This window comes from Dipteris shenzhenensis, chromosome 28, assembly GCF_047967505.1.
Source record: "Dipteris shenzhenensis isolate YYH24624 ecotype China chromosome 28, Dip_SZ_1.0, whole genome shotgun sequence".
Lineage (NCBI taxonomy): Eukaryota > Viridiplantae > Streptophyta > Polypodiopsida > Gleicheniales > Dipteridaceae > Dipteris > Dipteris shenzhenensis.
The window spans coordinates 32288371-32349318 of NC_141623.1; the positions used below are offsets into that span (position 1 = coordinate 32288371).

General features: G+C 43.6%; 1 protein-coding gene across 1 annotated transcript; it reads right to left on the reverse strand.

The window, feature by feature from the left end:
* Nucleotides 1-15669: 15669 nt before the first annotated feature.
* On the reverse strand, nucleotides 15670-60515 carry LOC147883463 (uncharacterized; the record flags this gene model as incomplete). Its single annotated transcript, XM_087399568.1, has 7 exons — nucleotides 15670-16317; nucleotides 27117-27248; nucleotides 45623-46070; nucleotides 47286-47371; nucleotides 47451-47602; nucleotides 47782-48436; nucleotides 60482-60515. Coding segments are annotated over 7 exons (1734 nt in total), but the record flags the coding sequence as incomplete, so codon positions are not given.
* Nucleotides 60516-60948: the final 433 nt, after the last annotated feature.

Genomic DNA, 60948 nt, shown 5'->3' on the forward strand with positions numbered 1-60948 from the left:
TGGTGCAGCCGGAAGGCTTTGAGAAAAGGGCAAAGAGCATTTAGTTTGCAAGCTGAAGAAGAGTCTCTATGGTCTTAAGCAAGCGCCTAGAGAATGGTATCAGAAGTTTGATGCTTTCATTCGGTCCGAGGGTTTTAGAAGGAGTGAAATTGATCACTGCCTCTACACTAAAAGGGCTAAGGATAATAGCCTGATAATCTTGGCACTATATGTGGATGATATGCTATTGGCTAGCAAGAATACTTATGAGCTAGATGCATTAAAGGCCAAGTTGCATGAGGCCTTTGATATGAAGGATTTGGGATTTGCAGGTCATATTCTTGGTATGCGCATCACGCGTGATCGGAGTAGGAAACTCCTTTGGCTTTCACAAAAAGAGTATGTTACAAAAGTATTGCAACGTTTCAATATGGAGGGGGGGAAGACAGTGAGTACCCCATTGCCTCCATATGTGAAATTGAGTCATACAAATAGTCCCAAATCAGATGAGGAGAGGGCCATGATGGCCAAGGTTCCTTATGCATTAGCAGTTGGGAGTCTTATGTATGCTATGATAGCTACTAGACCAAACATTGCATTTGCAGTGGGAGTTGTTAGCCGGTATATGGCTAATCCAGGAAAGAGGCATTGGGAGGTAGTTAAGTGCATCATGAGGTACATGAAGGGTACCAAGGAGATGTGCATCTGCTTTGGTAAAGGAGACATGCATGTACTTGGGTACACAGATTCAGACTATGCAGGGCATGTGGATAGTAGGAGATCCACTTCTGGTAATGTGTTCACCTTTGTAGGTGGTGCAGTGTCGTGGATGTCTCACGCACAGAAGTGCGTTGCTTTGTCTACCACAGAGGCTGAGTATGTTGTAGCCACAGAGGGTTGCAAGGAGGCTATATGGCTTGATCGGCTAGTGGGAGATTTGGGGATTCATACAGGTGTACCGACATTGCATAGTGATTCCATGAGTGCTATTCAGCTAGCACGGAATCCGGTATTTCATGCAAAGACCAAACACATTGAGGTCAGGTACCATTTCATCAGGGAGGTACTTGTGGACAAGCGCATAGAGCTTGTCAAGGTTCATACAGATGATAACCCTGCAGATATGCTGACGAAGAGTCTACATAGTCAGCGGTTTGAGTATTGTCGTGTATTGATGGGCATTGGATAGTATGCTCACTGGTTGTTCTCCCTTAAAGGCACATTGTCCTTTAAGTGGGAGGTTGTGGGGGTTAAAGGTCACTGTGCCTTAACCCCGATTATGTACAATACTCAAACACATATATAAATGAATGAAAAAGAAGATTAGGGTGGTTCTACACCCACCAAAACTTGTGGCTCTCTGTCTCTCTCTCTCTCTCCTTCTTCCGTTCTTGCTTTCGTTGAGAGCACTCTCACTATCAAAGGTACTCCTTAAACGTAGTCTTGCCAAAGTGCAAGCTATTAATAGTCAAGGTGTACCTACAATTGGTCACATATGTGGGGGAAGAGGGAGCACTCAGGAAAGGATAAGAGGAGACACCAAAAGTGATGGAGCAAAAGCTACTCCAGCTTATTCCTCTATCATATATATATGAGTATACATGGGCACTATACAGTGGGTGGGCACACTGCCCTTTACCCCAACAACCTCCCACTTAAAGGCAGTGTGCCTTTAAAGGAGTATAGTATACATATAATACAGTCAGCCATAGGTTGAAAAACAAGATGACCAGACTATCATCCTATGCCCATCGGCACTTTACAATGTGCAAAGTGCATAGAGGATAAGCTGCTAGCAGACATCAAGTTTGCAAGATAGAAAATGACAAGTTGTAGATGCCTGTCAACCAAGATCTCATGCCAGATCTCACTGGGAGAGTGAACTCTCACCACCACGTGCTCTTGTGCTAAGTCCATAGCACCCGAACTATCACTGTGTAAAGAAAATGTCTCTGTACCACCTGTGACCATAAGCACATGCCCTACAATAGACCTCTGCTGGTCTACCCAACCTGTATCACCTGCATGCCACTCCTGGAAGCATAAGGACCTAATGTCCACAACCGCTTCCCTACTACCAAAATCTGCCATAATCATGCTACCAACTCCCACTGTAACAGAAGCAAGAACCGGAAGTGTAGCCCCAATGGCAAACATGTGAGAACCAAGTCTCAACACAGTCATGGATGCATGAAGTACTATGGCTACCATATCAACCATAACTTGCTGCTCAACTGATCTGTGATCATCAAACTTGCTGTGTTTCAAGTATGGAACCAATACAGGCAATGGAGTACTTAGTAACTTCCACCTCTCCATACTGAAACAACCAAGTATCTCACAAACATCATCAAGACCATGCAGCTCCCACTGCAAAGCATCCCTATCCATAAGGAACCATATGGCAAGTAACCTCAGAAGGATAGCAACCTCCTGAATACTGAGACCATAACCTGTCTCACTGCGCATCACATCCTGAGCTCTCATAACAGTATCAAACCTATGAAGCCAAGCTCGAGGGGATTGTTGCTTCTGGCCATGGAAGCACTTACGAAGCAAACATATCAATGATTCCTGCCCATGCGCAATATGACCCGAGTCAATAACTGCAGAAACCACATCTGTCCTAGCATAACCAGCCAATGGATCATACCGGGCATCATTAGCCAAGGTATCCTCCTCACCATGCATAGCCTCATCCTCATCTGCAAGAGGCACTCCGCATCCTGGGAGTAAACTGTAACTGTCCATAGAAGATGCATCAACAATCTCCATAGGAGTATAAACCTGTGGAATACTCGAGACATCTGACCATCTTTGACCAAAATCTGGAAGTAATCGTGGCTGTCCCAAATTTATAACCTACTCACTATGGGAAAAACCTCCCACTCCAAGGGATATGGACTGCCCCTATAAAGAATTCGGAGGTATCAGTGCACTTACACCCTCCTGGAATACCACTCTCCTGCTATCCATAATCCTGGGGTGTCTAAACATAGCATCCTCTCTGAAATAGACATTATGGCTGCATATCAACTCTCTAATTGAAGAATCCCATAACTTGTAGTCCCTACTGGACTCACTATATCCAAGGAAGATACACCTCCTCGATCGAGAACCATGAGCATAAGCCTCACAGCCAAACACACGTAAATGCTCATAACATGGTGCCCTACTTGTCAAGAAGTCAAATGGCACTCTACCATTCAGAGATCTCTTGGGTGACCTGTTAAGCAAGTATGTAGGTGTCTTACATGCCTCATCCCAATAGCATTCGATAAGACCTGTATACCGTAGCGTGCTACCAATCCTGTCCAATAGAATCCGATTTATGTCTTCTGCTAAGGCATCGTGAGTAGAAAGATGAGAAGTGGTCAACACCCTCCTGATACCAAGTGTATCACATAGATGCTGAAATCTAGAAGAGGTAAACTCTGCATCACCATCAGTCATCAAGCTCAATAGCTTCTTTCCTGACTGATTTTCAGCATTATAAAAGAAGCGCTAAAATGTATCATATACATCATGCTTCTGCCGAATCGAATATACCCATATGTACTTTGTAGCAGCATCAATGAATGTCACAAAGTAAGAGGTGCCACCTAGTGAAACGGTAGGCATAGGCCCACAAACTGCACGATGAACCAACTGCAATGGCTCAACATACCTCTCACTGACTGTCTTCCTTACAAAAGAGGATCCTGACTGCTGATCATCATCACAATCATGACATAAAATTTGAGAGACATCTGTATCTCAATGTTGTAAGGGCTTCCATACCTGCAGTAGACATATTTCCAAGTCTTGGACACTTGATACATGCAATGCATAAGAGAATCCAACCCATGATCCCCTAGCCATAACCAGATTGCCTCTAGCAATCTTCCATGCGTGATCACCCAAAGAGACATGATAACCTACCTCAACCAACTGTCCAATATGGATCTTGCTCGTAGCAAGTCCTGGTATATGTCTAACCCTCTGTAGAATAAGAATAGAGCCACTAGGCATAACAAGGTGGATATCCCCATAACCATAGACTTCCATAGAATGATCAATGCCCATCAAACCACTCTCCATAATGCATTCTTGATATGCGCCGAACCATGACCTATGAGGGGTCATATGACATGAAGCACATGGATCTAACATCCAATCACCGAGAATGGGTACATCAGTGGCCAAGAAGGAGGTGTCAGACATAGATAAAAGAATGCCTTCATCACTGCTACTGTCAGTGGAGACCCTGGCATCCATGCCTTGAAGCTCAACATGCTTCTTCTCCTTCTTCCTGTCATTCTTAACCTTGCTCTTCTTCTTGCATTTTCTTAGCCATTTCCAGCAGTACTTTTTCATGTGGCCATACTTTCCACAATAGAAACATCTAACACAAGTCTGAGAGCTAGACTTGCTCTTGGAATTCCCCCTTGAACATGACCTATTTCTACCAATTGATCAACCTTTGGAGTGCATATCAAGGCTGTATTTCAGCACATTAGGGCATTTCAACCCATCATGCTATAACATAACACTATCATGGTTATACATCCGGCATATATGAGTATAGAACTCATATGCATGGTAGTCTACACCCTATACACAATCCTGTACCTGCAAGTAGACTGACTTCGAGAGTGATGACTGAATGATAGAGCATGCTTGCTCATCCATGTCATCCCAATCACTCTGTTTAACGCTATTAGGCTTGACACCTTTGCATTGAATGGGCTTATGCTGCCTGTTCTGCACTAACACAGCATAAATCTGCTCTTTCCAATACTAAAAGTTTGATCCATCCAACCTCTCAATATCAAAGAGGGCACTACCAGCTGTAGATGCCATATTTGTGGCACAATAGCTCACAACCAAAGAGTAGTATAGTGCAATAGGCAACCCAAATGACCAAAAAATATAGTGTTGTCCAAACCAATCAGGTCTCCAAATAAACTAGCTAATCTAATGCTCAAAAGCATCAGCCATAAAGAGGCATAAACAAGAATATATGCAACCCAATAACCTACCAATACCTGGCAATCCAAGTAAGAAATGCACTGAAACAAATGAGCAATGCTTGCTCAACCAATGGCAATAGGAGCCCAGCTCAACTATCCATAAACATCAGTGTGGCATCCACCAATGCAAATCCATAATGCATCAAAATGGCATTTACTACATCACCAATGCATCACCTCAAGTGTGCAATCCTTTCGCAACAAAATCAAGCATTCACCACTTGCCAAATGTGCCAAAGTGACTTACTTTGGGCAAGATAACACGCTATCCTTGTTTTTGAATAGTGATATCTTTTCACCGAAAGACCAGATGCCAAAGCTGTAAACAGCAAAGTTGTAGCTGGTAGACAAATAGACAGTAGACTGCAACTTTTTGTGGTTTTGCAGAGGCTGTAACTCCTGCAGCTTATACCGGATCAACTTGTTTCAGACAAATCTCTATTAGATTTTTGTTAGCCACGTTGCAACACGTGGCAATCCCTCAAGATAAGGGATTGGGTAAACGTAACCTCGGTAGGATTAGCCCTGGTCAAATAAGTGGATAGCATTGGTTAATCTTAACTATGGTTTGGCCAAAGTTGTTCTAACCCAGGTGGAGTATACTTTGGGTTAGCTTTCTTGATAGGGTTGGTAAATTTTGTGCCACTTGGCATCCTCATCCACAGGTGCCACATCATAGCCCACATGGTAGAGCCCTTGCCACCTCAGACAAGAGCCACATCATCATCCGACACAATCAACATGCCATGTCAGTTGCATAGTTATTAGTGCTAGCTAGGCACCCTTGCCTCTCCATAGGCACATAGTGCACACAGCATGTGACACCATCTAGCCACATCATTATGTGCCACCTCATCATTTTGCGCTCTCTAGTGATCAAATCCTTCTGGGGGCTGTATCTTTTGATCCAAAGGGAATTTCGCAGCATTCCAAAAAACAAAATTGCTCGCCAACTCGTGCTTTACACATGTATTACCTCATATTTCACATCTACAATTTCCACAAGCCAGAATCATTGAATCCTCTTCATCATTGGAACCACCTCCTGATTCTTTGCGCCATACCTAGCACTTAAAATGAATAAAGATAAAATTCATTTGCTGCATTTTGTGATTCGACATATAGTCTAGCTATACAATCTAGCTATACACTAGCACTGCCATATAGGAGATCCAACTCCACCAAGCCATTGCCACATTACTTGATTAGTTCCCACCGGCATCAGTCCATACAGTTCTATCATCGGTTACACATTCACACATCTGACACCAGAATACTCTTGGCATTCGGCAGTTCATCACTCAATGTGACAATTGGTAGTGATCTTCCTCTTAGATTCAACATTCTTCTTGCATGAACACAATGTACAGTCACATTTGCTCACTATTTTGGGCATTGGTTCTTGCACACATACATTAGCCTTGTACAGCCTCTTGGCTACTCGTGACACTCAGTTGTCATTTTCATTTTACAGGCTTGATCCTTGGCATACATAGTTCTCACATGACTTGGTTTTGACCATTTAGCATAAGCCCCCCAGTGGGAGCTCTCATATAGTGTTCTCATGGGTAGACACCCTCGCTGGACAAGTAAGCCTCTTACATAGAGCACCAATCCACCTCTAGCATGGAGCTACTCACATCACACAGTTGATGATACACCAGTCATGACTTTGGATGAGATTCGTGAGTGGAAAGAGAACCTACTTCGACCATTCATTGCCACAAGGTATGTACCAATCTATAATGTAGACTCGAGCCTTGATAGATCAAATGCAGACGCAAATGCTTTAGATGTTAGCATGGATCAGCCCGTAGTTTTTGGTCATGCACATTTCTCACTAAGCCCTTAGCATGAGGCACATTCGGTAGTAAGCCCTTAGCATGAGGCAAATTTGATAGTAAGTCCTCAATACGAGGTAGTCCCATTGACATCAGCATAGTCTGATGATGCACAGCCATCATATTCATGCATGGATCTGACTTCATCCTTTGCCACAAATGCAGATACTCAGCAGGATCATGCAGTTATTTAGTAGGTAAGTCCTCAGTACAAGGGACTCGCATCTGGAGATTTATTCCATAGCACATCCAGCTCTTCAAGTGATTCCATTACAACATCCATCATTGATGCTTTCACCTCTGATACAGGGCACATCATCTTCTTGGACACAGTTTCCATGAGCAGTACAAATCAACAAACCACTCTTCAGGACATTCTAGCATCGGCTCAGTCATCATGCTGCATTTCACCCTTGGATCCAATTATCTCACCACCACCTTTTTTGATCAGCAGATCGTTCCTCAGCACAAGGATACCTATGCATCAATGCGGTCCTGCTCCAATGCAATGGACATTATCAAGTTTAGCCATAGTGCAACGTGGGGAGACTCAGTGTTTCATCATGCACTTATGGCTATTGTATAGAGTCCATACTTGATGCAGATCAGTGGTGGTTGGATCCGTGACTTTAGATCGGTCCCTTCATCAACATTTGGCACCCATATGCCTTAGGGACATCTTATGCATTTTCAGTTCTATTTCAAGCTTCTAGGTCTTTACACTGTTAGCTCCTTCTTAATGAGCCTTTGATAGATGCTACATCCCATGTTGATGGATGTTTAGCCATGCACACATCAGACTACCTCCAACTCATGATAGTTGAGCATACAGGTTTGGTAGGTTGCCATACCTTGTCATTTGTATAGGCCTCTTCATTAGCAGAGCAACGTATCATACCCGTGGTCTTCTCTTTCTTTGATGCCCCAGAAAGGAGACAATCAGCGATATTGCTTTCTTCCTCTTGAAGGAGAGGGAGCAAATGGCCCTTCCTTACAAAATCTTGAACATCTACATGTTAGTTTCATTAGTTTCATCTTGAACATGTTAGTTTCATTGGTTTCATCTTGTTCAAGGGAAAGCTCTGCTACCAATAAAACCTCTCAGTGCTCTCTTAAAGGAGAAGAAGAAAGATTGCATTGCATAACATTGTGGAATATTGATTTACTTCATAGATTTCAATGAATAAAAATTGGAAGGTACGGTCTTGCTTGAGAAAAGATGAACACGAGATTAAGGGACCAAGACGAAGCCCCACCTTATCTCCAAGCTCTTTATTACAATGAGATACTAGATCAAGGTGTTGAAGTAAATTTTATCAACACCTTCCAAATGTGAGACCGAATTAAGAAGGAATCAAACTATAGCATGAACTATGGACAAGATGTGAAATGAAGCTCAAGATTGAGCATTAAGCCTACATTCATAAATGCTGTCTCAAAAGATAGCCTAGCTAGAAATACTCAAGGCTCTAAGGCACTCCAATCATGAGGGAAGATGCATACAAAATTACCACTGCTTTTACACATCAATAATATTCAACCAATGCTTTGAAAATGAGATTTTGATTTAGCATAACTATGTGTTTCTAGCTCCCTGATGCAACGTTGAAACATATGTAGAAAACAATGCAAAGGCTACTACAGATTGCCTCTAAAATTGAGTATAGTGGTTGAGACGAGGTAGCATTGCATAAGGGGAAGCTGTATAAGCAGGATTGCATTAAGAGGAAGCTTTATAAACAGGATTGCATCAAGAAGCTGCAAATGGGTACTGTGGAAGACCTATCACAAGAGAGTGTGCCCGAACAAGAGGGAGAGTGTGCCTACTACTGCATGCGGGTAGGAGAGGGTGCCTACTACTGCAGGTGGGTAGGAGAGGGTGCCTACTAAAGTGGGAGAGCTACTACAAAAGGAGAGTGTGCACGAACAAGACAAAGTATGTGCGCACAATGAAGGGGTTGGGTCTCCTCTTATAGATGTGGGAGGGGTTACTTCAAGTGTGGCATTTCGGACCCAAGATGGCATGGAGGGTATGGAAAGGCCTTAGGTAGAATTAGAGTCTTTCCTGACCTCTAGAAGGTGATGGTAGCTCACTGGAATTTGATGGATTGCAGGGAGACTGAGTCCATACCACATCTCCTATGTTCTCTCACAAGCTACCATGTGTCCTATGCCATCTCACAAGCTACCACATGTCCTATGCCACATGTCTTGGCTATCACATCAACATGTCATGCCTACATGCAACATCAACATGCCACGTTCATTGGCTATAATTATGAACTAAGTTTTTTTCAACAAATCTTATTTGCCCAACTATTAAATTCAATTTAGGTGGTCAATACTAGTCAAATTTTACTTCTGTTACGCTAGGATTGGCCTTCTCACATAACCTATTAGGCCTATTTTGTTTGTCGTCTTGTATCTTTTTGACTCTTTCATGTTCACAAGGCTACATCAACGGCTATTGCAAACATTCTCTCTAATTGTTACTGGGTCGGTATGCATTCCATGTGTACTAGCATGTGTTGTAGTCTTTACGTTTCTCATACAAAGATATGTCTCAACTTGTGGGGCACTAATGCCCTTAACCCTTGCAATGGGGATCCACCGTCAAGCACTAGATCTAACCAACTAGTACCTAGCTGAACAGTAGGAAAACATTTGGCAAAATCCTAATGTAAAGAACTTGAGGTTTCAGAAGATAAAGATATGCAATAAATGGATTATCAAGCAAGTGGGTATGTATTTTGTGAAGAGAAGTGAAATTTTGAAACAGACATCACAAAGTATGTATTAAAAGGCAGTTGCTTAGGTGAAGGTTCTAATTTCCAAACACCGCCAAAGTCTTAGAATGGACATTATGGACAAACCATTCTAGATAAGATGCCTCTACGTTCATTATTGGTGGAAAAAAAGGTCTCCGGGAGAAGATCAATCTGCCAGAAACCTGCCTTAAGGTCTAATTTAGAAAACATAGTGGCACCGCGGATCTTCTTCGAGAGAAACTTCAAAGCAAAATGAAAAATAAAGCCAAGGCACTACATTGAGCAAAGTAATTTCAAGGCCCGTTTACTCATGAAGTAAGGTTGTGCGTGTGTGCGTGCGTGCGTGTGTGTGTGTGTGTGTGTGTGTAACAGTCCATACAGTTTTCTTGCCAGGAATTTTTTTTGAAAATCCATATAGTCAAAAAATCCGTACGATTTTGTCCGTACAGTCAGAAAATTCCGTACAGTTTTGTTCGTACAGTCCGGGAAGTCCGTACAGTTTGCTTGTCAGGGAAAATTTTTTTTTCATACTGTCAAAAATTCGTACGATTTCATCCGTACAGCTAGGAAAACACTGTATAGTTTTGTACCTGCTATGCTTTCCTCCTTGTAAAGCCTTGCTGCTTCCAAGTTTTTTCCTTAACTCGAATGGCGGATTATTCTATGAGAAAACCTTTCACAAAGACAAGTCGGTTTCCAACAAGAAACAAAAACAGGTGATGGATTCAGATGATTCCCTTCATGACTGTGCTGAGGCTCAGCTTGTTTATGAGGTTATGCATGAAGGGTTTGAAGACACCCGTAAAGGTTGGAAAGATCCACTTCCAACCACTAGCATTATGGTGGAAGTGGATGATATATTTGATCCAGTTAAGGAGTATGCAAAGCATGCCATTATAATTTTCTTCCCAGGACGGATGCCTGCTGCTGCAGATGTTGGGAATTGGTTGACTCAAACCCTAGGTGGTTCTTATGTCAAAAAAGTTCATTATGCAGCGAGGGGCTTTTTTGAGATCATCATGGCTGATGAGGAGCACCGTCAGGTTTTGCTGGAGCACTCTCCTCTTTTCTATAGCCTCCAGATGGTCCATGTTCTGCTTCGTCTCTCACCTGGGATTACCAGGCATTGATTCGGCATCGTTGCCCTGTTTGGGTAGAAGTTGTGGATTTTCCTTAATGCTTGTCTTCTCTTCTACCTAAAATTGCAGCTTCCCTCAATAAGGTGGTATGTCCACCATGACCCAATGGAAATTCGAATCGCTTCTGCATTTTATGGGATACATATCATCCCACTCCAGCTTCATATTCGGTCACTGTGAATAATGTTTCCATGGGGAGTGCCTTTTACAAACTCAAGTGGGGGCTATTTGCAGGTGCTTGCTTTGAATGCAAGTAATTTGGGCACATTGTTTCACAATACCCTTCTCGAGCTCCACGGATGCCAGTGCAAGCTGAAATGGTTCAGCCTTTGAATAAGAATGCAAATGCCTATTCTGTGGTAAAAAACAAAGGGGTCAAACAATTTTTCTCTGTTCAAGACAAAGGCAAAGCCCCGGCTGTCTCACATGGTAATGCTTCTTTTCCTGTGCCTTTGTCCTCTCCACCTCAGGGGAAGGGGGAAAATTTTTTGACTGATGGATGGCAAACTCCTTGCAAAGTGATCTCCCCCAGGCGACCTTTGCCTTCTTGGACTTGGAGTGGTGCATCCTCTCATGGGAAAACACCTGCTGAAAACTCTGGTGTTGGCTTGACCTGGGTTGCTGTGACTGCAAATCGGACCTTGTTTCCTAAAGAAGAATTTGCTGCACTTTTGTCCTCTCCTTAGGCTGATGCTTCATCCCAGGGCAGAGGCCCAGACATTGAGGTGGAAATACAGACGTAGACAACCCATTAGTTGCTGTACATACCTGTCCCATAACTATAAATATGCTTGATCATCTGAAGTGTGTTACTCTCAATGTATAGGGAATGTGTGATGGTCGCAAATAGAAACAGGTCTGGATGTATATCAGGCAATTAGAGCCTGATATAATTGCTTTGCAAGAGCATAATCAGCATATGTATGCTAGTCAAATAGGCCATTTTGCTGGTTATGATATCTTCTATGCTGGAGAGCACTCCTTTTCTGGTGTGGCCTTTTTGGTAAAGCACGACCTTCAACCTGTTGTGGCTCTCAATGATCGCCATGGTAGATGGATTATTGTTCAATGCCTTGTTCAAGGGGAAATTTTTGAATTTGCATCGGTTTATGCCCCCCAGTCTTCTCGTGATAGAGCTTTGATTTGGGCTGCCATGCATACTTATCCATGGCAACAACACGCCTTCATTTGTGGTGACTTTAATAATGCCCCTCAATCGGGTGACAACACCTCGGGCCACACTCATATGTTGGCTTTTGAAACACAGGCATGGTATGATTTTTTGTTTCAGTTGTGCCTGGTTGATCTTTGGAAGGAATTACAGCCCATGCTTCCGGGTAATACCTTTCAACATAATGCTCAATCTTCTTATCGGGCACGCTTGGACAGATGGTATCAGATTGATCCACAGCATTGTGATGCCTTTACTTGTCAAATTTGGGTTGATCATGCTTTCACACATTCGGATCATGCTCCTCTTTGGTTGAGGCTTTCCTTACATGAATTTCCCACTAACAGATTGCCTTGCCAAAGGCTTTTGCTGATTAATGATAGTTATCTGGAGCATGCTGACTTTAAAGCCTTGGTCTCTGATGCTATTCAGCCTCTCTCGCGTCAGATACACATTGGTTTGGATTATGCCTGGCAGGCTTTTGTTGCTCGGATGCAAGCAGTTATTCGATATTATGGCAAATCCTATATGCAAGCCACAAGGGAGACTGTAGCTTGCTCATCTTTGCCCTTTGTCTTTAGAGGAAAGCATGCTCTTATGTCAGGCTCAATTCTCTCTTCAATCTAATGATCGCAGAAAGCTTGCTAAATGGGAAACTCGATCCAGACAACGGGCATTTTTGGATAAAGGCTGCTCTTCCAAGCAATTTTTTAAGAGTTTACACTACAAAAGACAAGCTGCCAATATCTGTCGGATCCGGATGCTTGATGGTTCTTGGTCAACATCTCGTTCAGAGCTTGCTGATTTATGTGTGCAGCACTTCTCCACTCATTTTGGGCATCTGGATACTCTTTCTCCTCGGGTCGTGTCTGCACGTCAGCTTCTTTTGCAGCAGGTTCATCCAATTCTGTCTGATGCTCAGGCTTTGGAACTTGAACATCCCTTCACTGAAGGGGAATTGTCTGATGCACTGAGATCCTGTGGCAGATGGAAATCTCCAGGATGGGATGGTCTCACTGTTGAATTTTTTCTTGCATTCTGGGATCTTCTTAAATTTACCTTGCTGCAAATGGTAAATACAGCATGGCAAAATCAGCAGATGCCTTTGTCATGGAATAAGGGTCTTCTCAAGCTGATTCCAAAAAAGCAGCTATGTGATTCACTGGGTGATTGGAGGCCAATCACACTCATGCCAGTCATTTACAAGATCATTGCCAAAATGGTAGTTGATCGGATTAAAGGTTATTTGCATGATGGGTTGCATCCCTCCCAATATGGCTTTGTTCCACGTCGCCATATCACAGATAACATTGCCAATGCTTATATTGGGATTGAATATGCCAAATACACGCAGCAGGATGTTCTACTCTTGTAGGTAGATATTGCAAAAGCCTTTGACACAGTTCAATGGGATTTCATCTCGCAAACTATGCGAGCTTTGGGGTTTGGACAAAAAATGCAACAGGTTATTTACTGGCTTTACAGAGATAGCAATGCGGCTTGCATTATCTCTAGGGATATCTCTGATGAGTGAACTCTTCGTTGTTCGGTCCGCCAGGGATGCCCTCTCATTGCTTTACTGTATGCCATTGCTACTCATCCTATGCTACAATATATTGATCATCTTGTGGCTACAGGATCACTTCATGGCTTGGAATTAGATGCTAATCGCAACATGGTTGCTCAAGCTTATGCTGATGATTCTTTCTTTACCCCGAAGAATACGCCCCATGATCTTGATGCCTTGATGCAAGTCCTCTCTATTTATGGTTTGGCAATTGGTCTTCATGTTAATTTTCAGAAGTCTAAGCTGCTTCCTTTGCATTCCAAAGTCTGGCATAGTCTATTATGGCTCGGGGATATCATTCCACCCACTCAGTTTGTTCGTCATCTTGATTACCCTTTGGGGTGGGAACTCACTCGCCGACAACAAACTGATTGGGTTTTCGCTAAGCTTCGAAAAAAGCTTGAACTTGGCCTTTGCACGTTCGTCTTTGAATAGTGCAGTCCATCCTTGTGGCATATATTCAATTTTACTTGCCATTGATCATGTTCACTAAGACAGATTTTACATATTTCATGTCTGTCTTTATGGAACTCTTATGGCGATCCAAACATGGCAAAAAAAGTCTCAGGCTGCTTTCGATGCATCACATTTGTTCTCCCAAGATGCTTGGTGGATTGAACATCACGGATATTCATGTGCATATTCTTGCCCACAGAGAAAAAATGTTGCCGCAATTTCTGCAAGGTGATCAGCCTTGGACTCTTATGATTAGGACTCCGGTCACTCATATCAGTATTTTTGCGTTTGGTCATTGGCAACTCGATCACTAGGATTTCTTTTTTGGCTGCACTGATGGCACTTTGCCTGGATGCCCTTTTGTCTCCCACTTGCTTCTTGACTAGAAACATGTTCTTTCTCATCTGAAATGGAATGGATGGCAATCTTTGCTTGAAAATTCTTTGAGAGTTGAAAGCATTCACTAGTCGAAAGTCTTTCAACCTCCCTTGGCTTTACAGGAACCTCGACGTTTCTACTTTGTCTCGTTTAAAGGCATCATCTCGATTGCTGATGTTATAGATGATGCTAATACTATGCTCCCCTTTTCTCTAACAGCTACTACATATGGATTGGGCTCTCATTATCGTCCTTTGTGGCGACAAATTACTTCTATGCTGTCGCCCTTTGTTTCGATTCCTCCTTTGGAACTCCAGGACCGACTGGAAGATTGGACTTTGACTTCTCCAAGGTCCTCTTCTCATCCTTTGAGGCTATCTCAGATTACTGTACCTGCATTATATAAAATCCTTTTGCCTCAACCTTGGGTTTCAGAGAGAGGTGATTCTGTTTGGCGAATGCATCGCCCAGCCAAGTGGTGGAGAAAAAGATTACAGCAACTTTGAACCTATAAAGTACCGCTTCGGCAACAAGTTTTCTTTTGGCGAGTTCTTTTGGGAGTGTTTCCATCTGGACAGCTATTAGCTCATCGACACATTGCTCCTGTACTTTGCCATAGATGTTCTACTTCTTCGGAGACTGTGCCTCACTTGTTTTGGCATTGTCCGTGCTCTCGTGAGTTTTTTTATCTGCTTCGACAGCACCTGCGAGCGAGATTCCCATCTGTTCCGTTTGGGAAGTTCTTCTGGCTATTTGGGTTTCATCCAACCAGACCGGAGTTTCATCTTTTCTTCGTTTGGGTTCGCTACTGGGCACTATGGACTTTATGGACATATAGGAATTGTAAAGTCTTTGGTGATCCTACTTTCTCTCTGTTTGGCTTTTTTAGGCGTTCTCTGCAACAATCTTTCTTTGATTGCTTGCAAACCCGCTGCATAGATCATGAGGTCTTTTTGGCATATACTGAAATTTTCAGTTGATGTAATTGTAGAACCTTTCTTTGAGGTTGCTACTCATATAATATAATCAATCAATGATTTCACCAAAAAAAAGTGTGTGTGTGTGTGTGTGAGAGAGAGAGAGAGAGAGAGAGAGAGAGAGAGAGGGATTAGCCTGCAAAACATAAGACCCACATGGCCTAAAAGGAAGGCCAATAATACCCATAATGTGGCATTACAGGAAACCTTTGTTTTTTGCATTTATCTAAATGGTTCTCTTGCCAATGCTGTAGGACCTTCCACATCTCTTATATCTGATTATATATAAAGGCCCAACTTGCCAATGCATGCTAGTGTACAGGCTGCAAGAGACATAAGCTGGGAAATGCTAGTGTACAGGCTGCAAGAGACGTAAGCTCATCTAATCAACCTGCACAAAATCTCACCAAACCGGCAGAAGGATTTCTCAAATGAAACAACAGGATATTTTGATGTTTCCTTGAAAGAGGATCAAAAGAAAGTCTTCCAGAAAAGCGAGTAACTGCTTAAAAAATGAACCATGTAGCCTCACATAACCGATCACCAGCTTGAATCGTACAATATTTCACATGCTGCCCCAAAAAAGCAAGTCAAACGAAAAATACAATCCTCAATAATGACCTGCATAATTAAAAGTTGGTTAACTGACATAAGAAACTGTATTGGTGTTCCAGTCAGCCTGAATCTTACAATTGCGATCTTACCAACCGTTCAATAACATACAGATGAGTTGCGAACACTCAATCTAAAAATTTCTCCATTGGGCTTCATCATTAGGTTTCAGGCAACATATGTAAAATATCTAATAAGGCCGGCGACTCATAGCCCCACTAAGATGATGCCATCTGACAGGACCAACACTCCCTGGCATCATATTGTCCTCTATCAGAGGCTGAGAGTAGTCTTTGTGATGAGGCGCCTGCTCTCTCTGTTGTATTTCCACCTTGATGCGTCTTCCTAGAATGAACATACCATTAACTGCAGCAAGAGCTGCTTCGGCAGCTTGACGATTTTCCATGGAGACAAAGCCTGCATCCAATAAAATTTATCAGTTGCTATAGATTATCTTCTTCTTTATGCAATAAAGACAATAAAAAACAATTCTTTATTCCTTTTGAAATAGGCAGTAGCGAAGGACCAAATGACCACTGCACTGCCATTGCGTTGTAAAAGAAAGACAAAAGAGGCATGCTGCTTCCCTCCAAGTAGAATGACAGGACTCAAAGTTGTCCTGTGTGAACAAAGTGCATAAATTCCAGTTTTCAAGCCCTTTCCTAAAACAACCCTGCCCAATTTGACAATTACTTTCTTGTTTGTAAACTGTTGAGGCAATCTGAAGTTACCTCTACATTATTTCTGCATTATTCAACTTTACCACAAGTTTGCATGCATAAAATCAAGGCATGAATGGCGGCAAGAGTGACACCCTGAGGCATAGTCTGTGATGTGAACTCCTAGAACAGTCCGCCACAAATGCAATCGTTTTCTTCCCCTATAATCAAGGTAAATGAGGAATGCGATACTCCAGACCAATGGTCTATACATTTGAGGAATGCGATACTCCAGGCCAATGGTGTATACATTTGAGAATCTAACCCAATCGGACGTTCCTAGGATTGCAAATAGGGGGGACGGACACCAGCTCTCAAACCACCCCTCCTGTTTCCTTCTCCACCTACGTTCTGCAGTCGTGCACCCTTTGTTCTTCAGCTTTGCTTAGTGCTCTGTTTCACGGCCCCCCATATGCCCATTCTGGACTTCTGGGCTTTCCACCTCAACATGATGGGAGCTCTTAGTGCCGACCAGCCCACCATGGGGTCTTGTCCTCCACCCCATACTGTTTGTAGAGTGGCTCATAAAAGAGCATTAGGCTGAGTACAACTCTTGAATGTTCTGGAAGCCCTGAGGCCATAACCTCAACAGTTCCGGAATAAGACAGGCTGTGTCTTCCTCCACCTTTAATTCCCAATTAAGAGAAAGAAACACTTGTCCAATGATCACTTGTACCGATACTTGAGCGCATCAGGTTCTAAAGACTTCTCATTTATGAGTAGTGTTTCCCTTAAAACAAATCCGAGAAAACAATCCACTATTCTCCTGCATTGCCATACAAGGGTTTGATCTTCATAAGGCAAACTTTATCAATATAAAAGAGATACTTAACCTTATACATTTCTCGGAGCCTTTCTTTGTCTTCTTTTCTTGAGAGACCCCTCGAGTCTTCTCTCAGATTTGCAGATATACTGTTTCCGAGTACTGTGAACCTCTTCTTGGGATTGACATATAACTGTGCCATTAATGGAATAAAACCATATTCATGACTTCAACTTAGAACGTACTACCCTCAAGTGGGTCTTGTCTTGAAATCTCCAAGGTGCTTGTTCTCTCTTATATCAGAACTCTTCAAGCTATGCTTGAATCATATAAACTAGGAGCTTTGGAGTTAACTGAGAGACCAAAATATTTTTTGGGTGCTTAATAGGACCACGGATCATATGAGGTCCAACTGTGTATTTCTCAATATCCATGAAAGATATCCATATTCCTTTGCACTAAGAAGACAGCAACTGTGTAATCTTGATTCAATAGCAGAAACTGGTTCCATAATGGAGACATCATAACTTAGATCTTCCAGCGCTTGAGATAATATAACTCAGAACAAATACCTGTGTGAAAACTGATTTCACACCTTCTTAACTGAAGTCTTGGCCTCGCCATAAAACTTCCCAAATCATACTTCAACTATTAATATTCTCCTATATTCATAATGGACATGCAACTTTACCGGTCACAAAAATTAATTCCATAGCTCTATATTTCTTCGGCATATGTTCTTGTTATGTCCAATACTTGGATGAAGAATGCTTCAAAATGCATGGGAGTATAACTGTGATATCTAATCAAACCAAGTGTGTATACTGACTTTCTTTTCTTGAAATAGACAAAGAGAAACAACACACTTTTTTTCCTTGTATGTAGTACAAGGGTTATATCTCAATCTTAATAAACACCAAAGAAAACACTCAGCTTTAGATGCTCAGCAACATCTCTGAAACCACTCATCGAATGACAAGCCAAAATACTTTGGTCTCTTAGCACTTTTGCTTAGGATCTTTGAAGAAAAACATAAGATCTTGCATGAGTGACCATAGAAAACTTTGAATATGTTTCTTGTGTTTCCCTAAATAACAAAAGGGGGAAACCGATGTCCAACGTCCAGGTCAGTCCCATCCAGGAATTCTTTAAAACCATAGTACTGTATAGCTTTGACATATACATATCTGGATCAAACCGTATATCAACAGCACTAAAACCCGACTCTATATGAAATCAAAACTTGCATTACTTAGCTGCATTGTGATTGGAAAGGATCCAGAGTCACAACTCTCGTACTTTCTAAGGCCACTTTTTAAAGCCTTTCTAGAACCCCGTGGGGCCTTCTTTAATGGTGTCATCTCCCTGGGGCTTTTTGGCCTTGTGGGACTTGCCTTTTGGCACTTGCTCCATCATTTGCGAGCTCTTTTGCACTTTTTCAAGTCAATACTTTAACCATTAAAGGTTAGCGAAATGCATGCATTCCTAGTTCTTGGACTAATCCTAGTCACTTGTGGGCGTCCCCACAGTTCTCTTTTACCAATGCAAAGCAAAAGTAAAAACAATCAAACTTATTCTAGTTAACCAAAGTCAACTTTCTTTGACCATAGTCAATTTGATAAAGACCCCCTAATATTTCTTGGGAGAAATACTGATCGGTGACACCAACGACCCAATTAAACGGATTGGATAACTTTCACTCACAGCCATGGATGGTTCAGATTTTTGCATCCATGATGTTTTGTATGTCCTTGGGATTGCATAGAATTTACTATCTTTCACTTCTTTCTCTCGAAGAGGTTACCAGGTCATCTTTGAGAATGACTGATGTACCATCCATGACAGAGAGAGACTATGCCTTGGTTTTCACAGGTACATTATATCACGGGTGATTTCAGCTTGATGCATATGAGAAAAGAGCATGTTCATCTTCTGTGGTTTCTACCTCTGCCATGCAAAATGCAGAGGTATGGCATGCCAGGTTTGGGCATGTAAACTATGGTTGATGCCTTGCCTTGTTTGGAGACCCCTCCAAACAATACATGTGAGGGATGTATATTGGGTAAAATGCATCATTTTATCTTTCCCAAGGATGGTGCAGTCTAGGCTATACGTAAATTACAGCTCACCCATACTAATGTTTGTGGACCCATGCGCACTCTGTCTCTTGGAGGTCATTATGTTACATTCATACATGACTTCACATGTTTTACTTGGGTCTTTGCTCTTAAGCAAACGTCCAAAGTTTGCAATGTGGTCAAACACTTTGTCACTTGGTTGAAAATCAATATGAAGGCCAGTTGAAAACCTTCCGTTCAGATCGAGGGGGGGAACATCTATCCAAGACATTGCAACCATTTTTTGTTAAGAAGGGCAGCTTATGTGAGATATACCCCTCAACAAAATGGAAAGGGTGAAAGGAAAAATCGGTCACTTTCAGAGATGGCGTGATGTATGCTAAAAGCAAAAGGGTTGCCACACAAATGTTGGATGAAAGTTATCTTGTGCTCGGATCATATTCTGAAAAGGTGTCCCATGAAGGTTCTTAAGGTCAAGACACCTTATCAAGCATGGTTTGGTCATAGGCCTGATGTGGGCTATTTCAATACATTTTGTTGTGTAGCATATGGACATGTGCCTCAAGAATTGTATGGCAAACTTGATGACAAGGCAGAAAAGTGCATCTTTGTTGGTTACAATATATAAGGTGCAGCATCAAAGAAAATGGGCAGCAGTCTATTAGAGGGTTTAGAAGGACCTTAATTTCTATCAAAACCAGCAAAGGAAAGATCTGCATTTTTAGCAAATATAACATGATAACCTTCTTGGTCATGGGATTATCAAGTATATACCCATTGCTTTCGCGGTGATGACTCAGTGCTTGGCCTATGGCTGAGCCCGTTTCTCAGGAAGAAATTGATGATGCCATTGCATGTGAAAGTACAGCAGTGCACGAAGGAAGATCAGTACCTTGTTGGCTGCTCCACACTCTTGAGAACAACAAGCTTCTGCAGCACTTCCTAGCTGTACACGGAGTGGCACTAGAGACATTGAGGATGCCCATTTCTATGAGTCTTCTTGGGTCAGCAGCATACTTGAGGCTAGATGAGCCTGACAGTTTTGATGATGCACAAGACAAGGTGCATTGGATGGAAGCAATGTAGGCAGAGATTGACTCCATCAAGAAAACCATGCATGGAAGTTGGTGAACTTGCCTGCCGGTAAGAAGGCAATTGGCACGAAGTGGGTGTACAAGCTCAAAAGAAAATCACATGGTTCCATAGACAGGTACAAAGCTCGCCTCGTGGCAAAGGGCTATGCACAACATAAAGGCATATATTATGATGAAGCCTTTGTCCCCACTTTAGGTGTGTGGTTGCATTGGCCGCACTTCATGGATGGAAGATCCATCAGCAGGACATCAAAATTGCATTCTTGAATGGGCACCTTCAGGAGGAGGTCTATGTCTCCCAGCACATTGGGTTTGTGGAGCCTAGAAAGGAAGCCAAAGTATGCAAGCTGTGACAGGCCTTGTATGGTTTGAAGCAAGCTCCTTAGCTTGGTATGCAAAGATATGTGCCTTTTTGACCAGCCAGGGAATTCATAACAGTCCACATGAAAGCACCCTTTATGTCAAGAAAGGAGGGGGGAATTTGCTCATCATTGGTCTCTATGTCGATGACATGCTGCTCACTGGTACTAATGCTGCAAAATTTACAGATTTTAAGACTGGCCAAAGAATTACAGCAGATGTTTGAGATGTTAGATTTGGGGTTGCTTCAATCTATTTGGGCAACCAGTTTATACAGGACGATAGATGTAACCGGCCTTCAGGAATCTAAAGGGCAGTACTCCTCGTCTACTCAATCATAAACCTCATAAATAGCCACAATGCAAGCTTCAATCACTTAACAATACTTAGAAATAAATTTCAACAACAACGGGGAGGCTAGAATCATAGTCACAAGAAACATTTCGTCTGTTTCGCCGTTTCGACAGGTTTTGTTTCGTTTCGTTTCGTTTCGTGTTGTCAGACGAAACGGATAGGTTTCGAATTGATACTTAATATATACCCTTATAGGTACAAAAAGATAGGTTATATTTAAGTTAGAGTGAACAAAGAGAAATATAAAGTCAAGATACTAAAAGGAAATTCAAAACATAAACACCTTGGATTCTAGAAAAAACGGGGCAAAAACGTTTATTTTGATTTGGGCAAAACAAAGGTTTTGTTGAGAGCGTTTTGTCCTATTTCGAAACGTTTCGTCTGTTTCGCATTTCGAGGTTTTGAAGAGGATGAAATGGGTTTTCATGTGACTATGGCTAGAATGCCCCTGCTCAGTGAAAACAGTTCACAATACATTGACTGGCCCCAAATGCCTTGGCGCCCCTTTCGGTATTTATTTAATACTTCTGAATAGAAATGCTTTACACCAAGGGCTCACCCTTGTATTGTTCCTCGTTGCAAATCCTCTAACTATCTTCTGGGCATATATTCCACAGTGCACTACTAGCAAGGCAATCTTAGGCATCCACTTTTGACCTGACCCAATTGAAAGGCATCCAATCATCCAAACCACTAGCAAATTGTGCTCAAAGCAGCCTCAAGGCTTGCACATGCATCACACTGGCGCTCCGTCCTTTCCCTAGGCACACCCTTTGCTTCTGAGTGCTTGCTTAACCCTATGGGGACTAGTAAGAACTCCAAACACAAGACAATACACTGCAGCTAACTTCAAAATAGGAAATAACAAACATAAGGAAGACAATAACCAAATACCCGTTGTCCGTGGCAGAGGGGCGAGCTCAGTCTTCGCACCTATTCCCTAGCCAGACTCCCAACAGGGTGCAGGTGTCTTCTAGCCTCCAGGAGAAGAGAGAAAGAATACATAGAAGGCGTAAGGAAGGCAAGAAAAGAGCTGCAAAGGCTATGGTCCACAAATCTATCCCGAAGTGTTTGCCTCGGGATACGTGCCAGCCTCCAATGCGTGCTAAAAATCCATCGAAGTACATGTCTGCCTCATAACACTGGCCAGAAGTCCGTACAGTAGCCGTACAAGCCTCGTACAACAATAAATGCTCCTCCAGGTTTGCACGCCAACAGTTAGTACAATAATCAATGCATCTCGAGAGTTGCACAAGAAGTTCGTACAACTGTACAGACTGTCAATACAACATGTATGACAGGCGTACAATTGCCTAGGAATGCGTGCCTACAGTCTTGGCCCGAGTGCAGCAGCAGAACTGTAGCTAGCAACAAGAAGCGTGTACAAGAGCAGAAAATGCTGACAGGGAGAGTAAGAACATGTAACGAAAATCAGCTGCAAGAGCTTCTGCAGACTGAGGATGCTACAGGAGGGTGAGGGAGAGAGATGGTAGGTTGAGGAGAGCACATGCATTTGCATGCATGCCACTTGGCCCTTCATTAAAGTCCTAACCACCATACCAAGGACAATGTTGGTTGTCCTTGGACCCAACTTTATAACCCCTCTTAAATGCCTATGCCTTGCTCCTAACCCCTAGTGGGTGCACTTAGAAATTGCCACTAGGGAGTCCAGCAACAAACTTTGCTTTCATAGGCTGCGAGAACTTTCTAAACTTCTTAGGAGATTCCAGCTTGCTACCCTTTGACTTCGGTGCCTCTTGTTGGCTACCTCTGAACCCAGAAACCTTCCCCTGCATGAGTGCATAAGCCGTAGTGGCATTCTCAATCAACTGGGACATGTTGGAGACCTTTGTCTTAGTAGTCCCGAGTCTCCCTTTGCAGCCCACAGCAATACCTTTCAATTTGCTCAGACAGCAGTACATGCCTGTAAGAATTCACTAGCAACAAGGTTTCCCAAAATGTCTTATTGTAGTTTTCCAAATTTTTGCAATTCGCCGCATCTAGCTTGTACCAAGCGGTCATGATATCTACCTCAAAAGTGGTAGTTAACCATGCGGCTGAGAACACATGTATGAATTCAACCCATGTGGTAAGGTGCTTTGCCCTGCAAAAGTAAATTGGTCCACCATTGGAGTGCATTTTGCTTCAAGAAGGTGGCTGCCTTTCGAGCTTTGGAAGACTCCGTGAAGTGTCCACCTGAATAGGCAGCATCAAATTGTTGCACAAAAGTCAAAGCCTTCAATCTATCCTGCATCCCATTGAAGGTTTCAAACTTCACACCTGCCCCTCCCTCCTTATAATTCTTCAGCTTGCCTTTGGGGGTAGGATTATCATAAGCAGGGGGCTGTAAAAATGGTAGAGCCATTATTAATCCCGCGTTTTGAGACATACCACCAACACCCATGGTGGGGTTAAACATTTCGGGTCCCACTCCCTGCATCTGTGGCATATTCCAAGTATTGCCCATCATTCCAAGCATCCCTGTCTGCATACCAGGCTGCATCCCAAGTTTTGCATACATCATGTTGGCATTAGAGGGGGGATTCCTCCCATCATATTCTGCTGGAAATTCTGCATTCCGGGCTGCATGTGGCTCACCAAACTGCCTAGCATTACAGGTCCTTCCGTGGGCTGTCAAACCATTGCTTAGAACACTGAACCCCCTTCAAAATACCCTGGATGCGTCATAGTATGCGGAAAATCTTGCTGTCCTTGACTCACTAAGTGAAAGTTATTGGCATTACCCATTCCAGGGGCAACCAAGGGCATCACTGGTTCGCCTGAGGGAGCGTGCCTGTGAGTCTTCTTATGCTTCTTCTGCTTCTTTTGAGATGTCTTTTTTCTTCTAGGAGAAGCAATATTGCTAGGAGGAGCTTGCCTAATCTCCATGAAAGTCTGTTGCACCTGCGACGGGGCTTGTATTCGCAACTGAAAAAGGGCATTGGGATCAAGCTCCTCAACCTCATCTACTTCATCATGTGAGTCCTCACTGGCATGCTCAGAAGGAACAGGCTGTTCCCCACTGTCCTGCTCCTCAGCGCCCTTGTTGATACTATGCTCCTCCTCAAAGCTCTATGATGCCCTATCTTCCTCTTGCCCCTCCTGCTCGGAGATGGTCAACGACCTCTCATGGTGTGACATTCTTGCTGAGATTGATGGCTATAGTGAAAATTGCAGTGAAGGCCTCCTTCACCCAGCACTACCAAGGCTCACCTCTGTAGAAAGATGGTGACAATTCCGGCAATGGAACCACTGTAACCGGCCTTCAGGAATCTAAAGGGCAGTAATCCTCTTCTACTCAGTCATAAACCTCATAAATAGCCACAATGCAAGCTTCAATCACTTAACAATGCTTAGAAATAAATTTCAACAACAATGGGGATGCTAGAACGCCCCTGCTCAATGAAAACAGTACACAATACACCGACTGGACCCAAATGCCTTGGCAACCCTTTCGGTATTTATTTAATGCTTCTGAATGGAAATGCTTTACATCAAGGGCTCACCCTGTACTGTTCCTCTCTGCAAATCCTCTATAAAATCAACTCTAGTGAAAATCTACAACTCTGACAATTATAATTCGACTTTCAAGGTCAGATCCATATTCTAACTTAGCACACTAGCTCTCTTGACTATTCCTATCCCTCATAGCCACGAAATATGATAAGGTCCAAATAAGAATCTTAGAGATTCTTAGAATTTCAATTAAGAGAAGTGTTGTGCATGATGACGAAGTCATACTATTGCTAAAGGCTTAGCCAACTAAACCTGATCTGACCAAAGATGAATATAAGAAATAGACTAGTATATTCTTGTCCTGGGTAAACGAAATTGAGTAAGTCTGATTTTGGAATAGCAAAGCCTCTAGATTGTGATGGAAGCATTACAATGAATTCCATTTGTATTTAGCATATTTAAAAGGATGTATATATGGTGGGTACTTGAACTGGGCAAGCAAAAGATGATAGAACACAAACTCGCCCAGCTAAAAGATTTCTGAATGGTAATGGATTTGATAAGAACAAAGGGTGAACAAGCTAATTGGGCGATACTCAAGCTTCTCCAACCCAACATTTGCAGGTGAAAGACAGGCAAGAGCCTGTGTCATTTAAGGAAGCTGTCAAAAGCCAAGAATTGCAAGAAGCTACAGAGTAGAGTATAATTTCATCATGGAAAACCAAACATGGGAATTAAAATCAACCATATAAATGGTTTTATAGGATCAAAAGGGATTCTGAAGGAAAATTTTAGAAGGCTTATGGTAGAGGGTTACAACCAAATAGAAGGTATTGACTATTCTGAGACCTCTGAACCTATGACAAAACTCGGTACAATTAGAACAGTATGTTCTATTGCTGCACAGAAGGGCTGGCATATCCTCCCAGTGGCTGTCAAATCAGCATTTTTATATGATTATTTGGAAGAGGACGTACATGTAGGACAGCCAGAAGGCTCTTTTCAGAAGGAAAAGGTGCAGTTTGTATGCAGATTAAAGAAGGCTATTTATGGCTTGCAAGGGCTTGGTATGAACGACTGGCACAAATTTCCTTAAGAGAAGATTCAGAAAAAGCTTTACAGATCCAAAATTTATTATTTCAGAGAAGGAACAGATTTGGTTATTTGTGAACAATATGTGCGTAAGTGGCAGCAATACACTGAGACGCATCTGAGCCCAAAGAGGGGGCTACCCATAATACATAGATACATGTGGATTGTCACAGACCTGAAAATGGAGTGAGTGGATCAGGTGGGTGGAAGTCTAAAGTTCTTTTCCGCTCACACTTCATACACATGCCATAATCATTTGCAAGGATGAGCATGCCCTTAACAAGTGCAACCACTCAGGAGTTCCTATCCATGGACATGTATAATGCAACCTGTTACTTTCCTCCACAGACATCGGATTATGCCAAATGTTCTCTCCTCCCCCCTCTCATGTAATCGACCCCTTTTTAAGGGGCAAACAAGCACTTTTCGAATTAAAAACAAGCTGGCAAGACCGCTGGAGCCCCTGGCCAGGAAAGGACGGTAGGCTGGTGGTGAGAAAGGAGGGTGAAAGTGAAGAGGAACATAAAAGGCGGCCAATAAATGGCACTCAAATTGGAACATGCCGAATTGGGAGATTCCTTGACTAGCATCCAAAATCAAAACTTGGCATTGAACGTAGCAGGCATCCCTTAGACACCTAGCAGGGTCAAAACTCCACATTCTCCCCCTCATTAGATGCTCCCCCCCCAAAAGCGCACACACATGCACACTAACTAATTGGGTGCATACGGAATAAGAATAATTGTTGCATAAGGATACCGAGCAGATAAATTGTAGGTAAGAAGTGAGCTACAAGCAGAAAGTTTCAAAATTAACAAATAGATCAACAAGGGAACAAATCTGAGTGATCCCAATAGCATAACCAAGTTGACTGAGAGCTATATATATGTTCCTCACATGCTATATGCATTGTTCCCCACTTAAAGCAAGGCACACTAATCTATGGAGTTTTGAGATGAGTCACGACTGCGAGGAAAGGTTTTTGGATGCCACAATATAGTTGTGACTTGTTTACAACCCCTTTGGCCCTTAGAGAGAGACATGTAGAACCCTACCGAGTAAAAAATCCTTTCATGGGGACCAAACTTATTAGGTAAGGGAGGCAACACTTGGCTACAAAAGAAGAGAAGATAACTATGCCAATATCAAGTAGCTGTTTCGCAGTACTCAAATATGAATGGACAACCAAACTTCCAACAAAAGCCAAGAATGTAGAGCGTAGATGAGTCTTTAAAAACCAAAATTAAAAAACAACGAGATTTGAACTTTCAAACCAACTATATGCAAAGAGGGACCTTACCATAGCCTTTGCCTTGTCCAGATGTATTACCAATAATTTTTGCAAATAGGATTGTCCCATGTGGACGGAATAAACTTGCTAGATCTCGATCAGTAATTCCATCGGATAATCCAAATACAAGAAGGTTTATTCCTGAGGAACAAATCAGCCACAAGTCAGGTAAATTTAGACAACCAACACAAAAATCTCCCTACCTACCTGCCCCCCCCCCCTCTCTCTCTCTCTCTCTCTCTCTCTCTCTCACACACACACACACACACAAATTTGACATGGTGGTGAGGCTGACAATAATGTATGCAGCACTTTCTGGGGATGTGACCTCATCGTGGCTGAGTGGCGATGCTTCGAGAGGCTGCAGGTGACTATGGGATCTAGGATGATTTGGGGCAAGCCTTCTGTCCCCACCAGATCATACAGGCAGAGTTTGCTATGACACCGCTCGAGATTGATGCCATTTTCTACACGGTCACCTATCTTCACAAGGCCTGGGCTTTACCCAGAGGGAGGCTACCGAGAGTGGCACTGGATTCATCTATACAACTAGCTAAGAGTGGGGTCCGCATGGCCTGGTATACACCCATTTCTAGATGGTTTGACAGACAGATGGATCGTCTCCCTCCCTTTCAGTACAACTTAGATGCTCCTGATCACTTCGTCCTACATGATGAGATCAACTGTATTATACAATTGGACCTATTCTAGCTTTATACATCACGGACTTGGGGAGGGGACCAGGAGTTACCCACCAAGACCCGGTTCTATCACGACCATTTCTTGAGAGTGTAGGAGGATGGAGTGATCATCAGACCCCAGTACTCGGAAGATGAACGGGTTTCACATGCCCTCAGGATTGCCATTGGACAGATGCGGGTATCATCCCATTAGCTGAGGATTTTATTTTTTATTTTTTTTCATGAAAAAGACTTCTATTAAGTATGAAAGAAACCCGTACGAGCGAGCTTGAAGCAGAAATAAATCATGCTAGGCATGACCTAAGAATTGCAACAGGGAGAGCCACAAATACACCCAGGGAGCCAGCGGATTTGCATATTGTGCACCTTGGGGGAGCTCCAGTCTACTATGAGATTCGAGGACGCTATTCACTGCCTCTTCGAGGAGGCACATGGCTTCAGGCGTCTCTCTCAACTAATTCATTTCTAGGACCAGGTCTGCATTGGGCTTCATCTGGTGGAGATGAGGCGACATAGAGAGATCCTTCTGCACCAAATCATAGAGCAAGAGAGGGTAGTGCCACAAGAGACAGGGGTATACCAAGTCTAGCAGTCCATTCACATCTTATGGGCAGGCCATATCAGACCTCGGCAGGATGCATGATCTCATTATCTATAATGGTCTTGGCAGATGGCCCACCTCAAGTGGTTTCACATGCTTTCCACATGGGGGAGGCTCCAACGTTGATTATTACATCATGGGATCCCCTGCCTTCACATCTCGCATCACTGACTTCATTGTAGCACCTCTCCCTCCAGGGGCTGATCACACTTATCTTTTCTTTAGCATCTCCACTCCACGTCGCATAGCACCTTCCACCCCACCGAGTTCTTACTCCACCTACCATGATATACGCTTTGACCGCGATCACTCACCTACTTACTCTAGCCATCTATACATACTTCTCACTTATATTGACCTCATACCCCTTTTAGAGAATGGTGTTGCCTTGCTCACCCGCTCACTACACGAGGCTGCCCTTCATGTTGTCCCCCACACCACCCGCTCCACCCGCCCACCACCGCCTAGGACAGTCTTCCGAGCGAACCAAATATGCTACGCGAGTACCGTAGGCTGGTACGCAAAAAGAAACTAGACTTCGTTCGTCGGAACGAGGAGGAGCTACTAAACATTTTATTTAGTAACAACTCTAAGGACTTTTGGCGAAGATTTCTAGAGAGAGATAAGGTTTTGTCCTAGCGACAAAACCTTAGTAGTCACTAACCATAGTTAGTGAACTAACTGCGGTTAGGGAAAAAAACCTCTTAGAGGAAAAAGTGCCCCTAACTAGCTTATTATATTACATTGGTCACTGCTGAATTATATCTATAATTCTAACACCCCCCTGCAGTGCCAATGTCATGTACAAGGCTGATCCATCACCAATTCGGCGGATATAAGTTCAAGGCACTACGAAATGCCTCAAACTTTTCACGTGGTAGTGCTTTGGTGAAAATATCTGCAACGTTGTCATGTGTGGACACAAAGATCATACTGATCTCTCCTGCATGCAACTTCTCTCTGACGTAGTGATAGTGAACCTCAATGTGCTTCGTGCGAGCATGAAACACTGGATTCTTTGCCACTGCAATGGCACTCTGACTATCAGTGAGAATTGGAGAAGGACCCTCCAAAGACAGATGAAGATCAGCAAATAGACGTCGTAGCCAGACACATTCAACTGTTGCTGTGAAAGCTGCCCTGTACTCAGCTTCACATGATGAGGTAGCCACTGTAGATTGTTTCTTGCTCAACTAGGAAATGCAAGATTTACCCAAAAAGAAACAATTGCCACTAGTGGACTGCCTAGTGTCATAATCACCAGCCCAATCTAAATCACTGTAGGCATGCATTTGCAAGTCACCCCCCCTGGGAAATAGCAAGCCAAAAGACTTTGTGCCCTGCAAATAACGAAAGATGCGCTTAACTGCCTGCCAATGCATAGTTTTTGGGCTGTGCATGTACCTGCTCACCTGAGATACTGCAAACTGAATATCAGGTCTAGTGTTGCAGAGATATATGAGGCATCCAACAACCTGACTGTAAAGTGTGGCATCAACTGATTCTCCTGCATCATGCATTGTGAGTTTCAGCCCCGGCTCCATGGGAGTGGCTATGGGCTTACACTCATGCATGTTAAATCTGTCCAAGAGTTTCTGAACATACTTGGACTGAGACATAACAGTGCCACGTCTCTCATGAGAGAACTGGATCCCCAAATAAAAGTGAAGCAGCCCCAAATCTGACATGTCAAATTTGGTCTGCAAATCAGCTTTGAAATCTGCAATTTTGTCTTCATTGGACCCTGTGAGCAGTAAGTCATCGACATAAAGAAGGATGACTAAAATTTCCCCCCCATCCATCTTGATGTAGAGGGTGCTCTCAGTAGGACTATTGTGCAGCCCCCTTGCTGGTCAAAAAGGCATGGATCTTGGCATACCATGCACAAGGGGCCTGTTTCAGCCCATATAAAGCTTTGTTGAGCCTGCATACTTGAAGTGCATTTGCTGTAATTACAAAGCCCGGAGGTTGTTTGACATACACCTCTTCCAGCAAGTCCCCATTTAAGAAGGCTGTTTTTATGTCCAACTGATGAACGTTCCACTCAAAATGTGCAGCCATTGCAATAACTGATCGGATGGTGGTCATCCGGGATGTAGGAGCGAATGTCTCCTCATAATCTATGCCCTTTTTCTGAGCATAGCCTTTAGCAACCAGCCTTGCCTTATATCTGTCAATGGAGCCATCTGGCTTCCGTTTGACCTTGAAAACCCTTCGTGTGCCAATGGCATGTTTACCCTGTGGCAAGTCTACAACATCCCAAGTCTGATTTTTTGCAATGGACTGCAACTCATCGTGCATGGCATTCATCCAATGCACATTATCCTTTGCCTCTTCGAATGTGGCAGGCTCCTCCTCATCAAGGAGAGTACCTGCATATGCTGATTCCATTGAATTAGCACCTTCCATGTGCCTTGCTGCACTGCGAGTCCTGCCAGATAACGGAGCATCAATTTTACTCTCCCTGAGAGTCTGTAACAGCCAGTTTGGGACTGTTTTTGCTGCATGTATGTCTGCAATTTCGTGCTGCACCACCTGTTCCACTGTCTGTGGAGGGGGCAAGACATCCTGTGGCGGAACTGAAGCATCTGGAGGTTGCTGTAAATTCTGATTTACATCAGAAAAATCAGCAGGGGAACCCAAGGCAATGGGTAGCAACCCCTCAAAGACATCCTCTAAAGACGAAGGCATTTGAAATTCAGCCTGAGTGTGAGCTGAATTTTCAGAAAATATCACATCTCTACTTACTATGATCTTGCGTGTAGCAGGATTGTAGAGACGGTACCCCTTGCTTTCTGCATTGTAGCCAACAAATATGCATTTGATGGCTTTATCTGACAACTTGTGCCTAAATTCAACTGGCACATGAGCATAAGCAAGGCATCCAAAGACTCGGAAGTGATCCACTGAAGGCTTCCTGTCATTCCAGACCTCATAAGGAGTTTTTGTTTTTAAAGCCTTAGTGGCAGCCTGATTCAAAATATAATTGGCACACATCAAACCCTCTAGCCAGAATTTGTGAGGCATGTGTTTGCTTTTCAGCATACATTTGTCCATCTCCATGAGGGTTCTATTTTTCCTCTCAGCTTTGCCATTTTGCTGAGGGGTCAGCCTGACTGTGAGCTGATGCACAATACCCTTGCCTTTCAGAAAAGCATCAAATTCTACAGACAAGTATTCCCCACCTCTATCTGTGCGCAATGTCTGTATCTTGAGTCCGGTTTCATTTTCAACCATGGCTGAAAAGTGTTTAAACACCGTGAACACTTCAGATTTCTGTTTCAGCCCATAAACCCAAGTAAAATTGGAGTAATCATCAATAAATGTAACGAAGTAGAGATGACCACCCAACGATGGAGTCCTCATGGGACCACAGACATCACTGTGTATAAGCTGTAATTTGCGGACAGCTTTAACTGAACCATCCTTCTTGAAGGGGAATCTATGCATCTTGCCTAAAATGCACCCTTCACAGGCATGTGGAGGAGGTATCTCAAGAGGTGGCAATGCATCAACCATGGAAAACTTCTGAAGTGTCATCAAGCTGTTGTAATGCATGTGGCCATATCTGGCATGCCATAATTTTGCATTCTGCATGGCAGCTGTAGGGGTAGAAACTGCAAGAGCATCAGCTGCTCTTTTCTCAAAAATATCAAGCTGAAAAAGCCCACGCAGCAGAGTACCAGATAACCTTAAGGCATAGTCATCTTCCCTGTCTCGGACAGCACATTTGTCATCCTCAAAGATGACCTGAAATCCACCTCTGTTAAGAGTGGACACTGAAAGAAGATTTTTGGTTATGCCAGGCACATATAAGACATCTGAAAGTCTGAAAATTGAGCCATCAATGGCAGTGAGCTCAACATCTCCTGTGCCACGTACTGAATATGATGAGTTGTTGGCACAAGTGACTTTCTTACCAACGGGAGGTGGATGCAAGGAAGTAAAAAGACACTTCCTAGAAGTGATGTGCTTGGATACACCGCTGTCAAAATACCTAGTGTTCAGAGTTTCATTGACACTGAAACCAGATGCATCTATAGAAGAGTCATAACTGCAAGTCCAAAATGCATATGTATCATCACTGCAAGTGACTGTACTATCTCGAGCATCTGGAACAGCCAACCTAGAATCTGAAATGCAAGATAAAAAGGCATAATCCTGTCCAACAAAGTTGGCTGCAGCATCCCCACTGTCAGATGCATGAGGAGCTGAATCTGAAACAGCCATACCTGAGCTGTTTTTCTTTTCTTTTGCAAGCCTTTTCCTGCATTCTGCTATGTGATGACCTGGCTTTTTGCAGTAGTGACAAAAACACTTCTTCTTGGGCTTACTTGCATCATTTTTAGCCTTTTGTGAAGGCTGTCCTGACCCACTGGAAAGCTGATTTACTGATGTCTTTGCCTGTCCCTTTGTTTTTTATTTAAATTTTGAGAGCATGGCTTGTTCACCTGCACGTGAAGCCAAATTTTTCCTGGTCTGCTCTTCCTGAAGCAGAAGTCCTATCAACTCATGAAAAGTGAGAGGATTTGCACCCCCCCTCAATGATAAGTTCAGCGAGGTATGAAAGCTGAGATAAGACTCAGGAAGAGAATTCAGAGTGGTTGTAATCATCTCTGAATCATGAATAATTTAACAATTGCTCTCTGAGATCCTGTAGCTTTGTGAGGTGGACTGACATGGAGTCACCCTCTTCCATATGTGTATTACTCTCTCTTTTCAAGAAAGATACCCTTGCATCATTCCGAGCTGCATACATGCTTTCCAAAATATCCCACGCTGCCCTGGAGGTCTTACACGACCGGATATGCGGAATGATAAATCTTTTCACTGAAAGAGAGATGCATGACAAAGCTAAGGCATCCCGTGAATCCCATCTCTTCTGCTCTGGAGTAGTGACTGTAGCCGCAGGTGCAATATCTGCTGGTCGGATCTCATCCCCATTGACATAATCCCATAAATTGCGAGAAATCAGAATATTGCATACCATGAAACTCCAGAGGGAGTAGTTGGTACCATCCAACTTGTCTTCCTGTGAAAGACCACCGAACTGGCAGTCATTCTGATTTTGATGGGCCATATCTGAGAAAGAGATTGAAGCAGATACAAAACTGAATTCCCTTACTGGGAATGAAATGCACAACTCCCAAAAAACACAGCCAAGCACGGGCTGTAAATGCAACTTACATTTCTGTACTCGCACTATTAGAAATCTGTCCAAGCATCAAAAACTCTCCAGAATCTGCCAAAAGTGCTGCAAAACACTCCAAGAAAGGCAGTATGAGCTGGAAACTCCGAAAATTGCTCTCCCAACACAAAAGCCCCAAATTTTACTGCAAAATTGCAGTGTAATCACAAAATCCCCAAATTTCTTCAAGAAAAGCCCCAAATTTCGAGCTCGAAATTGCAACCAAAAAGGGGCAGAAGTACTGAGAGCCCCAAATTTTGCAACTTCAGCAGAAAGCCCCAAATTTCAGACAAAATCTGCAATTTTTGCTCCAAGTGTAGCTCCGAAACTACACAATGATTGCAATGTCTGCAACAAACAAAATGCCCCAAATGTACTCCCAGAAAACTGAGCCAAACAATGGCTATCTGCAAACAATGCCTGCAGAAATAAAACTATGCACTGAAGACCTGCAACAGAAGTGTATGGACTGTGAGCTGACAGTATGGAACTGTCAGTGTATGGTCCTGTACGGATTTCGTACGTTGTACGGATGACCGTACGAATGTACGGAGTGCAGACGACATGAGCTGTACGGATGACGTACGGAGTATGGACAACGCAGATCTGTACGGCGCTGTATGGCGCAGATCTGTACGACGTAGATCTATACGGCGCACAGGTACGGCAGGTGAGCAGTACGGCGAGCAGGTACTTCCGGTGATGTTGCAGTACGACGAGCAGGTACTTCAGGTACGATACGTGAGCAGTACGATGAATAGGTACGGCAGGTATGATACAGTACGGTGCTGATATCGCTCTGCAGGTACAAAACGTACGGAGGGAGCTGGAGCAGTACGACAGGTACTGACGTGCAGAAATAAAGTGAAGGTTCCGTACAGTTGTACGAATTGTACGGACGATGTGTGTTGCAACGAAGGTGAGTTGCAGCTGGAGCTCAACGGGGAAGTCGTAGGGGGCTGGATCTAATGCTCTGATACCAAATGTGAGAAGATGGTGAGTGAGAGAGAGCAAGAGAGAGTGAGAGCTGGAAGCTTGGAAGCTGAAAGCTGAGTTGCAATAGAAGAGTGTGAGTACAACTCAATGAGAGAGAGATAAGGTTTTGTCCTAGTGACAAAACCTTAGTAGTCACTAACCATAGTTAGTGAACTAACTGCAGTTAGGGGGGAAAAACCTCTTAAAGAGGGAAAAGTGCCCCTAACTAGCTTATTATATTACATTGGTCACTGCTGAATTATATCTATAATTCTAACATATCTCACCCATCCACAAGACAAAGGATCCCATGAGCCTGGAAAACTACAAGACCATTATGATTAGACATGTCGTGTCCAAGGTTTATGCATCAGTACTTGATTCCGAAATTAGCAGATTTGTGGAGTGTCGAGGACTGAGCAACAGGACAGGCCGGATTCCGCCGTGATCATGGAACCATCGACCACATTCTCACACTCAAATGTATCATCGAGGTGGTGAGGGCACGGAAGCACAGGGTTTATTGTTGCTTTGTGGATTTCCGCAAGGCATTTGACACAGTTCCAAGAGCCCGCCTCATACGACGCCTATAGGACTTGGGTTATGACCAGGCACTAGTCATGTCCCATATTTGTGTACACGCTCACCTTTGGTGGTATGGAATGCATTCAGCTCTTTCAGATACGTGTAGAGGCAAATGAGAGCAATAGCTTAAAGAGACAATGTATATCTATATAAACACAGTCCAATCAGGCTGAATTCTGAAGTTCCACTACATATTCAGTTTCTAGAAACGCAGCTCTCCTCTTCGGGACATTAGTAGCTTTCCTTGCACAACTCTTAAGACGAGAGATGATGTGCAATGCTTACACAATGCATGAACACTCTTGCACACCTCTTGAGACAGGAGATGAAGAGACCTGTGAGTGTGATGGAGAGCAGAAGTGTAACCTCCACTATGTAGAGCCATGCAAAGGGAAGGGCTGGCCCATTGCTGATGTGGGGCTGACTTGCCATTTGGCATTGGTGCCACATCATCAATTGACTATCGGCATAATCTAACTTGTCTATGTCATCTATAGTACTTGACATGTGGTTGTCCTATGACACCGGCACATTTCTGAGATGCCATTCATCATATGTATTGCTCCATACAATTCCATGTGGCATGAGCCACGTAAGCACCTCAAGGTGTTGTCATGTGGCCAGTATGCCATGTCATCATCTTGGGTAGCACTTCGGCATCCAAGAGGTGGAAGTACTATGAATAAGGAGGAAAATCTTAGAGAGATGGCTGGGGATAGAGAAAGCTGTGATGTAAGAGGCGAAGGAAAAAGATATAGTCAACTACGATGGTCCTCCTCCATTTGGGAAACCAGTGAGCCCATCGAAAAACGGCCATCTCTAGACCATTGTATATGACAAGGTCATGCATCCTGCCTATATAAATGAAGTCATGCCCATATGAGGTGACTGAGGATCATCGATCTACAGACACTCATGAGATACCTGCCTCATGTAAATCTATGCTAGGCAACATAATCGAGTCATGCTGAAAATCAATGATCGCTACCTAGTCGTCAAGGGTCTTGGCATTGACGTCTCCAAGAAGGGGGACCTCCTCGCAACTCAAAAAGTCCATGATATCTTGGTATAAGACAGAGTATGGAGATGCCTCTTCCTCCTCCCAAAGCTCCCTGGCAAAATGTGAGGTCTTGGGAGGAAAGTAGTAGACTGCGATGAAAGTATCTCGCGATGACGTGCTACCAATCCGAAACTAGATGAATCTAGCATGTGGGTTGCAACTCTCTATGATGATTGTTCCCATGAAAGATGCTTGGTACAAATTGCTGCCCTGTCGGATCCATGTACTCCCACGCCCCCACTGGTCTCGCCCCGATAAGCAAACTCCCGTATACGATTCCAAGAAATTTCTTGGCTCTATCCATAAGGTTCATTTACAATTCCAAATGTACAAGCCAAGGCCTTGGTCCTACGGGACCCCGCATCCGTATGTTGGTGTGTCAACGGGTCCTCGCCTAGGTGCCATTCAAGTGTGACCCCGGTCGGTCGAGCTCCGACTCTAAACAGGGAGGGGATGTCCCCAAGTGTGATATGTCTGTCAACCCTCTGTTTGTGCTGTCGGGTCACAGGCTCCGAGTCACGATCATGTCGAGGCCTCATCTCGTGGGGGTCCATGTGATCTGGTTGAAAGAACTCCGTGATAGAGCTCTGAGAGGAATCAACCAAGGAAAAAGTTTGCTCCTGTCTCCGTGCTCGGAGTATCCTCGCGTGGTGTCTGAGTACCTCATGAATGAATCCTGCCAAACACCACTGGTCTGGGTAGGAGAGGAATCGGGCAAAAATCCCATAGCTATCTTTGAAGAGGCAATAGAAACGCCCTCGGATCTCATAGTAAACAAGACATCGGAAGATGAAGTGCTCTTCTGTCTCAACCTCTTGCATGTCACACAATGTGCATATGCGCCTCTCCCTGGGTAGTCGCTCTGCTCTGCCGCTCTCAATACGAAGTCTGTGTGAAGAGACCCGAAACTGCCCAAGAGAGATCCTCAGTGAGTGGGGTAGGTAATCCTGGTGGGTCAATGAAACCCTCCGTTGTGATATGTAAGAAATAATCTTTGTAGAAGCTAAGCTTCACTGGGAGTTCACTTGGTCCCAACCAGGTCCAAAATGTGTGTAGCTGTAATAGATCCTCACGGATAACCTGGTTGACCTCGTGTGATTGGAGGGGAGAAAACGGAGCATCCATGCTGTATTGAAAGGGAGGTAGTCTATCCATGTGGAGCCCCAGTCGCTCAAACCATCTCTCTGTGCGTGCATACCAGCGCCTCTGGTCCCCACCTGCTGCAAGTGCCATAGAAGAGGACCGAGCTAGCCATGGTAGCCTGCTACGCCCAGAGGTGTAATCCCCATACTCCCTGACTCGGTATAGATATGTGATGACTTGAAATGCAGCATCTAGCTCTAAAGGGGGTAACCCAAACTCAGCCTGAATGATCTGGTGAGGAACGGATGGCTTACCATGAATCATTTGTGATAACATGAGAACCTGTAGCCGCTCCACACGGGCTCACTCTGTATCCGACAAGCCTGGCTCCCAACATGGGCTGTCGTACATCCCATTGGTGGACCAAGGAGTCAAAAAGCAACCCCTTGGTCCGTGGATCCTGAAAGTTTGAGTGGAAGCACTGCCTCTCTAGTCTGGCCAATGAAGCATATCCTCTGCTCAAGCATGCCTGCAATGCGGGTCTCATAGTGAAGATGGGTCCAGAAAGACAACCCCAAGATAGGTGTATGATGAAACTATCTCAACAGGTGACCCATCAAATATGAACTGCTCCAGGCGCATGACGGCTCGATATGTATTGAAGATCATGACCTTGGTTTTACCCAGGTTGACCTTCAAATCATGAGACTCACAAAAGGACTATAGTGCGTCAAGGTGTCTCTGGAGCCCCTCTGCTGAGGAAGACAAGAGAGCCACGTCATCTGCATAAAGCAATATCCGGATCAGCGTGCGCGCAAGAGAGCAACCTAACCCCCCATGTGTCTACATCACTTCGTCAATGTAGAGGCCAAACAAGGTAGGCGATAATGGACACCCTTGTTTGACCCTGATAGTGCTCGTGATCTCGTCTGTCCACCCAGATCCTGCTCGGACTCTGCCTGAAACTCTCTTGTAAAGTGTCATGATAGCCCAAATGATCTCCTAGCTATTCCAGGGGGACTGCATGGCTGCAAAGTTCCAAAGATATATACAAGTGCATTCGGCATCATGTCATGGGGAGGAAGAGATTTAATTGTAGGCTAGCTCTTAAGATAACATTTGTGCATTACATGTCTCTCAATCGAAGAACTCAATCACAAGAAGCAACTCAAACACACCTAGAATTTCACGTGAGATCCATGTGTATATGCATGTCTGCCAAAAGTAGGCATGATACTTTACAAAAGACAACCTTGCAATGAAGATAGAGAAGCTCTGATACTGAATGAAACAGCCCAAAGGTAGGTCACAACTAGCCTAAAGTAGGACCGATTTTATCTTCAGACATACCAGCAAGAGCACCAAAAGTTGGTACACAAATACTGGGACACAGTTGGTGTAGGCTAGTGCATAACCATGTCACGATCTGTGACGTATTCCTTTCTCTATTTCTAGACTTATGGATGGTTTGATGAATGGACTCTTGTGGAAGGGTATGCCCTTTCGACGGGACACTTCCTATGAGGCACAACCCTTGCCCTTTCGACGGGACACTTCCTATGAGGCACAACCCTTCACAAGAGACACTCTATTGAAGAGACATTTCTATTGTAATGTACCCTCTCATCAAGGGTCACACCCTTCACAAGGGGTACACACCTCTTCATGCACATACACTTTGGAGTACACACCTTTTCATGTGTGACTCTTCACTCTCTATATAAGAGAGGCCCAATTGTATGGATGACACACTACAGACACTACAGATACCCTACAGACATTCAAGCAATACAATTATTTCTTGTTCTCTGCTATTTCAGTCTCCTTTCTGTTCCTTAGCACATTTCTAAATATAGTAAATCTAGGATTTCTTACAGTGGTATCAGAGCAAAATTCGCTCCTGCCTGTAGGAAATGCCCCCCACCTTCTAGTGCCGATCTGATACTTCTTTTCCGCTAGAAGGATATCCGTGCACATTGTGCATGGAAGAGATGGAGAGGATGAGCGTAAAAATTTTTCGAGCCAATCCTGCCTAAAGTCATCTATGGCCTCTCCATCTCCCACACATCACGAGTTGATGTGAATGGACACGACAAAAATCGTGTCTTTTCAGGTGCTTGGGCTGTCCCAAAACCAAGGGACGCACCTTTTCCACCATCGGACACACCTTGTGATGAAGAGTCTCGACTCCTCACCCAAGGGACACACCCCATCGTGGACAAAAGGACACACCTATTCATGTAGGGACACCCCTTTTAAAAACAAGGACACACCCCTTCATGAAAAGGTGCATCTATTCCAAGGGTCACACCCCTTCGAATAGGCACACCTTTTAGGCACCAAGCACTTATAAAAAGGGTACCTAGAGGGGTTAAAATGAAAAAACCTAGCCCCAAACCTTAGGTTTACCCTAGCTACCCTAGGGTTAAATAAACCCACCTTTTAATTTTTGGGCAACCACCCAACCTAGGCAGTCACAAACGAAAAAGGGACGCACCCTTTGACGTCTGTACGGATTTGCACGCAGGCTCGCTTCCATCGTACGGAATCTGGTCACGCAGGATCTGCCCTCTTGCCTCGCCATTTCGCTGCCAGCCCGCGCAGGTTCACTGCCAGCCTTGCCTCGCCATCTCGCTGCCAGCCCGCGCCATTTCGCTGCCAGCCCGTGCCGGTTCGCTGCCAGCCTTGCCGCGCCATCTCGCTGCCAGCCCGCGCCATTTTCGCTGCCAGCCCCTCGCCTTTTTCGCTGCCAGCCACCTTGCCATTTGCAGCCCCGCTGGTTTTTCGGCCCTGATCCTTGCCAGCCTGCAGCGTGAGCACAGCGCCAGCCAGCCCTTCTGTCGCAGATCAGCCTGCAACCAGTCTACGCCATTGATACCCTGCTCTCCTTGTTTCGCCACTTTTTTTTCCTGCCAGATCAGCAGCAGTTTCAGCCTCCTATCGCGATGAAGACAGCCTATTAAATGCCAGGCCCAGATCTGCTCCTCGCCACCCATTGCAACATGGACCTCCGAACAGAAATCTGCAGGCCTCTTCTACGCAACAATTTGGCAGATTAAATCATTGCCAGGTGGAGTCTTTCCATTCTACTTCTAAGGATTCTCTTGTCATTATCAAATTACAGCAAATGAAAGACACTCCCTTAAAGCATGGAAACCCCTGGTAATTCACCCGGCATTTCAAGGACACCTCAGGCATCATCTACCACACAATATCGTGTTCAGATTGCACAACCAGCCCATTTCGGAGCTTTTGCATCGTGGGTCTTCTATGTCACGTGCCCTCCTAGCGATTTGGACCACATCCTATATCTTCTGCGTGAGGCACCTCAGTTACATTACTTCCTCAGCACAGTCCAGGTTGTGTTCCACGAGACACGAAGATACCCAGAACCCGATATTCTCAAGAGTTTGCTGTCCATCTTTGGAGAGAATTTTACCCCTCACCTTCGGCATCTCCAGGGTACTCTCCACCTCCTTCAGCTCCCAGATATCCTCCTATACAGGTTGTACCTTCTTCAAGACAGTATTTACACTCTGAAGGCACTCCTTCTCCTAAATATCCTCCACTTCCGACAGCAGCTCCTTATCCCTTCTCAGATCCGTGGACCCTGTAACCTACTCCTGTCCTCTCACAAGCAGTAACACCACTTTCGGCATCACCAGTGTTACCTCAGACAGGACCTCCTTTACCAGACTTCCACGGGTGGTTCCATCCTGCCTCGCCTGCCCCCTCCAACATGAGCAACCTCAGGGAGCAGCCCGAATCTTCTTCCAGGAATGGTACAAACTAGAGCGCAAGTTCGTGCTTTTCTCACAGGGATCTCCGATATGTCACAACGCTCACGTGAAGCCTCTCCAGAGATCAAAGACTCAAGTCCAAAAAAGACCCCTGAAGTCAACGTACAAGGCGAAACACTACTGCAACTTCAAATTTCCCAGCTTCAGGACAGCATCTCCGACTTGGTCCAGAAAGTTCAACAACTTCAAGATTCTCGCAGTACCACACATACAGAGGATGACGTGATGCAACCAGACGACTATGCGGATTCATTCCCACAAGAGATAGAAAACACTGAACTACGTGCCCTCTACCGTTTACTTTAAGCTTCCAAAACTAAAAGACTTGACATCAAACTTCCGGAAGCCTTCACTGGTCAATGCAATCGCCGAACAGTTGACCAATGGCTCGCAAAAATGCGCATGTATTTTAATACTTTTGACCTCACTGAAGGCAAAAAGATCGCCTTGGCAGCCTCCCTCCTCAAGGATACAGCTTTTCTATGGTGGCAAAGACGCTTAAAGGACGGCAAAAGTGTGTTAACATGGGAACGTTTTGAACACATGCTCCGTAAGCAGTTCATACCTGCCAATGCGGACTTCCAAGCACGATCAAAACTCCGGCAATGGAGCAAACAGGCTCCCTGTCTTCCTACATTTCTCAGTTCACCACATTGGTGCTGGAGATTGATGGTTTCACTGAGGATGATCGCCTTCATGCTTTCATCTCAGGCCTAAATCCCTCGTTACGCATTGATGTCCTTAAAGCAAACATCACCACCACAACTGGCGCTATTGCTTACGAAGAGCGCATTACAGATTTCCAAAACACAGGGAAGCAGAGTGCTAATCGCACACAGAACTCTACTATGGCCAAAGGTGCTCGCCCTCAAGATAACACCAGGTTTCGAAAAAACTTTCGTAATCAAGGTCAGCGACAGTCTCAAGATCCCCAGAAGACTCAGAAATCATATGCTGGATTCCAACAGAAGCACTCCTCCAAGGATTGCGCCTCTTCTTCTTCACAAAGTCATTACCGACATCCCCAACATAAAGGTGCGGCCACTGACAAGAAGAACAACTCCAGCACAAAAGGACTTTGTACCATCTGTACAGGCGACCATAGATGGTTCGATTGTCCCAAGCGACCAAAGCAAAATTCCAATATGGAACCTAGCACTTCCCAAACAGAAGATGCTACCCCAGCACAAGACAAGAAAGGCAAAGCTGTTCGAATGGCAAATACCATCCACCTGAGCCTTGCCAGTAACCCCGAACCTTCCCTGGCTACTCAAGTACTTTGTATTCAAGGATCGATTCGTGGAACAACGGTCACTATCCTCATCGACAGTGGCTGCTCTCATAACTTCCTAGCTAGTTCTATGGTCGACTAACTTCGGTTGACCACCAGTCCTAGTCTCATGGACTATCAGATTGAACTCGCAAATGGAACTACTTTCTTGTGCAACACCAGGATCAAAAACTTGTCTTTTCGCATCCAACATTATACGGACAAGTTGAACTTCGACATCATGCTTCTTTCTCGGTACGATGTCATACTTGGACAACAGTGGCTCTACGACTATGATCCATCAATCAGTTTTCGCAGCCATACTATCCAGTTTGTCCACCAGGGAAAACTTATTGAGCTAACTGGTTTAAGGGACTCTCCTTCAACCCCAGTTGCCTTTGCCTAACAGTAAAGAAGTGGGTTCGTAAACGTCAAGTAAAGACTTCACTTCTGTTGGTTACGGCAGTCGAGGAGACACCAACAAAGGATCCTCCTGAACACCTCAACCAACCTTTTTTCCAGCCTTACCTGGATATTTTTCCATAGGAATTGCCAAAGCAGTTACCACCTCGACGACCAGTGGATCACCCAATTGAACTTATTCCGGGCAGTAATCCACCGTCGAAACCTCCTTATCAGGTTTCTTATACTCAAAATGAAGAAATCCAAAGACAGGTCACCGAACTACTCGACAAAGGTCACATTCGGCCCAGTCGCAGCCCTTTCGGATCTCCTATAGTACTTGTGGGAAAAAAGAATAAGTCAATGCGCCTCTGCATCGACTACCGAGCCCTCAACAAGCTCACTATAAAAAACAAGTATCCATTGCCTCGCATCGATGACCTCTTCGATCAACTTCTACATGCAACACAATTCTCAAATATTGATCTTCATTCAGGTTATCATCAAATTCGCATACGAGAAGGCGATGAGTACAAGACAGCTTTTCGAACAAAGTATGGACACTATGAATGTTTGGTCATGCCTTTTGGGTTAAACAATGCCCCGGCCACATTCATGACACTAATGAACGACATCTTCAGGCCTTTCCTCGATAAGTTCGTCATTGTTTACCTCGATGACATCCTCGTTTTTAGCAGATCCCTACATGAGCACAAACAACATCTTCACCAAGTTTTTGAAGTTCTCCGCGCAAATTCTCTCTACATCAACATTGAGAAGAGTGAGTTCTTCAAAACCCAACTCGAATATTTGGGACATGTTATTTCAGCTCAAGGCATCTCTGTGGATCCCAAGAAGGTCGAGGTAATCAGAAACTGGCCTGCTCCTAAGAATGTTCATGATGTCCGCTTTTTTCTCGGATTGGCAAACTTCTACCATACAAAGGTCTATCAGTTTTCCGAAATCGCAGCTCCTATGTCCGAATTATTGAAAAGCACAACAATTTTTCAGTGGCTTCCCGAAACAGAGTATAGTTTCCAACAACTCAAGCAAGCACTCACTACCACACCAGTTATGGCTATTGCTGACCCAAATCTTCCATTTGAGGTCATGACCGATGCTTCCGACATCGCTACAGGAGCAGTCTTGATGCAAGAAGGCAGAGTTATTGCTTTTGACAGCCATAAACATTCTGATATCCAAACCCGATACCCGGTTTATGATAAGGAGTTTCTTGCCGTTGTACATGCTTATCGCTCTTGGAAACATTATCTCATGGGAGCCGACTCAGTAGTCAAGACAGACCATCACTCTCTAAAGTATATCTTTACTCAGCCAGTCATGAACGCTCGAGATCTGGACGACTCCGACGCTACTTGGCAATCTGATAAGAATTACAGCAATACCCTAATGTTTTACAACAGTATTTTCAGAATTTACCGTGATATTTTCTGCATCAGTTCATTATCTCCACCAGGGTCTTATTTTGAGTGGGAGGGGATGTCACGATCTGTGACGTATTCCTTTCTCTATTTCTAGACTTATGGATGGTTTGATGAATGGACTCTTGTGGAAGGGTATGCCCTTTCGACGGGACACTTGCTATGAGGCACAACCCTTGCCCTTTCGACAGGACACTTCCTATAAGGCACAACCCTTCACAAGAGACACTCTATTGAAGAGACATTTCTATTGTAATGTACCCTCTCATCAAGGGTCACACCCTTCACAAGGGGTACACACCTCTTCATGCACATACACTTTGGAGTACACACCTTTTCATGTGTGACTCTTCACTCTCTATATAAGAGAGGCCCAATTGTTTGGATGACACACTACAGACACTACAGATACCCTACAGACATTCAAGCAATACAATTATTCCTTGTTCTCTGCTATTTCAGTCTCCTTTCTGTTCCTTAGCACATTTCTAAATATAGTAAATCTAGGATTTCTTACAAACCACCCAACCATCGATTCCCTCAAGATCACCAAAGGTTGGTAAACAAATACTAGGAGACAATTGGTGTGGGCTAGCGCATCACCAACCCACCATAAATTCCTCAAGATCACCCCCGAGCTAGAGACGAAGCAACCTAGGACCACAGTACCCCCAAGTAAAGACTGTGTGTCCAAGACCACGCAACCCCATCGCGCACAGATGTTGGGGAGACATAGACCTACACGGGCTCCAACCTAGCTGGGCATTCTTGGAAGGCCCTACTCTCAAGAATGACCCTACTGAGCCTGAGCTCACACTTATATATGTACATAGTGTCCTAGGTGTCTCCATCCCAAATCAGCATGAGCTCACGCTTGTATAGATACAGGGATCTTAGGTGTCTCAATATTAAGAGTACCCTAAATGTACCAAGGGTATTACATGTCCTAACTATCCCAAGGTTAGGATACATCCCCGTAGGTTAACCTGACCTCCATGACACTAGCCATGTTATGTCCAAATGTGGACATAACACTTACTAGACATTAAAATGACCAAAGAGAGAAAGAGAGAGATCATTGTGACTGCTCTGAGATGTAACAAATCCTGAGCATATTGAGGCAAGTATGAGGAAAAGATACCCTAAATGCACTGCGAAATTTGCACACAGGATTCAATGGTGAAACAAAGATTGCACTACCTGTAGGATAGACGGTGCCTCACAATGTTGTTGAAGTTGTCAGAATAAGCTGATGGGTTAATCTGGAGATGAGCCTTATTCAGGGATATTCAAGCCACACAGGAAATTTCGTGCCTATTATATTGCATGGGAAAAAAGACAGAAAAATATGCTTGCATCCAACCCTGTCCACTCACGTACTTATGACTTCAGATGGAGTGTGGCTCACCATAATCGGCCTGCTGTCCCTGAAATTGTGTGCCTTGCTGTATTGCAGGTGGTGAAATGGGCTCCTGAGGTGACAGCTGCTGCAGCTCCATCTTTGGCTGTGGCTGTTGGAATGATGCAAGTTCTGGACTTCTACCCCGTACAGACTGCCCCTGTACTTGTTGAAGTTGCCGCTCATGGAGTGTGTGGGTGTCAGCACCAGCTACAGCAGGTGGTTTATCCCATTGCGTAGCACCGGTAAGAGCATTGTAGTAAAAGGATCGTCCATTTGGAGCAGCATGTTTACTCCATTCCCCTGCTGGCTCTGTTTTAGGTGTAGGTTTAGGCATATGACTTTCTGAAGCATGCTTCCAAGATTGACAATCCCCCAACCCTGCACCGTATGTTGCGGCTTCAACACTGAATTTATTTTCACGGCGATTCGCACTCTGTTCATGTTTTAAAGCCTCCTAAGGAAAGGTTAAACAGAAGAGTTAGAAAAGTGTGCAAAATACGTTTGGCGCCCAAAAAACTAGAAATTATAACATAAAATTTTGGCAGAAAGAAAGATATCCCATTCTCAACATCAGGACAATCTTGATCAAAATATCTCCAAGATCATAGTTACTCCACTCCAAGATTATAGTCGCTCGTAATAAACAAAGTATAATCACATACCTAAGAACCAAACCAATCCCAATGTAAAGGTGGCAGAGCTGTTCATAAATTGCAATACACAATTGCACTTTGAAGACACCCATTAATAGGTTCTTACTTACACAGATTTGAGGATAAGTTACTAGACATTCTATAATTCAATGAGTCACTTACAGGCAACAGATTTTCTTTCTCCCTAATCATTGCAAGAAGGTGAGGAAACAAACTACAGAAAACCAAGAACTGCACCTCAAAACTTCCCTTTTTTACAAACTTGAGCTGCTTCAAGCAAAAAGTAAGAAACATTTCAGGGCAAGAAACAAAGTATAGCTTTGAAAGAAATGAAAAAATAATTGAACTTAGGACCAAGCCTCGATCAAAAATGATCAGCGCATCTCAGTTACATCACTCTCTCTTATACTGCAGTTTCTTTTCAGTTCTTGCACATATCCTATAAGAGGGACACTACCTTTGGGCAAGAATTATTTCAAGTTGAACTTCCTGCAATTTTCTACTGTAAATTTCCACGATCATGATAATCCTTCTAAAAGGAATCGACCGAGTTTAACCTACAAAATCAAGAGATTTTCTTTAAAACGCAGCTTATTAAAAAAAGTTTTGAAATTCTCTCCAAATCGTGGACTTTCCAAAAAAAATGAAATTCTCTCCAAATCGCCAACTTTCAAGTAAACTGATCATGAACTCATTGTGACTTCACCTGCCATTAGATGCCAACAATTGAACACTGCTAATGTTCTTTCAAAAACATACACCTTCAGCCTCTTGTCGTGTTCCTTACAAAACACTTAGTTGGAGGCCTCCAAGCAACCAGAGTAAGTGAGCCGAATTCCCACAAAATCCCAAACATCCTGGCTCCCTGAGTCCAGAGTACTTACCAGAGATGCTGCTGCCATAAACTTCTACTGCGCACAAATGAAGATGTAAAATGTCACATGGCTAGCTGATACCATGTTGGCATGCCAATTTGAAATCGTTGGACCTTGACAGGTCAAGGAAATGAACAGTACCTCTTGAGTTCCATAACTATTATCGTATGCACCAGCCGGTGGTTTCGAACTCTGCAGAGCTGCAGGAATGTTTCTACCAGTCGATGCTGCATGTCCACCAGCCATAATATGACAATAAATCCTGATAGATCAATCCAATCTCAACATAAATTTAAGATTCAATACCTAAGACAGGACCATGAACTCTCCTCTCTGCATTGGCTAGCTCCATAAGTAATTTCTCCACTTCTCTTGCCATTGCAAATGCATTCTTCTCCATTGTATGCTGTTGCTCCAAACGTTCAAAGTTGCCTTTCTTCTGAAGTTCAAAATCCATTCTGCCCAAACAGCACCATGACATACAGCAATGTGCCGATTAAAAGACATTATGGACCTTTTGGGGCTTGCCTTTCAAAAGTTGTTCAGTAAATGAAAAAAGACATTTACTATTCAAAACCCCACACCATGCCACACATCAAAGAGGAGAGCAATGCAGTATAGCATGATCTGTGATTACCGGGCTTGCTGATGTTTTAGTCGCAACTCATCAACCTCAGCCTTCAATGCAGTGATCTCTTTGTCTTTGAGTGGAAGTTTATTTGCCTCCCTGGTCAACTGCTCAACACATGCTGCAAGTTCATCCCTCTCATAACGAGTCTTCTCAAAGTCATCTTGAAGGGTATCTGTTGTTTTAAAATCAGCTTCCATCCGAGCCACCTTTTCTAAGGCTGCTCGAATTTGTTGATCTTTTTCTGTCTGCATGGCAGTTATGGCTTGCTGTAAATTATGTACCTCATGCTGTGCATCAGCAAGTTCCTCTCTAAGAGCAACTTGTGTAATCTCAAGTCGCTGTCCCTTCTCCATGTCAACAGCTGTCCGGCTTTGATGCAGCTGCTGTATTATTTGCTGTGCAGCTGCAAGCTCTTGCCTCAGAGCAACATGAGTTACTGCGAGGCACTGATTCTCAGTTAAAAGTCTCTGAATTTCAGTGTGTTGGCTAGCAAGCTTTTGCTCAATCATTATTGGTGGAGGTTGGCCATGAGGACCCCCACCAGATGGTGAAATAACAGGATCCAATTTACTAGAAGACACATGTGGACCTGGACCAGATGGTGGGTCTGGAGACGTTGCACAACGGGAAAACTCCTTTGGATGACGTCTAGGTCCCCTTCCTGCCATTTAAACCTGACAAGGACACATTCAGTGAAACCAAAGTTTGTCTAATTGTAAAGCAACCTTCTTTTTGTGCAGGGGGAGGGGAGCCTAAGAGGGAAGAAATCTAAGGTACCCTAGATTACCAAATATCTTTCTAGCACTGAAAGACGTACACATTGCATTGCCTATCTAGATAATTCACATAGAGACCAAACATTCCATGCCTGCCCAGTCCCACCACATTTGAATAACTCAGCGTTGACATATCAATCCCGCTCAAAAGACTACAAGACCCCACACATCCCATGCTTCTGCCCACATGTTGACAGCCTGTCTGAGAGTCCCTAGCTTTAAAAAGGTATATGCATGCTTTGCAGTAAGCAGACAGCAGCAATAAAGTACCTCTCATTACTGTGATACTGACTCTCACCTGTCTAAAATATCTCACTGTATCAACTCAAAAAATACATAAAAGATAAAATCTAGCAAGCCATGTCTCCTTTAAATATCTCGTTTTACTGGAGAAACATATTTCAAAGGCCAAACATTTCTGAAAACATTGCACCTCATTACTCAAAACATGTGCCTCTTTTTGCATGGAAAATGGCGTGCCTGAGGAAATACAGGTCGCATATCGCACAACATCAACGAAATACCTGGGCACTCACTACCTTTTTTCAATGCTTAGCTTGAGATTCCCATTTCACACATGGTTGGCCAATAGGCTGCCACAGATCAATTTGGTCAGAACTGGAAACCCTGGGAATGTTTTTCGATTCGCACAGAAACAATAAGAACTTGTTTCCACCTTTTTTTACTATAGTGATCTGGAAACGAGAATCTGCACGGGCTCAAAGAGTACAGATTGAATCTTCAGCGTCTTTTCAAAATGGTGCATCCAGCAGAGCTGGACGTAGACTGGGCGTCAGTACACTATCAAGCAGACAACAAATTCCAGATAAACAAACAAGAAACCCATAGAACTGAGAATGCACACAAAGATTTGAGTGCAGACTGTGCATTGAGAATGCCCAACGGCAATGCATGGATTGGAATAGTACTAGAAATGAATCCCTGGAAACAAGTCCCCAGATTGTTTGTTTGAGAAGCTCCAATCATTAACCCAAGAACTACCAACAACTGCACAATACGAGGTAGAAAATAAAATATTACAAGGGAATAGGGTTTGAACCTTTCCAACATCTATCAGCACAATTGGTCTATCACTTCACTACCACGTCCATCATTCACTTGACTATGTAGCTAGAGTCTAAATAAACTTATAAGCTATCCCAACTAATTTCCGATCTAATCAACTAAACAGGCATTCTCGAGTCTCACACTTATATCTGATATACAAACTTAGCCCTTGTATCATAAATCAAATAGTCTGCGTCACACTAATGTGTGAAAAAGTCAACAATTTCAAGTTCAAGGATAGTCCCCTTTCTCAAAAACTAGCTCACTCTTTATCTCCTCACACACACGCACACATATTCACAAAACCATTCACTGTGGTTCCATCACTTTCTGGCATGTGCCCCTGCACTTCTATGCATAGAAGTGCACTTCTAGATGCAGACGTGCCACAGCCCACTTAGTTACATTTGTCTATATTTTTTGCTTCTTGCTTCTTCTCGCTCTCACCATGTCTAACTCTGAAGCCACCCACTCTAATAATGGACACACCAAAGAACAAGCCATTAGGGTAGACACTGAATACTCACAATCATAAGCCTTATTAAAAAAAGCCACAAACAAAAATCTAACCCAATCAATACACCGAAAATTCAATCGCAGCTAGACAAGACTCTAAAACACTTGAGGGCCAGCTTGTTCATTCAAAGTATAGCTACTATGACACCAAAATTTCCCTTAGACTAAGAGTATTTGATGGTATGTTCTCGATTTGATGTGTCTGTACAAGTCGGACCTGCGAACCAATATGTGAGAACCGAGAAGCGTGATGGAGAACCTAGGGAGAGCTGTTGGCAGCGACTTGTCTTTATCTCTTGTAATAATAAATATGGTCTTAATACTAATTGAAATAATTGGTGGCATGATTATGGATGTGGGTATGAATGGAGTGATTGTGAATACAATGTGTATGAAGGTAGCAAAGCAACAGAATTCGTATTTATACCTTGCTAGGAGAATAGAGTGGTTTGGGAGTGAAATATCATTGGATTGTATTGGGAAATAGAAATGAGTCGTGTATTTAGAGTGGGCCAAATATCTACATGGACTTAGTCATGTTTGAATACTATGAAGACCACCTCGCAAGTGCATGAAGTACAAGTGAAGGAGTGTGGGACCAAGAGAATTTTCTTGTAGAATACAGAGGATGTTAACATGTCAAATAGGTCCCTATGGACTCCATATGAGAGGATTCTTGAATTGTCTTCTTTTTTCAAGTCATGAGAATCTTTTGATGGGACACTTGTCAAAAGTAGCCTAAAGGGACAATTGGTAATGACCCATGTCCTTATATTACCAAGTTCGTGAGCATAGCAATTTTAGTTAGTAAACCATACAAGCTAAATAACTTTTCCACAAACAGGTAGGCAAGCTAAGTGGCTACTTCAAGCATTTGGATGAGGAAATGGCTCCACGCTCAGGAGGCACAAAAAACCTTCGAAAGAAACCCTATTGAGAACCAGTGAAGTGCCCCTCAGCTTTCCTTTGTTGCATGAGAAGATGAAGGCTGCCGATACCGGCTCATTCCTAACCACTTTTCTACACTCGGTGAACAACAGAGAAGTCCCTCGCTCCTGGCACTTGAGGATCTACAAAAAGGAGTGTCCTCATGTAAGCAAATTCTGTAGTTCCCCCAATCTAATGGAGAAACTCTGCACGTGCCGCCAACTCTTAGTGAACACATGGACACCCTGCAGAGTGTGTGTACTCAACAACGGCGAGAAAACTACGTCACGGTGTTGCAAGGAAGTATATCCTTCTTCAAAGGACCAAATACATAGAAAGGCAAGGCAAGCGATGCACTCTTACTAATGTTAGGAGCTGGTTCGGGAAAAAAGCTGTAGAGGGAGTACTTTGTCGGACCAACTAGTCAATCTCACAGAGGAGATGAAGCAAATCTTCTAGGCAAGCTCCCAACTTTCCAAGTAAACACTAGAATGTTAAATGAAACTATGACAAGGTTCAACTCTCACGCTATAGTTGGCTATATCCACGGGCCCTGTCCTTAAACAGCATATTTGGAAAGCGCGGTTTGAGCGAGTTGGATGAAAAAAGGATTGCATGTGGTAAATATACACCTAATGCGAAATGGTTTTGATTCGACAAGTCGGAAATGGCCAAATCTGTAGTGCAAAGTGGTACATGGACGATTAGGAACTAACCATTGTTTGTGCAAATGTGGTTCCCCAGATATGCCACCACCGTCCAAAGTGCCCATTTGGGTTGAGTTTCCGGATTTTCCTTTAGCCCTTCTTCCATAAATAGAGACCCTTTGTGCAGCCTTAGGCCGGTTTTTAGGAGTTGAGCAACAGAATTTGTTAGTTCTCAAGGAACCCCACAAGCTTGCATGCTGACAGATCTGGCAGTAGATCCGCCAGAGGCCTTGATGCTCGACGATGGGAGAGGGGGTAAGATGGTTCATAAGACAGTGAGAAGGGGGGCATTTTATCTAGGATTACCCACAGCGAGCTACAAGAAGAAAGATGAGAGAGAAAGCTGACGAAGAGAAGGTTGTTCAGCTCTAGAAGAACGGGCCTTAGATTCACAACAAATCCTAAGGGAAGGCCCTTTTGCTGGCCCATATGCCTCTCCAAACAGGCACCTCCATGGCCCTGCTGTCCGACCTCTGTTCAGGCTGTTTCTGGCCCCTGGAACCTCTGCCAAACTTCTGTACACTTGCTGCAGACAGTCCATATTGTTGCTGACATCATCGCCTGCTAGATATCTTGCACAGTCTTGCTCCCCCCAATCACTGATATGCTGCCCACATGGCAGCCAATGTGCTGCCCATGTGGCAGGCTCTTAAGTCCTCAGTGCATCTCCCCCATGCTCTCCTCATATAGGGGCTCACAATGGAGAGGTGACTTTTCCAACACTCACTCCCTAGTGATGAGGGATTTTAACATGGTGGAGCTCATCAGTGGGAGTGAACTTAATGCATGGTTAAAATTTAAAGACTAGGCAGGTCTAGTGCATTTATCAGAACAACTTCTTTTACATGGAGTAGCAACTAGGTGGGAATCAAACACAGAAAAGCTCACCTAGATAGATTTTACTTGCCTTAAAAAGTGGGAGACGAGCTCTTAAATAGAAAAGCAAATCTTTTCTCTCCCTTCCCCGTTCAGACCATTTTGTCACACTGCTTTATAAGGGAAAGGGGGCCAGATCAATTGAGGAGATCTTGGTTCAAGGCTAATCCCTTTTTTCTCCAACTCCTCTATGGCCAGGATAAAATAAAAAGAATTTGTGACTGTGCTTTTGGAGACACTACCTCTCACGCTGATAAGTGGTCCAGGGTGATTAGCAGGATCCAAACCTTCTTAAAGGCAATCAGAAAAGGAGCAGCAGTATGGAAATGGGTGACTCAGAAATCTAGAGAGATAATTCAGCAGCCCTCCTTGGCAAGGAGAAAGTTTATTTTGAGCCCCAAAACCCAACCCTGGGGGTTAGTAGTTACAGCATGGGGCGCCTGAATATATGCAGGCCACTATGGATGGGGATGCCAAGACACCTGTGGCCTTCCCCAAGATCAAGACACTTGTCTCGACCCCGACAAAAGCACTATATTCCTCTGTTGCAGCTCTCCCCTCACCTCCCCCCTATGTGTTTGCAAAGACGCCTTCTCCATATGCAAAGAACTATCTACAGCAGAAGAGAATGGTAAGCATAATAGACCCACAAGAGCATATTTGTTACTTACAGCAGGAAATCCATGAGCTCAAGCTCAAACTTGCAGCTTTAGAGAGGAAAACAGATGCATGGGAAGCACAAGGAAACTAGGAAATTATTCACAAGGTACTGCAGATACACAATACAGCAACATCCACACCACAGTTTGTGACTAAAGTCCAGGACCTGGTCACAAATCAGCTCCAATCAGTAAAACAGGAAATTACAGCAACACTGGACACTAAAGTTAACACATCGGATGTGTATGAAGAAGTACAAGAACAGGAAAAGAGGGTGGCTAATACACGACTCGTACGCATAGGGGGGCTACCAGAGGGCTGGTTTGAAGGTACTCAAAAGGAAAAACTGGAAAATATCATGGAAAGAACCCCACAACTAGAATAGGATGCTGAAGATGTAACAGGTGTCTTACAAGAGATAAAATCTGTGGAGGCTAGGAACACTTGCTGATCATTCCTCTTGAAGAGAGACATTTCAAAAATACAAGACCTCCTAGCATAGTGTCCAGAAACGCCATTTCTGGGCACCCGAAATGGTTCGCCGTTTCCGAAATCAGAAACAGCATTTCAGACAAGCCCTTTTTTTTGGGGGGGGGGGTTGTGCTTTTGCAATGCCTCTGGAATTTTGTCCAAAAAAACATATATATAGAGCAGCAATGTAAGAGCTTGTAGACACAAATGCTCAGCTATATATTATTATTACTAATACATGTCATACAACAAGGCTTGAGAGGACAAGGAGGAGGAGATGAGAGGGCAAGTTTTGAGGAGAGCAAGGAGAAGAGGGCAACGGCTGAGGAGAGCAAGGAGGAGAGGAGAGCAAGAAGAAGAGGTTGGAGAGGAGAGCAAGGAGGAGAGGAGAGGAGAGGGCAAGTTTTGAGGAGAGCAAGGAGAAGAGGGCAACGGCTGAGGAGAGCAAGGAGGAGAGGAGAGCAAGAAGAAGAGGTTGGAGAGGAGAGCAAGGAGGAGAGGAGAGGAGAGGGCAACGGCTGAGGAGAGCAAGGAGGATATGCTAGAGAGGAGAGCAAGGAGGAGGGGCAGCGGGCTGAGAGGGGGGTTGTAGGATGAGAGGAGAGCAAGAGGACAGGCTAGAGAGGGAGAGCCAAAACTGGCCTACTTGCCAATGGGGTTCTAACTTCTTACTCGGTGGTTGAGGCGGGTGTGTGTGTGTGTGCTAGTACTTTTGCTTCTATAGTTTATTAACCTTAAAAACCGAAACTCCGTTTCCATGGCTTCTTCTGGTGCCCGAAACTCTGAAACACCATTTCCTGCCCGTTTCCATTTTCCCGTTTTCGAAACTCCTGGGAACTATGCCTGCTAGGTGTAAGCATGGAAGGACTACCCAAAAATGGTAGCCTTATTTGGACAGGAACAATGCTAACCAAAGAATTTGGACTTTGAAAAGCAATGTGGAAGGGGTGCGAGATGCTAAGCACTCAAACTAGGTGGCAGAGATTCTGCAAAAAGACAGGTATGTTCACAGCCAAGGATTCTATTTTATTTTCAGTAATATGGAAGGATGCTCCCTTACTGGATGCAAAAGTGTAACAAACTCCACGCTTAAATAAGAAAAGCATTCAGATCTAAATAGATTTGTGGGATAAAGGGAAGCACGGGTGGAAATTGGATAGGGAACTTCGACTTGAGTTCAGACTCAACAGATTTGACTAACTCTTCCTTAAGAATAGGTTGCAAGTCTAGGACAGAGTCATTGTCATGGATGGGGGACACACACCTTATATTTAAAAGAATTTCATTGGGTTGGAACTAAGAGGCTTTCTTCTCCTTTCAACCCATTAACATTTGCAAGGAACCTCAAAAGGAAACTGTTAAGGAAGGTTGCTCCAGGTATCTGGAGAAGATATTCAGCAAAGTCTGGGACAAGGGGGTGCCAGAAAAGCAATCCTATTTATAATGGCTCATTTTGCATAGAGATGTTCTACTACTTGCCAACACACACACACTCTCTCTTTTTTTTTAGTGAAAGCCATGATTGTTTATATTACAAGAAAAGCCACCTCAAAGCGAGGAGCTAGAAATTACATCAGCTGAAAATCCCTGTGTATGCTAAATATACATCATGATCGATGTAGCGAGTCTTCAAGAAGTCAAAAAAAGATTGCTGCAGAGAACGCTTGAAGAAAGAAAATAAAGAAAATGTTGGATGACCAAAGACTTTACAATTCATGTTTATCCACAAAGTCCAAAGTGCCCAATAAAGAACCCAAACAAAGAAAAGATCAAACTTCTGAGTGCGCAGATGAAAACCAAAGAGCCAAAAGAATTTCCCAAAAGCGGGAGTCGGGAACCTCGTTCTCAACCGCTGTCAAAGAAAATCCAAGAACTCACGGGAGGACGGGCAAAACCAGAACAAATGAAGCACCGTCTCTTGAGAAGCCAAGCATCTGCGACATACAGCACGAGCAATGTGTCTACGTGTAAGTAGTTGGCCAAATGGGAAAACCCCAAGAAGAACTCTCTAAAACAAGACCCATTGCCGAAGAGGAACTTTATATGCCCAAAGTTGCCTTAGTCTCTTTCTCCACCACTTAGCTAGCCGCACTTAGCTAGCCGATGCATTTGCCAAATAGAATTAGCCTTATCTGAAACCCAAGGTTGAGGCAAAAGGATTTTATATAATGCAAGCATTGTAATCTGAGATAGCCTCAAAGGATGAAAGGAGGACTTGCGAGAAGTCAAAATCAAATCCTCCAGCCTATGCTGAAGTTCCAAAGGAATTGGGACAAAAGGTGAAAGCATACAAGTACTTTTTTGCCATAGAGGACGATAATGAGATCCCCAAGCCATCAAGCTGCGAGAGAGAAAGATAAAATAGTTCCATCATCATGAATGACATCCGCAATAGAAGTAATTCCTTTGAAAGTAATAAAATAAGAACGTCTAGGTTCCTGTAAAGCCAGCGGAGGGTGAAAAGCTTTTGACCAGTGAATGCTTTCAGCCCTCAAGGAACTTTCTATCAGAGAATCAAGGAATTTTCTATCAAAGAATCGCGGCCATGCCATTCCAAGTGAGAAAGGATGTGCTTCCAATCAAGAAGCAAGCTAGAGACCAAAGGGCAACCATGCATTGTATCATCAAAGCAACCAAGTAAGAAGTCCCACTGAGTGGGTTGCCAGTGACCAAAGACAGAAGTATTGATTTGTTGTAACAGAGAGCGAATCATAACAGCCCAAGGCTGATCACCTTGCATAAATTGCAGCAGCATTTTCCCTTTGTGAGCAAGGATTGCACCTGGATATCAATGATATTAAGACCTCCATGCATTTTTGGTGAACATAGTCGATGCATTGAAAGCAGTCTTAGACTTTTCCGACCATGCTTGGATCGCCAAAAGATTTCCATGATTACAGCAGTTCCGCTTTAGTGAACATGATCAGAGGCAAATAGAATTGAATATAGGCCACTAGAATGGACTGCACTATTCAAAGTCGAACATGCAATGGCCAAGTTGCTAGTTTCCAATATTCAATCTTTTTTCTGAGCTTGACAAGTACCCAATCAATCAGCTGATGATGGGTAATCCACCAACCCAAACGGTAACCAAGATGATGAACAATCTGAGTAGGTGGAATTATTTGCCCTAGCCATAAGAGACCATGCTAGGGGAGCAGCTTAGTCTTTTGAAAATTCATGAAGACCAGCTGCCAAACCATAGAGCGAAAGAGCTTGCATCAAAGCGGAAAGATCATTCTGAGTATTCTTTGGGGTAAAAAAGGAATCATCAGAGTAGACTTGAGCAACCATGCTGCGATTTTCTACCATTTCCAAGCCATGAAGGATTCCTGTATCCACCAGATGGTCTATATATTGCAACAGAGGATGCGTAGCAATGGCATACAACAAAGCACTAAGGGGACATCCCTGACAGACCAAAGAGTCCATTCTTCACAAATGTATCCAGAGAGAATACAGGCAGCTTTGTTGTCCTCATAGAGCCAGTAGATAACTTGCTGCATTTTTATTCCAAACCCCAAAGCTCGCATGGTTTGCGAGATAAATTCCCATTGAACTGTATCAAAAGCTTTTGCAATATCCACCTGCAAGAGTAGAACATCCTGCTGCGTGTATTTTGCATATTCCATCCCAACATAAGCATTTGCAATATTATCTGTGATATGCCTACGAGGGATAAACCCATATTGAGAAAGATGCAGCCCCTCATGCAAATAACCTCTGATATGGTTTACAAGCATTTTGGCTATGATTTTGTAAATGACCAGCATAAGCGTGATTGGTCTCCAATCGGAGAGTGAATCACATAATTGCTTCTTAGGAAGGAGCTTCACAAGTCCTTTTTTCCATGACATTGGCATGTGCTGATTTTCCCAAGCTGAATCAACCATGTGCAACAGAGTAGATTTCAAAAGATCCCAAAAAGCCACGAAAAATTCAACAGTGAGACCATCCCATCCTGGAGATTTCCATCTACCACAGGATTTAACTGCATCAGACAATTCACTTTCCGTAAAGAGGCTTTCCAGTTCCAAAGCCTGTGTAGCAAAAAGAATAGAATGGACATGTTGTAAAAGAAGATGCCGTGCAGACACAATCTGAGGAGAAGGAGGATCCACATGCCTAAAATTAAAGGAGAAGTGTTGCACACAAGCAGCAACAAGTTCTGAGCGAGATAAAGACCAAGCACCATGAGGCATCCGTATCTGGCAAATATTCGTTGCATGTCACTTGTAATGCAAGCTTTTAAAAAATTGCTTTGAGGAGCAACCTTTATCAAGAAAAGCTTTTTGTCGAGAGCGTGTTTCCCATTAAATGAGCTTTCTTTTCTCATTAGATTGGAGCAACATGTTCACAAAATCTGTTGGAATTGCCATTTGGTTGGTGGACAAACCACCTTACCAGTAGAAGCTGCAATTTTTGGTAGAAGAGAGGCTTAGCATTGGGGGGAAATCCACCACTTCTAACCCATACAGGATAGCGGCGGTGGCGAATCAAAGCCTGATAATCCCTCGTAGGGGACCAAGGCAGCACATGAACCATCTGTTGTCCATAAAAGAGAGGAGAATGCTCCAACAAAATCTATTTATGCTCTTCATCGGGGAGGAGGGCAGCCTAAAACCTATATAAGGGCCCCTTTTCCAACTCATTTAAATGATTGCCTGGAGAAATTTCCAAATTCTAAGAAAGACCTTGTAGATGTATTCTGGTCTATAATCCTTCTATTTGAATGAGCTCATAACTGACAGTAAACTAAGCTGTAGGTGGAGCATCAACTAGCTGCTATGACTGAGCATTGATGGAATACTGAAATTGGATCATTAAGTGAGCAGTAAGTGGGACATTAACTGGCTCCCCATTAGCATTGGCTGAGCTGCATCCGCATGTGATAGAGCATGAAGTAGCCAAAAATTCTAAGAATTGCTCACCTAAGGGTACTATCTGGTCTTTCTTTAGTAAGTGTGCCCGGACAGGAAAGACTGCATTTGAAAGAGGAAGGACTCCAACAGACTTCTAAGTTGTAAGTATCTGGAAAGACATGAGAATTCATGCAGAGCTCCAAGAGCCAGGAAATGATATAGGATTCTAAATGGATATTGGACTTTAGGAGAGTTTAGTCTGGAGGGGAGGGGTAGAGTTCAGATTCTAGTGGATGTACTTCGTTCCATTATTATTTTGTTTGAATGATAACAGAATTGAGCAAAAGTGAGGGGACAAAGGCCCCCATATTGGCCCCTCCGTAAAGCATTTATGAGTACTATTCCTTATGCTTTCAATAATGTCTTGGAAGCATTAAATTTCACGTTCTGTGGTTCAAATTCTGCTGTGTATAAAAAACTATGATGTCATTCGATATTTATTTTACATTGTGGATTTTTGAGTCTATCAGCCAAGCATGACACAAGGACAGGAAGTTGCGTTTGTATCAGAGCATTTGGTTGTGATCTCCATGACCCTGTATTTTCTTAATGTAAGTTCTTCCAAATTTAGAATTTTTAAGATCTTAGCTATAGATCTTTTTAGAATATAGTTCGCCTGTTATTTATTCACTTTGCCTAACTGTGTGATGTCATATTAACCACTGTTTTGTGGATAATCTCCAATATAGTCTGCATGGCATTCGCAAGACAGCATTTCTTGGTTTATTTGAGATTTTTGTAATGTTGTTTGACTTGACTGATGCTGAAATCAGTTTCTCTCGTACTATGGAAGTACATTCAAAAACTATAAAAAGTTATGTGATGCTCTTTTAATGTGTTCTTCCAAATAGACACCCAAAAAGTGCCAACGATGAACAAGCTTCAAACACAGGTGGACAAGAGCATCCACAAAGTTTTAAAGATACATGATAACATCCCCTTCGAGAAATATAAAAGGCACAACAGAGAGAGGAAATTTCAAAGTATTCCTGTTCAAACTTCAAGCCATCTCACCGTAAGCTCCAACTAGAACGCATAAATAGAGCTCGAGGAGAAATGGAGCAGTAATTCCCAATCTGATAAACATGCTTTTGGCCTTATCTTCTCCTTCGATGGCATGTGCACTCTCAACTTCATGCTTCGGAAGATAACTAAGCCTGTTGGGCTTCAAACGAAAGCTGAGGGGTTCCAACATTCAGAAGCCTTCACCAACAAAGGGACTTCATGTCCATGTACATATCCAAGGATATTTAGACTTGCCTAACGCTTAGATGTCATTGTTGTAACCTTGGAGTAGAGAGCTGCTTGGCACTAACAATCTGACACGATTCCAACAAGGCAACAAGAGCTTAGTGATCTAGGCTCCCGTACAAGGAATCATGATGCCCATGGTTAGCCAGATTAGAGCCAGGAAGAAAAACAAGAACTGTATCATACATATTTTGGACACAGAGAAAGCCCCAGATTAAAAATAGGAAGGTCTTCCTTCTAGAGTTTTCCATTGTTCTGTGGACTGCAAGGTACACGAGATGGCCCCTTCTAGCTGGTTAGACCCTGGCGGGAGCGAGCTACGAAAATAACTAGGATAAGGACGAGGGTTTCCACTTATGACAAAGAGAAACAGTAGAATCTAACTTGTTCTATCTATGTAGAATACGGTTAAAGAGCGAATTCGATCAGGATTGCATTATGGTTGTGACTGCAGCACATCTTTTAAGACGCTTAAACAGGATAGAAAGACCCTAACGGAGCAGAATTGGCGTGGAAAGTGCGAGCATTTAACCTTGGATCTCACAGCGTTCACAGAGATAACGTACTCACAGATAAACCAGGATGAGAAAGTGAGTCCAACGATGTTAGATTCTACCAGAGCGAAGACTGCAGCAAATACAACAACTGAAGTCGCAATAGAATCAAACGAGTATGGTATTTTCTGAAACGTTGGGAAAAGCAGGACCGAGTTCTTGATGAGACCTAATAAGGGATATGTGCCCCTCGGATGTGGCGCTCGCACCAACCGTGGTGCGTCGATGTGGCGCTTGCACCAACAGTGGTGCCAACAAGCGGCTAAAACTTGTGGGGGTGTATCTACCGGCCTTGATTTCAAGCCCCATGGCAGCTCCATATGGGGGCGATGTTGGCACTTTCGACCTTAGTACAACGCCCAAAAAACCAAAAAAACAATGATTTCTGGTTGCGTTCACCTTGAACATGGTAGGATGGCCATCAAATGTGGTGGTTCACTATCAC